The 63,839-nt window shown below is 40.0% G+C and overlaps 3 protein-coding genes across 3 annotated transcripts in view; 1 reads left to right on the plus strand and 2 right to left on the minus strand.

Annotated features, from left to right (window-relative positions):
- The window catches only part of sms (spermine synthase), a 13,145-nt gene extending 10,894 nt beyond the window's left edge, over nucleotides 1-2,251 (plus strand). Inside the window, exon 11 of the mRNA XM_072913799.1 lies at nucleotides 1,200-2,251. Within this exon, the coding sequence (XP_072769900.1) occupies nucleotides 1,200-1,230 (31 nt within the window). The 3' untranslated portion in view covers nucleotides 1,231-2,251. The remainder of the gene's footprint in view (nucleotides 1-1,199) is intronic.
- Nucleotides 2,252-2,311: 60 nt separating this feature from the next.
- Nucleotides 2,312-23,318, minus strand: LOC133607250 (uncharacterized). The gene is made up of 28 exons (XM_061961733.2): nucleotides 23,143-23,318; nucleotides 22,721-22,776; nucleotides 18,785-18,909; nucleotides 14,709-15,679; nucleotides 14,587-14,608; nucleotides 14,481-14,518; nucleotides 12,311-12,441; nucleotides 12,144-12,219; nucleotides 12,027-12,064; nucleotides 11,757-11,798; nucleotides 11,488-11,555; nucleotides 11,378-11,415; nucleotides 11,229-11,268; nucleotides 11,126-11,160; nucleotides 10,924-11,051; nucleotides 10,232-10,364; nucleotides 9,801-10,157; nucleotides 8,758-8,914; nucleotides 7,997-8,182; nucleotides 7,750-7,872; nucleotides 7,575-7,620; nucleotides 7,401-7,504; nucleotides 7,048-7,172; nucleotides 4,411-4,782; nucleotides 4,055-4,338; nucleotides 3,886-3,987; nucleotides 2,638-2,772; nucleotides 2,312-2,547 (listed from the first exon to the last, which is right to left on the minus strand). The coding sequence occupies exons 1-28, from the start codon at nucleotides 23,202-23,204 to the stop codon at nucleotides 2,465-2,467; spliced, it is 4,077 nt and encodes a 1,358-aa protein (XP_061817717.1). The 5' UTR covers nucleotides 23,205-23,318; the 3' UTR covers nucleotides 2,312-2,464.
- A 5,448-nt stretch (nucleotides 23,319-28,766) lies between these two features.
- Nucleotides 28,767-60,178, minus strand: gabrr3a (gamma-aminobutyric acid type A receptor subunit rho3a). The gene is made up of 9 exons (XM_061962422.2): nucleotides 59,815-60,178; nucleotides 55,035-55,147; nucleotides 43,298-43,365; nucleotides 43,002-43,225; nucleotides 41,414-41,496; nucleotides 38,274-38,411; nucleotides 38,037-38,189; nucleotides 29,348-29,541; nucleotides 28,767-29,194 (listed from the first exon to the last, which is right to left on the minus strand). The coding sequence occupies exons 1-9, from the start codon at nucleotides 59,955-59,957 to the stop codon at nucleotides 28,892-28,894; spliced, it is 1,419 nt and encodes a 472-aa protein (XP_061818406.1). The 5' UTR covers nucleotides 59,958-60,178; the 3' UTR covers nucleotides 28,767-28,891.
- Nucleotides 60,179-63,839: the final 3,661 nt, after the last annotated feature.

Consider the following 63,839-nt stretch of genomic DNA (forward strand, 5'->3'; position numbering starts at 1 on the left):
GACAAATCTTTTTTTGATAAAGTATAAGGATCTATTCCATTGCATAGTTAGATTTTTTTATTAGTATCGTATATAGATTTAAGCCTCTTTTCTACTCAGATAGTTTGCACGCTGCTTGCTGTACAACAGCCATCTTAGCTTGGTTGACCACCACTGGTTTTCACTTCCTGGAAGAAGTCACATGTCTGAATACCAGCTATTGCTGCGGTGGAAATTACATCCACATATATAAATATAAATGCGGTCAGTGTTTTATAAATGTATATTAGTTGAAGATTAATTGATGCAACAGAAAACCAGTTGCTTTTTTTAACTGATTTAATCGATGAATTGTTGCAGCTCTGAGTGTACACCATCCGGGGTAATGTTTTGCTATAGTACATGGGGTGTTATCGTCATACTATTTTAGTATTAACAATATATATATTTGTAATTATAGTATTAGTATCTAGTGTTGGATTCAACATTAGTTTTTTTTCCTGTGTTTGGATTTCCTAATATAAGAAGTAAAAATACAGTGGAATCTCGATTTATGAACTTGGCTCTTGAAGATGGTTCACAAATTGCAAAGTTTGTATAGTGAAGCAGAGTTCCCCATTAGAAGCCATGTAAACATTAATTACTGGTTCTAGCCTCAACCAAAGTCCCTATTTTAGTAAAACGAACGGCAGAGAGGGGAGAGAAAGTGTGTGTGTGTGTGTGCGTGCGTGCGTGCGTGCGTGTCTCAAGTTTTAAGGCCACATAATATCAAACCTTTCCAGGCTGGTTTGTTGGCTTTTTTGAACCCATATTGAGTTAGAAAAATAGACAAAACTTGATGAATGGTGAGAAAAGAAACACGCTGAAGCACTGAGAAGTGGCAACTGAGTAATGGACTTTGTAAACAGGATGTGACGTAGGGGGCTCCGCCCCTCCAAAATGTCTGCGCCCTGTGTGTACTGTACTGCACAGGAAGTGATGTCATCAAAATGGCAACACCCCAAAGCTTCTAGCGTCACACAAAATGAAGGACTTAATGAAGTTTTCGTACACCGAGACATGATTCGCACACAGAGGCATATTTGCCACGATCTAGTTTCGTAAATCGAAAAGTTGGCAAATAGAGGGGTTTGTAAATGGAGGATCCACTTTAGCTATCATGTGTTGACAATGTCCTTGAAATCAAGTCTTTGTGCATCATCCTTAACTGTACGTGTCAGCTGGGTTTTCTACACCGTGTGGAAGAAGTAAATTCTCACTGATTTCTTTTTTCTTTTTTCTCCAGCTGCTGGAATGTGAATAGGCCTTTTTTTCTGTTACAGCCCTCAAGGTGTGTTCAGACTGAACATGACCTCAGAATAACAACTACCTTAAAGATAAAACATGACACAACACATTTGTATGATGAGTATCAGTCACCTTCACAAACAAAGTGTTGCTAGAACACTCTGGCGGTCTGTCAGCTCTGACCACATCTGGAGGAATACTTTTATTTCTGCCTCTCTTTGTCTGCCTTTTTTTCATTTGTGTTTGTAAAAGCCTGGTTATTATGATCGTGGTTGCACTCTTCAATTGTGAGCCCATACACTGTTTGTGTGACATTACTGATTCGAAGTTAGCGCTAAAACTGTGTCATTTATGTTCTCACAACAGAATTCTTTGTTGGCTGTTTTTGCTGCAGATTTTCTGATTGTTGTTTTCCAGCTGTGCATTCAAATGTCCAAAATATGTTTTAAAAGGGAAACTATTCCACCAGTTTAATTCCACCCTTGTGCTATTTTTACATCATGTTTTATTATTAGTAACATTGGCTTTTCTCCTGATCATGCGTACCACTCACGCATGTGAAGGACACTGAATGTAGCTTACGCAGCACGTTTACAAGCAACCCTGTGGGACTCGGTTACATTTATTCCCTTTAAGTTCCACAAAAATTATGTTGTCCCACTTTTTTTTATTTTGTGACAATTAGTAATTCAAGTGGTTTTGTGTGATGGATTTTTTTTGTGGGAGGGGGAAAGAAATGTTGGAAGAAATATAGAAAAACCCTTTGTATGTTTTAAAGAAGCATCATAAAGACCAATTATGACATGAATGCCTCAAGGATTAAAAAGTAGCAACAATGGGAAATGTCATAGATCAGGCTTCAAAATGAAATGCTTGCATTGGCCTTCTTGTTGTAAGTAAAGAACAGGAAGTCCATTTACTGCATGTGTTCATTTACATGGAATTGTATCCAAAGCGAGTACAAAATAAAACTATTTGTATCATGCACCAGTCCAAAAAAAGTCATTGTGTGTGTGTGTGTGTGTGTGTGTGTGCAATAAAAAATACTGCAGTGTAAACACTCGCCACTTTGTTCTCAATTGAGCAAAAACAGATTTTATAAGTCTCCTCTTTTAGCCTTGCTGAAAGTTCAAAGTGATTGTGTGGTTACACAACATCAGTCATGAGACAGTGAAGGAACAAACAGAACACTTCAATGTTAAGTCCTGGACTCTGTGTTGTCAAGGATGACAGTGCTGGGTTGTTCGTCAGCAGTAATGACTGCGTCGTCGAACGGGCTTCCTGTAACACAATACCACAGTTGTTACAGTAAGTAACATTTACATTGCCACGAGGACCGTGGTGATACCTTGGCCACATGTTTCTGCTCACCTATGCCTGAAGTCTGCTCCAGGTTGTGACTGAGGAAAGCGGACGAGCTGTTGGACGGCGTGGAGGACGGCAGGGACGTGACTCTGGTCACAGACCTCTTCTTGCCCGTCTTCTGTGTTGCCGTGCGACTCCATTCTTCAACATGTAAGTCAAGTGAGCCAGAATTAACCCATGTTGGTGGTGCAACTTCCAACTGGAATTTTATTTTTATTCCACCCTCAGGGGACAAAAGGCTGACTTTTTTTCTTTGAGTATTTTTGGCCATCATTATTGTTGTTATTCCTCAATTGTACATGGTTTATTTTTATGTTTAATTTTTAAACAGCAATTTTTAATTAATTAGCAGGTGTACGATACACCGGCAGACAATTGTCATGACCTGTCATATCTTGTTTTGGTCCGTATTTTTGTATGTTTGGTGTTCTAGTTCCTGTCTAGCGTTCTTATTCTAGTTTTGGAACTGTTATGTGTGTATGCTGGCTTGCAGTGACTTTATTCCCTGCCTCTGAGCACTGATTCCCTTACTTGCTCTTGATTAGCGGCCGATCAGTGGACTCACCTGTCCCTGATTGCTAATTAAGAGGGTTTGTGTGCCATCTTCACCTGCCTCTTGCTGCTGGAACATTGTTTCGTGTTGGTTTGCTTTGTGTTTGTAATTGCTTTGCCATGCTTCCCATTCATGGTTGCTGCTTTGTAGCTTAAGTTCTGCATCGCTGTCCCTATGCTTTCTGTGCACTTTCCTGCTGCACTCTCTTTGTTTATGAATATTTTTACCTGCATGCCAGGCGCTGTCCCCCACATCTAGGGGTCACAACTACCCCTACAATGAACAAACGTAACAATACCCCAAAGCCAAACAACAATTAAGTCCTACATTTTTCTAGGACTTGTACTTTTTTGGCTCAAATCTCTCAATCAACTTCAGCCCTAAATAAAAATACCAAACGTGTAAGGTTTAGTTGTTTTTTAACCCTTTGTAGGCCTTTTGATGAAATTATGTCAGAGTTGTCAATTAGTATTAATTTGCACAGTATGAGTTACTTCATTCATTTAAACATGTCTGATCATAAGGCTTTTAAAACGGTCCAAAACCCTCCCAAAATTAAAATGTTTCGGACTGAAGTTCGAGGAATGCGTTGCAATAAAAATGTATCCAGTTTTTTTCAGCCAAACTGAAGGACTTTCATGTCCTGTTTGGCTTTGAAGATTATGAATATCAAATGTCCCAAGACAACGCCAGACACGCACCCGAGTTCTCTGCCAGTCTCAATTTGCCACAACAGAGGTAAGTCCGCCATTGTCTCCTCACTGTGTCCTTCGCCGCACAGTGGAACACGAATATAAAGAACCCTGCAGCAAAGAAAGATGACTTGGTTGTTGAGAAGAAAGCGTAGATTGCATCGAGTGTGGGGCTCACCTTGGAAGGAGTTACATATGGCAAAGAGGTACATGAAAGGCAGGTTGACGGGCCCCCACGCAAAGAATGCGAAGCCCCAAGTGAGGCCGAGCAGGAAGGTGATGCCCACCACGCTGCGTACGTCCTGCCCTGTGGTGCGGTGCTGAGAGTTGTGCGGGTTGTCCCGCTTCATGCGGCACAGCTGCACCAGCACCACGACCAGCATGGTGAAATTGAAGAGGAAGATGACGCAATAGTAGGCCACCACCGCCACGTAGAAGGCGACGTCGTTTCTCAGCCAGCAGCTGCGGGAGACAAACGCGTTTCCTTGGCAGATGTCCGTACGAGTCGTCGCAAATATTAGGCGCCAAACTCACAAGTCGTCAGTTGTGCCGTCAGAAAACCTCCCGTAGGACACCTGGCCGTAATTGTCCTTGTCCACGGCGATGACCACGATGACCACGATCATGGGGACGCCCCAGCCCGCCACAGAGAACTTGAGCATGTAGCGAGAGATGTGCGTGTTGAAGACCTTGACGATGGCCAGGTACATGTGCACCGCCTCCAGGCCCATCCAGGTGAAGGCCACCAGCAGGAAGTAGTGAAGGAACCAAGCAGTGGAGATGCAAAGACCCAAGGTGTCCTCGTACAGAGCCAGCCAGGCGTCCACCAGGAAGACCAGGTTGAGCAGCAGGAGAGCCAGACACAGCTGGATCAGGATTTTGGAAGGGACGTCCTTGCGCAGTTTTCTGCAAAGTTGTTGGACAGTAAATGTCAGTGAACCTACTATAATGCATATAGTAGTACAGTAGAACCTCCATTTACGAACCCCCTTTCGATTGATGAACTTTTAATCTAAAATAGTAAATGGTCTGTATTTATATAGCGTTTTACTCTACCTGGAACATTATGGGTTATACATGTTAAATGGGTTATACTTGTATAGCGCTTTTCTACCTTCAAGGTACTCAAAGCGCTTTGACACTATTTCCACATTCACCCATTCACACACACATTCACACACTGATGGCGGGAGCTGCCATGCAAGGCCCTAACCACGACCCATCAGGAGCAAGGGTGAAGTGTCTTGCTCAAGGACACAACGGACATGACTAGGTTGGTACACTGCAAAAACTGAAATCTAAGTAAGATTAAATATCTCAAATAAGGGTGATATTTGCTTATTTTCTGTCTGATAAGATCATTCTTCTCACTAAGCAGATTTTATGTTAGTGTTTTACTTGTTTTAAGGGTTTTGGTCCTAAATGATCTCAGTAAGATATTACATACAACTTGTTGCTGAAATTTGATTACCTATATTGAGTAAAACATGCTTGAAAGTAGAATATCAAGTGTTGCAAAGCTGTGTTATCAACACTCACAAGTATAAAACTACTTTTCTAAAGTAATCATTTCTTTTTAAGCATGAAAAAAAAAACATGACTTTGGCACAATTGGGTCTCATAATTAAAACAGATGACAGCCAAATAGACTTTGCTGTTTTATTTTCTATGAAACAATAGAAAATACGTACTTAAATAGTAGTACAGTTGGCACAGTACAGTAAACTGACAGTTAATATTTAAACATTTAACATGTGACATTTCTAACAATTTTGAACAGAAATAGTTCATGCACGTTCAGATAAAATCTTCAAAATTACAATTAAACATTTTTTGGCCGGGGGCCGGGCTGTATATATGCGCACTAATTGACTGAAAGAGCACGCACTTGGCGCGATGATGTCATGTTGTCGATGGAAAAATGCATTTTTAGACCATATGATTTGCCTGAGCGGCTAGGAGACCCCAAGAGTAACAAGCGGTTGCCTTGTTGCCTTCGATTAAGAACAATAAATTAGTTTTTAGTGTTAAGTTTGCTGGTTTCAAGAAATGTAATGCCAAGTGCATATCATTAAGTCAAGATAATGACACTAGCATTTACTTCATTTAAGAATATTTTTCAACATATTGAGCAAAAAAGTCTCTTTTTTTTTTTTCTACCTAGAAAAGTGCACTTGTTATTAGTTAGAATATACTTATTTTAAGGTATTTTGGGGTTCATTGAAGTTACCTCATTTTACTTGTTTTGGAAAGTCTTGACAAGCCAAATTTTTAATTTTGCTTGGTTCAAATAAAATACCCCTAATTTTTGAATTTTTTTTTCTTGTTTTTGAACACTGACTTTTTGCAGTGTAGAAGCTGGGGATCGAACCAAGAACCCTCAGGTTGCTGGCACGGGCACTCTCCCAACTGCGCCACGCTGTCCCTTATTATACATCACATTCACACACTGATGGCGGAAGCCAAATACACCTTCGTGTGACCACAGGGAACATGCTTTTTTTTTGTATGACGAAGCGTTTGTAGCGCCTGGCTTCACTGAGACTGCAGTGTGAGACGAAGAAGGACCAGTGTGTTGTTTTCTTTAATGTTAAGGATACAATGTTGTGCTGAAGTGTACTTATAACTATGTTATAGACAAAGGATGCCATTTATAGTCACAATGGAAAGTGGGCGGGGGGAAGCGACATAAGTTCTTCTACCGGGGAGGGAAGAAAATAATTGAGAAGCACTGATGTATGTGGATTTTACTTTTTTATTATTGTAGCAATATCGTTGTTAAAATTAAGGATTTTTGTGATTTCTGATCGCTTGTGAGGGCACCAAAGGGACTTCTGTGCGTGTGACGTGTTGACAAAAAACAGCAACTGCTTCTTCTTGTTTTGGCTTGTTAAAAAATAGAAAGTTGATTCATCACACCCTTACTATGTTTGATATGCAGTACTGTATACAACTGGATATTGTGTTGAAAGTGTACAAAATTGTACTAAAATATGGACTTGTGTCATATTGACACTGTTTCTTATGGAGATATTGGTTTCAGTAAACAAACGTTTTGATTTACGAACCATGATCAAGAACCAATTAAGTTCATAATCAAGGTTCCACTGTAGTAGTAGTAGTAGTAGTAGTAGTAGTAGTAGTAGTAGTAGTAGTAGTAGTGTGTCGTACCCAAAGGCCAAGTATGTGAGGAGCGTGAAGGACAGGAAAATGGCGGAGATCCCACAGCCAATGTATGTAATGAAGGTCAGGATGGTGGCCTGGACTCGACTGGTTAGAGGCTGCCTGGCCAGGTCCTGTACACATGTATTGTATTTATACTATATTTATACACATTTTTGTATATACTCAACAGCCACAACAATAGGTACAGGAGATTTAGTACAGCAACTGCATCAAAAAAATATTAAAATGAACCACTAGAGGGCAGTAATTTAAATGCAATTTCAAAATCAAAAGATACAAAAACGGAAAATGACAATAGTGGAGGATGTGAGCGTTCTAATTTTTGTTGTAAATCTTACCAGCAGGATTGCAAAGCTGGTGAGATGATTGCAGCCACAAACTGTCAAATTGTCTGTGCTGCTTTGGACACGACAGCCGTTTGTGTTCCAACCACCGGATGCTTCTGCCAATGGAGAACAATTTGTTGTTTCATGCTTCTCATGTCATGGTGATATTTTAAAATGTACACCCACCATTTAATGCAAAGTCCCAGAAGACGCACGAAGCCACATAATTAGCCTGTAGTTTGGGGAGGGACAACATCTGGTGTTAAAAGGTTGTTTTATTGGGGTGATAATAATCCCAGTTTGCCAGAGGCCACAATCTATTTTTCAGCAGATGTTTATGGTTTTCAGCAAAAACACTCACAGGAATGGGCTCAGTGTTCCTCAGGCGAATCACAACATCGTCCTGGAGGCCCGTTAGCGTAATGTTTGCCACACTGGCGCCCAGGATGCCGCTGATGAGTCGACGTGTTCCTAAAGATCTGTCCTGCGCGACCGTAGACATAAAACAATGACTTCAATGTGGAAGTAAATCAGCATGAATAAAGTTGATTTAAAATGGGAAGAAGTCGGTATGAAAATGACACTGAATAGAAAAGATGGCACTACACCTGAAATACGGTGCTTTTCTGGTAGAAGTTGAAGTGGACTCTGGAGACCAGCTGCTGCTCCTCGAAGGTGAGATTTTGTGTCAGAGATGGGGGAAGTATGACGGAACCCTGAGGGATGGACGAGTCGTTCCTCACATTCCTTCCTAAGCCAAAATCTCCTCGTACCTGAAACAGACAAATGCAACACACATAATAAAAAACACATTATATCACCAGAGGTTGAGTTTTTTCTTGCTTTACGACAGTGGTCACCAACCTTTTCCAGCCCAAGACCCCTGGTCTCAGCAAAAAACCAAAGCAATCATTTTTTGTGTGTATATATATATATATATATATACATATATACACACAAAAAAATATAAGTATACTGTATATATATATATATATATATATATATATATATATATATATATAGTACAGGACAAAACTTTGGACACATCTCTTTCAATGTGTTTCCTTTATTTTAATGACTATTTACATTGTAGATTGTCACTGAAAGCATCAAAACTATGAATGAACACATGTGGAGTGATGTACTTAACAAAAAAGGTGAAATAACTGACAACATGTTTTATATTCTAGTTGCTTCAAAATAGACACCCTTTGCTCTGATTAATGCTTTGCACACTCTTAAAGTTATGAGCTTCAAAAACACCTGTGAAATGAAAACCATTTCAGGTGACTACCTCATGAAGCTTTTTCTGTCATTGAGCATGAAGGAGTCCCCAGTCCAGTTAGGACTCGGCTACAATGTGTCATACCTGTACATCGCTAGGGTCTGAGATGGAGAAGAAGACTTCCTGAAAGTTACTCCCAACCACTGGTTGGGCAGACAGAGCCAAATCAGATGCCAGGAGAGTCTGGCTTTCACCTTCCAGGACCACCTTGAAGCCCACCGTTTCAACAATTCCAATAATTCTGGTGAAAATTTGACAGAAATAAAAACTCAGTCAACGTGTTTAGAAACTGACAGACTTAAACATCAAACTAAATGCCAACATTTTGCCCCAGGTTTTTACAGGATACTGTGTTGGTTATCATACAGCAAACTACAAACTAAGTTGCAAGTGCCAGCACTTGGATAAAGAAGGTGAGAAACACTAATGAATTCAAGAAAAAACTTGAAGTACAAAGGTGGCATTAATGTGGCTCTCATTTTCCTTTCGTACGTCACTAACAAGTGATGGTAAAACCCTCATTTATTCATCCATCCATCCATTTCCTACCGCTTGTCCCGTTATTTATATAAATTTGGCATGGTTTTCTGTAGCTGTAATTATTCTCTATAAAATGTGTATTGTGTTCATATTTTTGGGTATATGGAACAAGCTTATTGGATTTACATTATTATTGTAAAATTATTAAATAAAAAGTGTACGTTTTGTTCTTTGTCAAACCTTTTGTAATGGATTACTGTTTGTGTTCACTCGATTAGCGGGGGGTTATGCTTCAGACCCCTCTGTGGTAAGTATATTTCCGTAAAGTAGTGGCACTATTTTATGATTTTCATGATTACATGCATTTCAGGTCTTTATAAGCCCTCCACACTGCTTTCACACACACTTATAAACACTTCCTATGCTTTTAACATTAAAAATTAGTAATAAAGTTTGGTAACCTTTGATTATGCCAATACAGCGGTGCGACAGGTGCAAACATTAAGTTACAAAACTTGAACGCTAGAATTCCTGTCAGCATTATTATCTTTGTTAATGCAGAATTGTGGATTCAACTGGGATTTTATTAAAGTAGTGTTGTAATGTGGTGTTTAAAGTGAATTCCAAGTAGAAGACGCGAAGGTAACCTGTCGGAGGATTGTGCCAGCGTCTCAGGAGTGGCGCCCAGCAGGTTGCTGACGATGTGGATGGATGTGTTGGCCAAAGCCAGGCTGACGTTGGGCCCAGACAGCAGAGCCTCAAGCTGAGACACGAGCTGGTCTACCTGACTGGCGTTGAGTCTGGACACGTCATTGGTCAGCTCAAGGAGAGCACTGGCTTGACTCTCGGCGTCATTAGCAGCTGTGCCATTAGACGGGGTGGTCGTGTTCACTGGGAATGAAGTTGTGTTTGGTTGGTCGATTGTCACATTCGGACCGGCGGTGGTTGACACCATGGGAACGCATTGTTCCTTCAGCTGCACCACTACGTTTTTCCCCGCTTGGCTGCAGGGCAAATGAGTTCAGATGTTGCAAGAACATTTGACATCTCAGAGAAACTACGATGAAAAGTTTCTTACCATTTTTGAGTGAAGAAGAACGGAGAAGATCCTTCCTCTGCCGTGCAAAAGTCTGCATGTTGGAGGTTAGTGTTGATCCATGTCAGCTGGGAGTCCAGAAGATTCTCACTGGAATTTGAAGGTCCACAAAAAGCTGCAAGACATAAAATACCAACAATATAATAATAATACTAATACCAAGGAAACTACATTACTGAGGTCTTGAAACAACATTAGAACCTCTCAAGTCAAACCACTAAAGTCAGATTTTGGTGAAAATAATGGCCTTCAATCACCAGCATGCTTGATGTAATTCAGTGCTTCTCAATTAATTTATGTGATTGGTCTCTATAAAAGTCTCAATAAAATGTGTTTGTGTTAATATTTTTGATGGTCTGGATCAGATTTTCATTATTTCTCATTGCAAGACTTGATTCGGTTTTCGTACGATTCAAAAACAAAAACACGATTCAAAACAAAATTTGAGGTTTGATATTGCTATATTTTAATTTTCCCGAGGGAACTCTCCTGAAGGAATCAATAAAGTACTATGATGTACTATCTATTGCTTTATTTTTGCTGTGTCTTCTCAAAGGAAAAGAGGAACAGCAATGACTTGGTGTTTAACTTTTTGTACACTTTTCTACTAAATTGTCCTCATGTATTTAGAGTAAAGTAGAGCATGTGAAAATGCATTCACTTTTACTACATACCTGCCCTGGTTGTTCGTCCATCAAACGTAATGTTCTCCTGGGACTGAAACACAGCTGTTATGGCTGCAGACACGTTACAGACAGCAACTTCTTCAGCCAAGTGTAAAATCCCTCTGCATATCTGAGGGCTGAAAGTATCAAATATGTCAATGTTGGATTATTTCGTTTTTGGTGATATTATTGATGATTTAATTCAACTCACTTTGCTGCAGCTTGTCCACAGTCCAGGGTGGCATTCTAAGTGGAAATGACAAAGTAGTCACTGCAGGATTACCGGTAATGTAATATGGCATCTGGCTGCTTACCTTGTATTCATTAGCAATGGTGGACGAAGAGCAGGTCACACTATAAACAAAAAGGTCCTAGTATTAGACTCAAAATAACAGAAAAAAAAGGGACAAGCGGTAGAAAATGGATGGATGGATAGATAAGGGAAATGTACAATGATTAGTACTTTACTGTTGGAGAGCAGCTCTGGTTCAACTGGGAAATCTGTAAACAAAAGTTTATAGCCTGAGGAACAGATGACAATTATGTGGCTACAAAATATGCATGTGAGCTTACCAGCGACAAAAGATGGGAGACATTCATCTCTGGGTTTTTTATTGATATTTCGAAAGTGTAATATGCATCTTAAAAGTAAAAGAAAAGTCTGGTAATCACATACTGTATTCTGTGTGTATATACACAAATTACAAACTATATATATATATATATATATATATATATATATATATATATATATATATATGTATATATATATATATATATATATATATATATATATACATATATATATATACTGTATATTTATAAATATACGTTGTACTTACCAGTCCCATTGCAGTAAGACAAGCAGCTGCAGTTATTAATATCTGTCGAAGTGATAGCATGGTTATAAATTGTATGTGGAGGTAATAACACTTATTTGTCTTCACTAGTCACAGTTCGGGTACTATTGTTTAAGAGAGCTGTATTTTAAATGTATTTCATCTGCAACAGTATTAGTTTTCTTTGTGTCAAGTTCACATTTTCTCTACTTCTGTCAGAAGCATGTCAATTAAAATATGAAGTATTTATAAAATTGCATTATTAATGCTCACTTGAACCACACGGGGGCGCCCCAAACGCTGAATCTTCACTGAAATTACATTCACAATTTGTTTTGAATTTCAATAATCTTAGTTTGGAATGGTAACATTTAATACAAATCAGCTTACCAGGTTGAATTAGTTGAATTATAGATACAGATGTTTTCCTCTAATTGATCACTGCTGCAGTTATGATTCAGTAGAGCTATTTTAAAGTGGGACAAAACTGGTTATGTGTGAACTGGAGATAAGAACATTATTTGGGTCATTTTATTGGATCAATATTCAGCACTCACTTAAACGATTTGCTCTCCTTGCCACCACGTGGATGCCAGATGAATTTGTACCAGCTGTGCAGAGTGTTTGCAGGATGCAACATGGCAGCACGCTCTGCTTCAACGCCAGCGTCACCAAGCAGTTGGTCGTTCTAAACAGTTAGAAAAGAGGTGTCAGACTCCCTTTCATTGAGAGCCACATCGCAGTTATGGCTGCACTTTGTGAGACGCTTGTAACTGTGAAAATATACACAAATATTAATGTACAATCGTCTCATTATACTACTACATATTTGGATAACTTACATTAGAATATATGACATATATTTATTTTTTATTTTAACAAAAAGTGTATGGAATATATGCCAATAAAGTGGTGTCCAAAGTGCGGCCCCCAGCTCATTTTTTTTATTGGCTCGCGACAGGTTCTACAGACAAACTTAACATCTCCTGGATTAAAACATTACAAAAATGAACAAAAACAAAGGATCCTCCATAAATGGGACCTGACAAACAAAACGACCGATGGTGTGTGTCCTGTGATTATTAACATGCGTACAATGTTTTTGCAAGATCTGGATAGTTTAAGTGTGCTAAAGCCCTCAAATGTTTTAGTTCGCGGAATAATAATAATAATAATAATAGGTATTAAAGAATAATAATAAGAAGTATTAAACATCTTAATGGAGTTATGGTTCGATATTAGACTATTTTAGTGCATGTGCACTCACAATACGAAGGTCCTGAGTATTGTCCTGAGTTAAATTCCGGGCTTGGGATCTTTCTGTGTGGAGTTTGCATGTTCTCCCCGTGACTGCGTGGGTTCCCTCCGGGTACTCCGGCTTCCTCCCACCTCCAAAAACATGCACCTGGGGATAGCTTGATTGGCAACACTAAATTGGCCCTAGTGTGTGAATGTTGTCTGTCTATCTGTGTTGGCCCTGCGATGAGGTGGCGACTTGTCCAGGGTGTACACCGCCTTCCGCCCGAATGCAGCTGAGATAGGCTCCAGCACCCCCCACCACCCCAAAAGGGACAAGCGGTAGAAAATGGATGGATGGGTAACAAAGCTAAAATGTGGATGTTTTGTTTAGATATTTTAGCATATATAAATGTACCAACATTGTATTGTTTTAGTATCTTTGATGACAAAATGTATCAAAGTGGCCCCCGCATCCTTCAGTTTTTAGGTATGCGGCCAAAACTGGAAAAAGTTTGGACACCCCTGTGTTTTTTACATTTTCTTTTGTCAAAATTGAAAGAACGGTAACACTTAGTTAGAAAGACAAAGTGCTTTATTTACCCACATTATTTCTAAGCATTCACGGGCCACATGAAACTATGTGGTGGACTTGTCCTTGAGTTTGACAAATGTGAGTTAGCTAGCTTTAAATCTTGCTAATAATAATAATAATAATAATTATAATTTAAAAAACATCAGCCTTGTCTTCACTGAAGGCAAAATGTTTGGTCTCGCTTCCGATTACACACGTTCTGGGTAAAAAAAAGAGTGTGACATGGTGTGACAGTGTGGAAAAACTGTAAAATGGAAATCAAGTACTTTGGGAACACTTCAAATAGCAGCGCCCACGTGTTACGCCATCACAAGCAGCTAAAAGAAGCGTAACAACATAGGACAGATGTTACGCCATCATCCAAAGTTAAAAGAAGTGGAACAACTGCCTCTACCAACGTCTTGAATGACACAAGCGCCATCACTTTCAGAATCAGGTTGAATCAAGAATCTGTTTGAATTGAATCGTCACACCAAGGAGTAGAATCAAATTGAATTGTGAGTTGTTGAAAGATCCACATGATAAATACCGTATCAATAATGTTAGCTATGTATCTTAGTCTCAGCACTGCATAGTTCTACTTGGTCTAGTTTTTTAATAAAACATCAGTAATTGCTGAGTCAAAAGTAAGGGATAGAATTAAATCAGCTCTGCTTCTTTCTACTTCTTTTTAGACATGCTGAATTTGAAAGAGTTAGTGTGATGTTCCTCTATGCCTGGAACTAACTAAAGCATTCCTGTTATTAGTTGGTGTACTTAATGTTGTGGCCAGTTATTAAAGAAGAATATTGAACTTACTTTTTTTTGTTTACAAAAGACCTTAAAACAGGATTGTCCTTAAAATATGTATTAAAAAAACACCAGATAAACCTTAATTCCAGCTCAATCTCACCAACCTTATTTGAGTCTTTATGGCACAGGAGACTTCAACTCCCTTGTTAGAAAAAAATGAAGAATGTTAGAAAATATGCACATTCACACGATCATTATATTGACACATACCTGCAATAAGTCACTTGACTGCCTAAAAATAGAGGAATGTAATTGTTTTGATTGCTCGGAAAGATCACAAAAGCAGTACGGTGACATGAGAGCAGTAATGACAAAAACAAAGTAAATGTTACCTGCTTTGAATCACGTCTCGAACAAAACGTGCACTGAGATTTAATCTTTCTGCCGTTTCACCCCTAGGGATGGATGTGTTCGGCGTGGCCTCATCAGCCACGCTGCGGCTGGCGCCATCTGTTGCAGCTTCAGCTGTGTCAATGATTAGTGATGAGGGTATAGCTATGATAACTTGGTTGTTTTGTAATACAAGTGAAGGAGTAATAGTGTTGTTTTGTGCGATGGTTGGATTAGTAGGAGTGTTGTCCTGTGTTGGGTTGAAAGCTATAGTCCTATTTTGTATTGTGGTTGCAGCTATATTTGTAGTACTTTGAATTGTAGTTGCAGTAGTGCTGTTCCGTATTGTGGTTAGACCTGTTGTCATGTTTTGTATTGCAGTGGTTTGGTTGACTGGCAATGTGGTTGTTGCTGCAATGGTGGTGTTGTCTGGAAAGGCGGTTGTTGCTGCAATGGTGGTGTTGCCAGGTAAGGCGGTTGTTACTGCAGTAGTGGTGTTGCCTGGCAATGCGGTTGTTACTGCAGTAGTGGTGTTGCTTGGCAATGCGGTTGTTGCCACAGTAGTGGTGTTGCTTGGCAATGCGGTTGTTGCCACAGTAGTGGTGTTGCTTGGCAATGCGGTTGTTGCCACAGTAGTGGTGTTGCTTGGCAATGTGGTTGTTGCCGCAGTGGTGGTGTTGCCTGGCAATGTGGTTGTTACTGCAGTGGTGGTGTTGCCTGGCAATGCTGTTGTTGCTGCAGTAGTGGTGTTGCTTGGCAATGCGGTTGTTGCTGCAGTGGTGTTGATCTGTAATATGGTTGAGAAGTTGCTTTGCGTCGCGTTTGTTGTTGCTGCATTTGTGCTTTGGTTTTGCGACAACGTCGTTGTCCCGTCTGCAGATGTACTCGGCATTGTAGTGGGTGTAGCTGTTTGGTTGTTTCCAATGTTCGGAAAAAGGCAACTCTCCAGCTGGTTTTGGAACACCTGTTGGAGCTGAGTAATGCAAGTAAAAAATATTAAGGACGTTCTAATCAGGGTTTTATGCTGCCGATTCAAATACCGATCATCCATGAATGAGACCGGCCGATACCAATACCCATACCGACCACATGTACATGTACATCAAACTGTACATGTTTCAATTGTATTTATGGTGACTGCTACTGACCGTGTAACAATATCAACACAATATTTAAACTAGTTACTTATTCTCTTTTATTACATACAATTGTTTGAGCAAATCAAAGTCAATAGTACACAATAACTACCGGTAAACAAAAGCTAAAACTACTATCTACCACTCATTTAAATCCTTTTTACTCTTAAAGTACTCCGGGAATTATTCTCTGAGTTTGTAAACATTAACAAAAACAACAGAAAGATTTTGAGAAAATAAAAATATCGACCTAATCACTCTAGTATCTATCATATACTGATACTACCCTTGGTATCGACACCACCAATATTTGGATCAATTTGCCCTGCTCTTACAGTGCATCTTGAAATTATACATAGCGCTGCACTTTTCCCACATTTTATTATGTTACAGCCTTATTCCAAAATGGAATAAATACATTTTTGTCCACAAAATTCTTCACAAAATACCCCATAATGACAATGTGAAAAGTGTTTATTTTTTAATTTTGCAAATGTATTAAAAATTAAAAAAAATAAAAGATCACATGTGCATATAAGTATTCACAGCATTTGCTCAATAATTTGTTGATGCACCTTTGACAGCAATTACAGCCTCAAGTCTTTTTAAATACGAACACACCAATGGCCTATCTTTGGGCAGTTTTACCCATTCCTCTTTGCAGCACCTCTCAAGCTCTATTGGGTTGAATGGGAAGCTTTGAAGTTTTCATCCAGGATGTTTCATTCATCTTAGTCTAGTCAGGGAGGTGACCAAGAACCCGGTGGTCACTCTGTCAGAGCAACAGCATTCCTCTGCGGAGAGAGGAGAACCTTCCAAAAGGACCACCAACTGCAGCAAACCACCTATCAGGCCTGTATGGTAGAGTGGCCAAATGGAAGCCATTTCTTAGTAAAAGTTTGCCAAAATGCACCTGGAAGACTCTCAGACCATGAGAAACAAAATTATCTGGTCTGATGAGACAGAGATTGAACTCTTTGGCTTGAATGCCAGGCATTATGTTTGGAGGAAACCAGGCACCGCTAATCAGCAGGCCAAAATCATCTTTACTGTGAAGTATGGTGGTGGCAGCATCATGCTGTGGGGATTATTTTCAGCGGCAGGAAACTGGGAAACTAGTCAGGATAAAGGGAAAAATGAATGCAGTAATGTACAGAGACATCCTGGATGAAAACCAACACTTCCCATCCAACCTGATGTCGCTTGAGAGGTGCTGCAAAGAGAAATGGGTAAAGAGGAATGGGTAAAACTGCCCAAAGATAGGTGTGCCAAGCTTGTGGCATCACATTCAAAAAGACTTGAGGCTGTAATTGCTGCCAAAGGTGCATCAACAAAGTATTGAGCAAAAGCTGTGAATAATTATTTACATGTAATGTTTTAGTTTTTTTATACGTTTTCAAAAAAAATCTAAAAACGTTTTACATTGTGATTATGTCTGTAGGATTTTGAGGACAGCAATGAATGTATTCTACTTTGGAATAAGGCAGTAAAATAACAAAATGTTGAAAAAAGGAAGCGTTGTGAATACTTTCCGGTTGCATTGTATGTGTTGTGTACTGACTCTGACAATGCTGGCACACCAACAGTTTTATCAGTATTATCCTCTCTCTAGACCAGGGCTGTCAAACTCATTTTAGCTCTAGGGCCGTATGGTGGAAAATCATTTTGCACGTGGGCCAGACGGGTAAAATCATGGCATAATAATTTAAAAATACAACTAAGACAACTTCAGATTGTTTTCTTTGTTTTACTTCGGCCTAAAATGGAACAACCACATTCTGAAAATGTATATATAACAAATAATCCTCTTGACAAAACACTTCAAGTTAGTTGAAAATTCTGAGGAAAAGATTGATGCAGTTTCAAAATCACCATGAAGAACACAATGAACTTGGACTTAATCTCAGTGTATCTACAAAGAAATTCAACTTGAAGTCGCAGCCCATCTAGGAATGAACAAAAAAGACGGTTGAGTTACTTCCCGCCTTGGAGGCATCACTGTGTATCGATAGAAAAAGAAAAGCTGTGCAATGTGTGAACAATTTCAACAAACCAAAAATAAAAACTCAAAAGACTGACAGTATTGCAGTATATCACACACTGTTCACTTTCTCTAAACACATTGCACAGAAGACAATCATTTTCACAGAGCAATATCAATGTGCAGTGTCTAATGCAGCATTTTAAGTTGAGTTACTAATTGTTTATTTTACTCCTGTTTGTTTTACGTTGGGTCGAGGGGGAGGAATCGCAGCCCCACTTTACCGTGTACCTCTTGCTTGGTATACTTGCTCGCCAGGTATAGACTATTTGCTTGTCTAACAGAATTGCTATTGCCACATCCAGTGGACACATTCAGAACAACAATTTCTTTCATTTAAAAATGCAGCTCAATTTTACACTTAGCAAACTCATCTTGTGGGCCAGATTGAGCCTGTTCGCGGGCCTGTTCTGCTGTAATGCTCTTCGATCTACACTTATCAAACTTTAATATGCACTTTTTTCTCCTGTTGTTTAAAGCTAGCTTATCGGTTAGCTTAGCTATTGATCTCAGTGTGTAACATGTTTAACCTCATCCTACAGTGATAAAAATACTTAATAATTATACTTAAGATACTAAGAAATGCAGTTTATTTGCCGTAAAGAAGTTCTTTATTATTAACTTAGGGGAACGGCTCCACACTGCGTATTGAGACACATAATTAGCTGCCAGCTGCTTGTTAGCTAAGGGACTAAAAATAAATACAGTGTCTGCGTTTGTGATCGGCATTAAAAGGCAGGAATCGCGGTCTCATACTGTCTCATGAAACTAGGCTGATACTGATCGGTGGCCAATCGATCGGCACATCCCTTAAAAAACATTATTTAAAAAATAATAACACTGAATTAATACATTTGATTTCTTAGCAGATAACACATGATCGATCATATGACAAACATACCCAGGAAGTGATTTCTGATTCATTCTTACTGGGCCCAGTCACATCAACAGCAATGTCAACAATGTAGTACACAGCGCTTGTCACAATTGGTGAGGTCACGGAGGTCTGATTGCAGGAAGCAAGACCTGACGAGGAAACAGAAACAATTACTACATGGTATAGTTATTTTGAGTACAGACGTCCTAGAAAAGTATTACATACAACAGAATCCAGGTGACAGTGTTCTGACGCCTAAATGACAGAGAGCATGTTAAAAAAATGTTACCTAAAACACTGCATGTACAGTTCATAAAGAGTTTGACTATGAAACTAATATTTTTAAAAATAATTATATATTTAGTATAGAAAATGAATAGTTTCAAAAAGTTAGTCAACATGAGTATACAGTGTTTCCCACAGATTGCTATTGTACTTGTGTCGGTGGGGGCGGTCTCAATATGATGTCACCATATAATTTGCATGATGCATATATTTTCTTTAAAAAGGCGAAAAAACTGTATATATTTAAGAACAAATTGGTGTTATTAGTAATTAGTATTAACATAAGTGTTTTTCTTCTTTCGTTTTGCTCTATTTTTCAATTGTTGCAGCTCAACACAGGCTGCACTTTGTACACTCCTAGTTTATTGATACATATTCTGTCCTCCCTGAATGTTGGAATTTAGTTTGCCAAATATGTTAACAGTCTTATAAATTAGAATTCAAAAAGAACCAACTTGAGCTTGTTTATTAATGGTCTCCACAGTGAAGTTGCTGTAAAACTAAGCACGCAAAGAAAAGTACATTAATAAACACATGAAGTGCACATTCATGTAGGATTCATGTTAAATCAACAATATAGTTTGTTTTAAACTGTAAAAAAAAAAAGCAAAAAAAAAAAAAAAGCAAATGATAAAGGATGAAGGTTGGCTTTATTACCGCTATCTTAAAGGGGAACTGCACTTTTGGGGGAATTTTGCCAATTGTTCACAATCATTATGAGAGACAAGACATGTCTTTTTTTTTAGGATTCTAAAGATGATAAAGAAACGCTTGCAAGATGCTGCTAATGGGAGTCACCGTTGTAGCCTAAGTTCAAAGTCCTCTGAAACAACTTCAAAACCCTCCATCGTTTTATATACACGCTGCAAGTGTATGTAAATATACAGTACAGGCCATGCATTGAATGAGAAGGTTGTGTCCAAACTTTTGGCCTGCACTGTGTATATATATATATATATATATATATATATATATATATATATACACACACACACATATATATATATATATATATATATATACATACACACACACACACACATATATATATATATATATATACACACACACACACACACACACACACATATATATATATATATATATATACAAACCCCGTTTCCATATGAGTTGGGAAATTGGGTTGGATGTAAATATAAAAGGAATACAATGATTTGCAAATCATTTTCAACCCATATTCAATTGAATGCACTACAAAGACAAGATATTTGATGTTCAAACTCATAAACTTTATTTTTTTTTTGCAAATAATAATTAACTTAGAATTTCATGGCTGCAACACGTGCCAAAGTAGTTGGGAAAGGGTATGTTCATCACTGTGTTACATCACCTTTTCTTTTAACAACACTCAATAAACGATTGGGAACTGAGGAAACTAATTGTTGAAGCTTTGAAAGTGGAATTCTTTCCCATTCTTGTTTTATGTAGAGCTTCAGTCTTTCAACAGTTCGGGGTCTCCGCTGTCGTATTTTACGCTTCATAATGCGCCACACATTTTCGATGGGAGACAGGTCTGGACTGCAAGTGAGCCAGGAAAGTACCCGCACTCTTTTTTTACGGAGCCACGCTGTTGTAACACATGCTGAATGTGGCTTGGCATTGTCTTGCTGAAATAAGCAGGGGCTTCCATGAAAAAGACGGCGCTTAGATGGCAGCATATGTTGTTCCAAAACCTGTATGTACCTTTCAGCATTAATGGTGCCTTCACAGATGTGTAAGTTACCCATACCTTGGGCACGAATGCACCCCCATACCATCACAGATGCTGGCTTTTCAACTTTGTGTCGATAACAGACAGTCTGAATGGTTCGCTTCCCCTTTGGTCCGGATGACACGATGTTGAATATTTACAAAAACAATTTGAAATGTGGACTCGTCAGACCACAGAACACTTTTCCACTTTGCATGAGTCCATCTTAGATGATCTCGGGCCCAGAGAAGCCGGCGGCGTTTCTGGATGTTGTTGATAAATGGCTTTCGCTTTGCATAGTAGAGCTTTAACTTGCACTTACAGATGTAGCGATGAACTGTATTTAGTGACAGTGGTTTCTGAAGGGCCCTGCGATGAGGTGGCGACTTGTCCAGGGTGTACCCCGCCTTCCGCCCGATTGTAGCTGAGATAGGCTCCAGCGCCCCCCGCGACCCCAAAGGGAATAAGCGGTAGAAAATGGATGGATGGATGGATGGTTTTCTGAAGTGTTCCTGAGCCCATGTGGTGATATCCTTTAGAGATTGATGTCGGTTTTTGGTACAGTGCCGTCTGAGGGATCGAAGGTCACGGTCATTCAATGTTGGTTTCCGGCCATGCCGCTTACGTGGAGTGATTTCTCCAGATTCTCTGAACCTTTTGATGATATTATGGACCGTAGATGTTGAAATCCCTAAATTCCTTGCAATTGCACTTTGAGAAACGTTGTTCTTAAACTGTTTGACTATTTGCTCACGCAGTTGTGGACAAAGGGGTGTACCTCGCCCCATCCTTTCTTGTGAAAGACTGAGCATTTTTTGGGAAGCTGTTTTTATACCCAATCATGGCACCCACCTGTTCCCAATTAGCCTGCACACCTGTGGGATGTTCCAAATAAGTGTTTGATGAGCATTCCTCAACTTTATCAGTATTTATTGCCACCTTTCCCAACTTCTTTGTCACGTGTTGCTGGCATCAAATTCTAAAGTTAATGATTATTTGCCAAAAAAAAAATGTTTATCAGTTTGAACATCAAATATGTTGTCTTTGTAGCATATTCAACTGAATATGGGTTGAAAATGATTTGCAAATCATTGTATTCCGTTTATATTTACATCTAACACAATTTCCCAACTCATATGGAAACGGGGTTTGGCACACACACACACACACACACACACACACACACACACACACACACACACACACACACACACACACACACACACACACACACACACACACAAGATGAGTTAACAGACACATTCACAACAATATGTAATGTGTACAATATTTACAAAAGTTTTGTCATTTTAAGCATTACCAGAATTTAGTTACTCAGCTCATGTATTTCCGTTCCCAATGCAACACATTTTGGACTTTTGGAAGCCTGTTGCCCAGACCTCAAACTCCTAATTTTAAAACAAATAACAGTCAATGTTTTTGTGGAAAATGATTGCTGGAGATGTAAGCACAAATATCACCTGGAAGATGAAGCATTACTTACTGTATTGCAAAAGCTTGAAAAAAAATATTATTTTTGTGCTTGCCATGACTATATAGGACATTCTCTTACACATTCATAACATGTTTGAGGTGTGAGGTTATTAGTATTCCCCTCTTTGTTCTTTCTTTGGAGGCAGTGGATTCCTTGTGTGGTAATATTTCGCACAACTGGAAAAACAGGTTTCCTATAAATTCAAGAGGAACGTGTGTATAACATGAGTGATGTATGACATGTCACTTTAAGTATGTCACCTGTCGCTTAAAAATAGAACTGAGTTAGCTAAATAATATAGGAGGGATTAGGGGAAGCACAGAATAGAAACAAAATGTACAATGAAGAAAAAAGTTTTTTTTCTAAAGGGAAATATTAGGGTTTTTATTTGTAATATTGTAGAATCATTACTCTTTTTCAGTATGGCTCCATATCAATCAGCTTTTTGTGGTACTATGTATAGTTTTACCTGCGAGTAGAAGCAGAGGAAAGGTCTTTGCCCAATGTGAACCTGTCTTTTTCACCCTAGAACACACAAGTGTTTTAAAACACTTAAGGACATTTGACAACAAATATTGTTTACAGTATTTGCATCATCGCAATAGGTAATTAAAATGTCAGTGTGATACATCAAATTAGAAAAGGGTACATCCAGTTCTTTTTGATCACACCCACTCTTGCGTACTAATGATGCTATACTTTCTTGTAGGACAAACAGAAGAGATGCCTTATGACAAATGTACCATGTAAAAATGCAGTTACTGCTTTATCGTCAATAAATGTTCACGTCTTAAGAAGAGTTGGTGCATGTTTGATAACATAAATCACTTAAGTACAGTATATTCACAAACTATTCAATCATGTGTCAGTGCTATTTGGAAAAGACGTTACCTGACAAAGGAGGTAAAAAGGTCTGTGCAAGAAGATCCGCTGAAAAATGAATTCATCAACATTTCAATAAAATCATAACTCCTTCTGCGCCACTTCCAAAGTTAGGAAACAAATAATCGAAGTGGAGGCAAGCAGCACTTTTGTTGTTAGCCGGTTCACATGAAGTCTGTCGCTGGCTGACGTCTGACACGCCCCCTCCATAACTCACCATAAGGTAGGACAGTTTTTCTTGCTTTTTAAAAAACTTTTTTTCTGATCAAGAAAGGTAAAGTTGATATGACTTTAAATAGAAAAGGGGGTTTCTTTTCCCTGTTAGTGTTTTATTCTATTGCATTTGGCTGCCACACAGTTTCAGGGTGTGTCGTTGATAAGTAGAACTGCCAGTGTCTTGAATGGAAGACATGACACATGCTTGTCTCCACAGTAACAATACAGACGTGAGCTGCCATTGAGATATGCGTCAGAAGTGTCCAAACAACCAGTTGCAATGCTATGCACCTGTTCATCAAGACTTTTGACTCTCTGCGACCTTTGGTTTAACCCAGGATACATCACATCCTTAACATGGAACATTTGCACGGGATTTGATTACTTTTTAGTTGATCAAATCACTAAATGTGTCATTCTGCATTAGGGATGAGCGATGGGGCCTAAAATCTATGTCACGATATATATTGCAACCTTTTGCAATAGCATCTATCACAATATATTATTTGGCATATAAATGACAAAATAACCATTTCAAAATTACATGTAAATGCTTCTAATTAGGCTGCTGACGTATACATCAGTGGTGTGCCGTCAGGGCCAGCAATGCCTTCTCTGCTGGCCTAATGTAACCAGAAATCATGGTCATAATTAAAGATACAATTATTTGTTTATTTACTTTCCCTAAATATCTAAAAGTATTCATATTCTCTTCATGACATATTATGCTCGTTCCAGTGCTGTTGTTTTTAGTTTTAGTTTGTATCCAATCAGAATTCAGCTAGCTTATGTTGCCATGCTGTATGAAATCTGAATAAACAATGTGTGCTCTGTAAGCGAACGGGGACATATAGTGATAGACAGTTGCGATAGCCAATCAGATCACAAGTTGTTGACAGTAAGGCCTTCTCGCTGGCCTCACATTGAACGTGACATTTACGCGTCCTGTGATTGTATACTCATCGGGACTGTTAGTGGATGAATTTGAGAACACAGAGTTGAGAGACCTGCGATGAGGTGGCGACTTGTCCAGGGTGTACCCCGCCTTCCGCCCGATTGTAGCTGAGATAGGCTCCAGCGCCCCCCGCGACCCCAAAAGGGAATAAGCGGTAGAAAATGGATGGATGGATGGAGTTGAGAGACAGTTGTGATAGCCAATCAGATCACAAGTTGTTGACAGTAGCTGTTCTGTTACTAAAAGTTGGTAAAGAGTGTCATGCTTGTCATTAAATTAACATTGTTACATGTGTATTTGTCGCCATCATGTGGTCAGGGCAGTTAACATATTTTTGAAAAGTGTGTACTTTGAATCAAACTTTATTGACCGGAAGTTGCATAGGCCAAGCAGAGAAATTTACGGCGCCGGCACGTACCTAATAGTGGTTCTTTTTGAAGAAATACTGCATATATCTTTTGTTTAAGGTTGCATCACCTGTATGTACAAAAAGTTGAACTTTGTAATTTAATTTTTGTCCAAAATATTGTGAGCTAAATTCACGATTTGTGAGCATAAAATGAGACCTTTGTCATGCTCATTGGAGATGATTTTTGATGTCATTTAAGATGGCGTTGGTAGAACAAATTCCCATTTGTTTACCTTCTTCATGCCTTGTAAGGTAGCATAACAGCATATACAGTATATGTATACATTTGCATAACATATGTATATATTGACTGTATTGTTTGTCTTTTTAGTTTCACCCTTTTCAATGTTATTAAACCTGCTGACAACACTCATTGGTCTCCAGAATCGTGACGTAAGAAAGGTGTTAAACATCCCTTGCATTAGACATGCACCCCATAACGCCACAGTAGCCTATCTAAGTAGCCTGATGTTAAGGAGACTGTGATTGGATACTCACTTTTCATTCCAAAGTGAGTATCCATTCACAAGTTTCACTTTAGCAGGAAGCGGGAAGCGTTGTGCCGTAGCCAGACATGGATAGCAGAGAAGGAGAACAAAACGTTGATTAGGTGGCAGATATATATTTGCAAGGCCATTTTCAAGAAGGATATTTAAAGAGAAACTACATCCTGTGAGACGATGTCGGCCAACCCTGGAAGCTATCTCAGCTGTTCTGGCGACGAAATGGGGAAATGCTCACCATTTCCACTAGAATAGCCGACGACGAGGGGTACCACTGGCTTATACGGCGTCGAATATGTGCTATAAATTGTGAGTTCAAATGTTTTATTTTTTCACTTTTAATGTTTTTTGCAATTTTAATTTTGACAGTACCACATAAGATATGTTTTAATTGCTGATGCGTTTTAATTGATTGTTGAATACGCCAGAAAATAACCCGTTTTGCACACTGTTTATTTGATCCAATGCACAGCAGGGTGTATATGTGTTCCTGTATAGTATTTCTCCAGCAATGGTCATGTGGTGACATCAATTATAGTATTTTGAGAGGTAATCATTGAAGTCGGAGATCACTGAAGGCCTAGGTGGGAAAGGCACGGCCCGCCACTGGTATACAGTGACATATTGCATCATTTCCTGTTGTATTATTTCTCTACCCCCTCTTGTCTCTACGTCGAGCTGGCCCTGCTCGACGGACGTTACAATAATTGAACAGTGTTGACGAACATTGTTTTATCTGTTGTGGCTGCTTGTCGTCACTGTCACTCACAGCTGCATTGCAAAATCCTACAGAACAAATTGTTATTTTGTTTAAAGTTCAGATGGAATTAGATTTTGTGGGCGGCATAGATTTGCTGTACACAGAGGACTCCATCTAGTTGTATGCAGGCTCCATCTAGTTCAGTGGTTCTTAACCTTGTTGGAAGTACCAAACCCCACCAGTTTCATATGCGCATTCATCGAACCCTTCTTTAGTGAAAAATAACATTCAAGACGAAGTTATATGTTTTTGGTAACACTTTAGTATGGGGAACATAGTCTAAGTAACAAAGACTTAATTGAGAGTTTTTTGGACACTAGGGGAACATATTCTAAGTAACAAAGACTTAATTTAGAGTTTTTTGGACACTAGGGGAACATATTCTAAGTAACAAAGACTCAATTTAGAGTTATTTGGTTAGGGTTAGAGGGTTAGGCTTATAATAAGGCAATGCCGGATAAGGCATTAATAAGTACTTAATAATGACTAGTTAAGAGCCAATATGTTACTAATTTGCATGTTAATAAGCAACTAATTAATGGTGAATATGTACCCCATACTAAAGTGTTACCATGTTTTTTTTACTGGTGCACAAAATGAACCGTGCATGAACATCACCTTGTTCAAAGGACAAAACCAACACACTGCATAAACTCACAACAAATTATACACTTGCAAATCAGTGTGACTTCTGCTGTTGCCGTATCCTTAATACGCCGATAGGGAGAAGTTTTTATTTACACGATGACCTCCGCCGAACCCCTAAGCCCGACTCACCGAACCCCTAGGGTTCGATCGAACCCAGATTAAGAACCACTGATCTAGTTGTATGCCAAATTATCACTTGATTAAATATGGGAATGACGTGATTTGAGCAGCTGTTACAGTGTTACTGTTCAAACTGTGTGTAATACTACAGTGGCCAAAAATATTAAATGTACTTGTTAAATACAACCTTTGCCTTGTTTTTTAATGAATGCTTAGGCCTACTACGCTACTGTATTTTAATGTCAGTTATTATGGTGGTACTTGGAGAACCAAGTGTTTTCTGAGGTGGTACTTGGTGAAAAAGTTTGAGAACTACTGTACTAATTCATTTTTGACCAGAATGTGGTAAAATACATGCTAGCATACATGTAATATCCTCACAGTTTTCTAATGATTAGACAAATGGTCAATGATTTATGGACAATTAGTTGCTAAGTTCTATCAGTGTCACTGAAATTTTGCTTGATGGCAGCAATGATTTTCAAATAAATCTACTCTATTTTTTACATACATATCCATGTCAGTCCCTTAAAGGTGGGTACCAAAATTACAGTGAAGGTACTTAATAATCAGATTTAGTGACAGCGCCACCAAGTGGTTTATTTGTCAGAAAAACTAGCAGCACAGTATGAGTGCATGTTACTATTTTGACATTTGTTTTGCTAGTTTGAGCCACTTTATATCCAAATGTCTGCTTTAGCTAGTCTAAGATACTTGATATGGTTAGCTTTTGAATTAGCATTTAGTGTAACTTATATCCAGCAAGTTAGCTTCTTATTGTTTATTTGCAGGACATTATTTATATTTTGAGTGAATCAAAGGCTACTTTTATCAAAAATGCTTAAAAATAGACGTTTGAAATAATGCATGTCATCGTTTTTTTTTTAGCTTCAGGCTAATTAGTTTCACGTACCTGCAAATATGATGTCTGACAATGGCTATCAAGGCTCTTCTTAACGTGGTGGGTGGGAAAAAACTAAAACATGAAATTAGATCATAAATGTTCGCCACTTAATGTAAAAAGTGTAGTTTATAAATTGTATGTACGACCACCCGTTATAAAAGATTAGCATCACACATGCAGGTAAAGTTGCCTAAGGCTAAGTAATAGTCGAGGTTGTAGTTGTACTGCCCCCTAGAGTACTGACATGGTTACAACAACAGTATGCTGTGTAAAACAGTGTTTTTCAAACTTTTTTGAGCCAAGGCACATTTTTTCATTGAAAAAATCCCGAGGCACACCACAAGCAGAAAACATAAACAAATGAAACTCAGCAGCCGATATTGACAGTAAAAAGTCGTTCTCGCAATTGTTGGATATAAATTCAAACCATAACCAAGCATGCATCACTATAGCTCGTCTCAAAGTAGGTGTACTGTCACGACCTGTCAAATCACGCCGTGACTTATTTTGAATTTTTTGGTGTTTTCCTGTGTGTAGTGTTTTAGTTCTTGTCTTGTGCTTCTATTTTGTTGTTGATTGTCATGTCATGTATGGACGTACTTTGTGGACGCCATCTGCTGCTCCACATGCTTTAAGTCTTTGCTGTCGTCCAGCATTCTGTTTTTGTTTACTTTGCAGCCAGTTCAGATTTAGTTTCGTTTTGCATAGCTATCCCTAAGCTTCAATGCCTTTTCTTAGCGGCACGCGCCTTTTGTTTATTTTTGGTTTAAGCATTAGATACCTTTTTACCTGCACGCTGCCTCCCGCTGTCGTCTGCATATTGTGATCACGACAAACCATGTTCCCGACATCCACAAAGCAATTAGCTACCTGCTGCCACCTACTGATATGGAAGAGTATTACACGATTACTCTGCCACGCTCTAGACAGCACAGACACTCAACAACGGCACATTATTTGCGGAGCATAATTACTGGTTTGCAAAAAATATTTTTAACCCAATTAGGTGAAATGACATCATCTCCCACAGTATACCAGACAATATCTCACGGTACACTAGTGTGCCACGGCACAGTGGTTGAAAAACACTGGTGTAAAAGACACATGATAACGCTGTACTGGATACATTTATTTTCCAGTGTTGTACAATAACTATGCAGTTCACAATGTAGCTTGAAATACAATCATTTGTGAAAAACATCTTACTATGATGTATAATAATAGGTTTAAAAAAATAGTGTTGCTATGCATACAAACTCCAGTAAATGATGTTGAAGAGCAGGTAAGCCAGGGGGAATAAAACTCTTGAGTAGGAGTCAATCATATAGCTGTTGCTCATTATGAAGCTGAGGTTGTGTTTTAAAGGATTCTTGCGGCGTAGCCTGGTGCCCTCCGTGGGGCCCGACACGGTGGAGTTTCGTGACTGCGTGTTCCTGTCTGTGTTTGCCGTGCTGGAGACCTCTGGGAAAGAGGTCAGGTCGATGTCGTTGTCATGGAAACAGCCGTCGAAAGCCATGGCCTGGGTGGCGTCGAAGGACGCTGGGATCTGAAATAGACACAGCAAGGAGAGGAGGGTTGTGTTTTTAGGTTATGCAAGCTGATCCAGATGGTGCGAAAAAAAAAAGATTTTCTGTGGGTCAAATGAGTCGCATGAGATTTATGGAAATAACAGTAAAAAAAAAATGGGCGCATCAGTGACCTTTGCCCTCTTGAGCTTCTTCATCTCTTCCACTGTGGTGAAATAATTGACGGCGGCATACTCGATGACAGAGAGAAAGACAAAGAGGAAGCTGGCCCACAAGTAGATATCCACAGCTTTGACGTAAGACACCTGAGGCATTGAGGCGGACACACCGGTGATGATGGTGGACATTGTCAACACCGTGGTGATGCCTGGATGCAAGGAGCACAGCAGGGCACTCGTTACAACAGTTAGTTTATTTCGAACAAGCATACAATTACAATATGACACATCACATGTTTTTAGAGTCTTATTACAGCAGGTCTGAAAAGGAGTAGGAAGAAGCAGAGCTTATTTAATCCTACCCCTTTTCATATCGTACAAACACAATTGTTTGTACTCAGTTTGTAACACAACAGTGAATAAATGAATAGATGAGTAGGTAAATAAATAAATAGACAATCGAGTAAGTTAGTAAATATTAAATACATAAACAATAAATAAAGTTCTTATAAGGAAATAGTAAATAAGTGGTAATTCACATTATGAGATGAGCTGCCACCTTAACGTGGTAGAGGAGTTTGCGTGTCCCAATGATCCTAGGAGCTATGTTGTCCGGGGGCTTCCATGCCCCCTGGTAGGGTCTCCCAAGACAAACAGGTCCTAGGTGAGGGATCAGACAAAGAGCAGCTCGAAGACTTCTATGGAAATGCAAGAACCGAGACTCAGATTTCCCTCGCCCGGACGCGGGTCACCGGGGCCCCCCTCCGGAGCCAGGCCCGGAGTTGGGGCACGATGGCGAGCGCCTGGTGGCCGGGCCTGTCCCCATGGGGCCCGGCCGGGCACAGCCCGAAGAGGCAACGTGGGTCCCCCCTCCAATGGGCTCACCACCCATAGCAGGGGCCATAGAGGTTGGGTGCAATGTGAGCTGGGCGGTAGCCGAAGGCAGGGCACTTGGCGGTCCGATCCTCGGCTACAGAAGCTAGCTCTTGGGACGTGGAACGTCACCTCGCTGGGGGGGAAGGAGCCTGAGCTAGTGCGCGAGGTAGAGAAGTTCCGGTTGGATATAGTCGGACTCACCTCGACGCACAGCAAGGGTTCTGGAACCAGTTCTCTCGAGAGGGGCTGGACTCTCTTCAACATGCAGGCTCAGAGCCTGCATGTTGGAGTTCAACCCGGTGGACGAGAGGGTAGCTTCCCTCCGCCTTCGGGTGGGGGGACGGGTCCTGACTGTTGTTTGCGCTTACGCGCCAAACAGCAGCTCAGAGTACCCACCCTTTTTGGATTCACTCGAGGGAGTACTTGAGAGTGCTCCCCCGGGTGATTCCCTCGTTCTACTGGGGGACTTCAACGCTCATATTGGCAACGACAGTGAAACCTGGAGAGGCGTGATTGGGAAGAATGGCCGCCCGGATCTGAACCCAAGTGGTGTTTTGTTATTGGACTTTTGTGCCCGTCACGGATTGTCCATAACGAACACCATGTTCAAGCATAAGGGTGTCCATATGTGCACTTGGCACCAGGACACCCTAGGCCGCAGTTCTATGATCGACTTTGTAGTTGTGTCATCGGATTTGCGGCCTCATGTTTTGGACACTCGGGTGAAGAGAGTGGCGGAGCTTTCTACCGATCACCACCTGGTGGTGAGTTGGCTGCGGTGGTGGGGGAGGATGCCGGACAGACCTGGCAGGCCCAAACGCATTGTGAGGGTTTGCTGGGAACGTCTGGCAGAGTCTCCTGTCAGAGAGAGTTTCAATTCCCACCTCCGGAAGAACTTTGAACATGTCACGAGGGAGGTGCTGGACGTTGAGTCCGAGTGGACCATGTTCCGCACCTCTATTGTCGAGGCGGCTGATTGGAGCTGTGGCCGCAAGGTAGTTGGTGCCTGTCGTGGCGGTAATCCTAGAACCCATTGGTGGACACCGGCGGTGAGGGATGCCGTCAAGCTGAAGAAGGAGTCCTATCGGGTTCTTTTGGCCCAAGGGACTCGTGAGGCAGCGGACAGGTACCGACAGGCCAAGCGGTGTGCGGCTTCAGCGGTCGCGGAGGCAAAAACTCGGACATGGGAGGAGTTCGGGGAAGCCATGGAAAACGACTTCCGGACGGCTTCGAAGCGATTCTGGACCACTATCCGCCGCCTCAGGAAGGGGAAGCAGTGCACTACCAACACCGTGTATGGTGCGGATGGTGTTCTGCTGACCTCGACTGCGGAAGTTGTGGATCGGTGGAGGGAATACTTCGAAGACCTCCTCAATCCCACCAACACGTCTTCCTATGAGGAAGCAGTGCCTGGGGAATCTGTGGTGGGCTGTCCTATTTCTGGGGCTGAGGTTGCTGAGGTAGTTAAAAAGCTCCTCGGTGGCAAGGCCCCGGGGGTGGATGAGATCCGCCCGGAGTTCCTTAAGGCTCTGGATGCTGTAGGGCTGTCTTGGTTGACAAGACTCTGCAGCATCGCGTGGACATCAGGGGCAGTACCTCTGGATTGGCAGACCGGGGTGGTGGTTCCTCTCTTTAAAAAGGGGAACCGGAGGGTGTGTTCTAACTATCGTGGGATCACACTCCTCAGCCTTCCCGGTAAGGTCTATTCAGGTGTACTGGAGAGGAGGCTACGCCGGATAGTCGAACCTCGGATTCAGGAGGAACAGTGTGGTTTTCGTCCTGGTCGTGGAACTGTGGACCAGCTCTATACTCTCGGCAGGGTCCTTGAGGGTGCATGGGAGTTTGCCCAACCAGTCTACATGTGCTTTGTGGACTTGGAGAAGGCATTCGACCGTGTCCCTCGGGAAGTCCTGTGGGGAGTGCTCAGAGAGTATGGGGTTTCGGACTGTCTGATTGTGGCGGTCCGCTCCCTGTATGATCAGTGTCAGAGCTTGGTTCGCATTGCCGGCAGTAAGTCGGACACGTTTCCGGTGAGGGTTGGACTCCGCCAAGGCTGCCCTTTGTCACCGATTCTGTTCATAACTTTTATGGACAGAATTTCTAGGCGCAGTCAAGGCGTTGAGGGGATCCGGTTTGGTGGCTGCAGGATTAGGTCTCTGCTTTTTGCAGATGATTTGGTCCTGATGGCTTCATCTGGCCAGGATCTTCAGCTCTCACTGGATCGGTTGGCAGCTGAGTGTGAAGCGACTGGGATGAGAATCAGCACCTCCAAGTCCGAGTCCATGGTTCTCGCCCGGAAAAGGGTGGAGTGCCATCTCCGGGTTGGGGAGGAGATCTTGCCCCAAGTGGAGGAGTTCAAGTACCTCGGAGTCTTGTTCACGAGTGAGGGAAGAGTGGATCGTGAGATCGACAGGCGGATCGGTGCGGCGTCTTCAGTAATGCGGACGCTGTATCGATCCGTTGTGGTGAAGAAGGAGCTGAGCCGGAAGGCAAAGCTCTCAATTTACCGGTCGATCTACGTTCCCATCCTCACCTATGGTCATGAGCTTTGGGTTATGACCGAAAGGACAAGATCACGGGTACAAGCGGCCGAAATGAGTTTCCTCCGCCGGGTGGCGGGGCTCTCCCTTAGAGATAGGGTGAGAAGCTCTGTCATCCGGGGGGAGCTCAAAGTAAAGCCGCTGCTCCTCCACATCGAGAGGAGCCAGATGAGGTGGTTCGGGCATCTTGTCAGGATGCCACCCGAGCGCCTCCCTAAGGAGGTGTTTAGGGCATGTCCGACCGGTAGGAGGCCACGAGGAAGACCCAGGACACGTTGGGAAGACTATGTCTCCCGGCTGGCCTGGGAACGCTTCGGGATCCCCCGGGAGGAGCTGGACGAAGTGGCTGGGGAGAGGGAAGTCTGGGCTTCCCTGCTTAGGCTGCTTCCCCCGCGACCCGACCTCGGATAAGCGGAAGAAGATGGATGGATGGATGGATGGAGATGAATAAGATGATCTCATTTTTCAATGAGGCTCAAGATGTTCGTCAGGATTCTTCTTCTTTGTGAACATTTTGAGTTTGAACAGTTTTGTAAAACTGGGTCATATTATTACATTGTTTCACTTTGCTTAATCCATTCCATAATTCAATTACACATACTGATATACTAAAGGTCTTAAAAGTGTTGTACGTGCATACCAGTGACGTACAGTCACTGGTATGGAAAGAAAAAAAATGTAAAAAGAAAATAAAAAAAATTAATTGTTATATGTATTCAGTGATTATACTATAAAGTTATTTTCCATTTAACTTCACCAGTTTTAGATAATTTTTATTCAAAATCGCTGAATTTTCACATTTGCCGTTCAAATACTGAGAAGAGACGGTGCGGTGAACAGCAGCCGGTTGAGGCACGTCACTCAGTGCCGCAACATGGATTGCGCAATGACTCGGCTAACTGCTGGCCTGCTGTGCAGTGAGACTGTATTGCTATATGAACTATATTATACATTTCCATAGTTTAGTTAGCTGAGGTATATAATGTACAGTGTATTTTGTCAACAACTGTATGTGTGTAAAGTATTTCTTGTGCTGAGCGATCATAAAACGGCTGCAAAAGACGCACTGGCTGAGGCTCGCCTCCTGCACCCCCGCCGTAGAATTGTTATATCAACTAAAGCCCACACTTAAACTTTCCACGTGCAAGATTGAATCTATTTAAAAAAAATATTTCATAAGAAGCCAAAAAGTGCAAAAACAATAATGTTGGTGTTGGAGGAATTTTGAATGACTGCAGGGACACAACATTAGATACACTTGCAGACTGCAGGTGTACCTAATTCACAACTCCTCCAACAAGAACATTATTGTTTTTGCACTTTTTGGCTTCTTATTAAATAACTTTTGTAACCTATTTTCATGGGCTTTCCTCTTTGTGATGTTAAGTTCCTGTTATGCGCTGTCATACAGTATATGCCTTGAGCTCTTATTTTGAAGGCGCTAAGAGCGGAAGTGATGTCACGTTGCGGAGGTTTTTGAAAGAAGGTAAATAAAGTGGTCCTCGTGTAAACTGGAGCCTCCGTGTTTGTTATTTTGTAGTTTCATACAGTATAGGCGACATTTATAAACCCTCGGTTACACTTTTTTAAATAGATTCAATCTTGCACGTGGAAAGTTTAAGTGAGGGCTTTAGTTGCGGCGCATGGACTTAATTTCTAAGTAAAGGTAAGACCATAATTACGTTTGTTTTATTAAATGTGCTTTTTTGTGTGCTACAGTTTGTATGTGTAAAGTTAAAGTTAAGTTAAAGTACCAATGATTGTCACACACACACTAGGTGTAATGAAATTTGTCCTCTGCATTTGACCCATCCCCTTGATCACCCCCTGGGAGGTGAGGGGAGCAGTGGGCAGCAGCGGCGCCGCGCCTGGGAATCATTTTTGGTGATTGAACCCCCAATTCCAACCCTTGATGCTGAGTGCCAAGCAGGGAAGAATGCTGGTATGAGCTTTTAAACATAACCCGTTAACTGCTGCCAATCAAATGGTGAATAAGATACTCTTTAGGGTTCATATGTTTGTAAATCTGACTGTGATGAAGTCAGTGCCTCACCAGCCATGAACCTCACCGCACGTCACTGGTGCATACAAATGTTTTAAATGCCATTTTTCTCTCAGAAGAATTGTTGTACATTCTTGGGTAGCAGGTTATAGATTGCTTTGTGCATAAGTATAGTTGTTTGCAAATGCACCAACTCATTGAATTTGAATAATTTGGTTCAATAAACTGCGATGAGATGGCGACTTGTCCAGGGTGTACACCGCCTTCCGCCCAAATGCAGCTGAGAGGGTCAAGCAGTAAAAAATGGATGGATGGATGATTCAATAAATAAAAAAAATTTGAATGTCCTCAATAGCTAACATTATGTATTATTCTAAACTACTGCTTTTGTAACATTATTAAATTAATTGAAGTAATTCTCAATACTTTATTATATGAGATTTTATATGAAATGTTTCAGTTTAATTTATCATTTATTATTAAACCCCAAAATTGTATTTATTTTACCCTTTTTAATGTCTACTCCTTCTGTTTATATTTGTGTTTGACTTTCCTCTTCTGCTGTTACTGAAAAACATTATTTTAGTTTTGCTAAGATTCAAAAATAGTCTTTTTTTGTCAAACCATCTTTTTAATTGGTTCATGTCTTCTGTTATTATTTATATTAGCTTCTGTGTGTTCTCTTCTGAACAAAACATAGTTGTGTCGTCTGCAAATAATACTAACTTTAGGTCCTTTGTAACTTTACAGATGTATGCATATAGAGATTGAACAATTTTGCTCCCAGTATTGATCCCTGGGGTACGCTACAAGATATATTTAGCGTGGGTTTGCCTAGCTTCACGTATAGTTTCCTGTTGATTAAGTAGATTCTTACCCATTTCAAAATGAGCCCTGTGATGCCATACTCTTTTAACTTGTTTATTAAGATATTAAGATTAAGTTTGTCAAATGCTTTTGTTAGATCCATTAACGCTGCAACTGCACATTGTTTCCCATCTATTACATTGGTAAAATATTCTGTTATTTTGATTAATGTCATCAATGTTGGCTCTGTATCTGTATTTGTTCTCTGTGAGTATTTCCATTTTATTTATGAATTTGTTCAATCTGTTGTTGAACAATTTTTTAAATATTTTAGACAATTGTGGAAGTAAGGAAACAGGTATACAGTTTGTAAACTAGTGTTTGTCTTCAATCTCATAAATCGGTACAACTTTTACTATTTTTTACTTGTTAGGGAATTTTCCTGTTTGAAATGATAGGTTACTGAACATTAAAGGTTCTGAAATCTCTTCAATAACATCCTTTCCATATCAATTGTGTTACAATCAGCTGAGGTCTTGGATTTACATTTATTCACAATTATGTACTGGTCTGAAACACAGCATACTGTACATGGTTATGATAAACTGCAAGATTATTTTTCAAACAAGGCTTTTAATTTTTTTCCTCATGTGAAACAATACAGTACACGTCAACAGTGCGGACACATCTTCTCATTCAATTGCATGAGCAAGTGTCTTCATACTTTTGCATACATCTTATATGTTTACCTTTTTGGACTTGTTTTTATCATGTGTGATGCGTTGGATTTGATGGATGAATGTACTGCTCAGAGCCTCTAGGGGGCGTACTTGCATGATGCTTGTATATGTAAACAAGGAAGTATGGCTAGAAAGTGGATTTCTGATGGACATAATAATGTATACTGATACTTCAAAATCAGGGATCCCTGTGAGGTAAAAAATAGAGGAATTGAAAAATATCAGCCGGGGTTTGAGGGGGCCTTGATGGGGGAAGTTGAAGAGATTTACAATTTTTTAAAGATGATTTGGAAGGCATTTCCTAGATAACAATTATGTAAAAGAGCAAGAAAATTTACCAATGGTTTCAATCTTTTAGTTGCTATAAACTGAAAACCACACCTCTTTTTCATGGCTGTTACACATCATCAATAGTTCATTGTTTTTGTTGAGAAAATATCTTTACCATATCAATATTAGCCATTCTACGAATGATTGACTTTGAATAGTTTGCATCATTAGTTCAATGTGTTGTCTGGTTTGAGAGAAGCTGTATTTGCAGGCTGTACTCTCAGCTACTGGGCCTGCTAGCGTGGCTCTAAGAAGCCGGAGAGCAGCCGAGTTAGAGGTTTTATATCGAAATCTAAAAAAAGAATGCCACTTTGGCTAGAAAAATTGCAGAATTCCGTTGAATAGCAGGCATCTGGGATGCTATTGCCAATAATAACAGACATTCGTATTATTGATCTGTGAGGTAAGACAATTAAGATATGTTTTCCACATATTTTTAACATACATAAAACAATAATAATATAAATAAAAAAAATACAATGTTATTTTATTTTTATATTTTAAAGCAAATTAATTATTAAAAAATAAAGGTTTCTGTTCACTTAATAGCATATCTTAATGTTTAATTTTACTTACAAAAAAATGTTGTATGTTTCATTAAAAGTCTTTAAAACCTCAAAAGGATTTTTTTTTCGGTAAAGTACAATTAATAAAAAATATTTTTTTTTTATTGACTGCCAAAACCTTTGAACCACAATGGTTTATTTGGCCCTTTTCCCTCTCGTCATACATATTTATTAGGGCTGTCAAATGACTATTAAAAAAAAAATCAGATTAATAATATTTTGGAATTTGGAATAATCATGATTAATCACAGTTGATTACTTTCTGGCATAATTAAAATGAGAAAATACCTAAATATTTGTACACAAATGCAATTTTATTGTCAGAATGTAATCCAGAAACATTTTTAAATGTTTCACTTTAGTGCATGTCATTTGTATCTAAAGTTCTTTTAGGCTATATTTTGGAGTGAAATTTGCCAATGAGCACACTAGTTGGGGTCTCCTCACTTATTTTTATACTGACGTATGCATTGCTCTGATCACTGACCGTATAGCGGTCAAGGTAAAAGAGCTTGTACGGTCAAAATTAATTGCATGATTAACCTATGTGTGTACATGATTAATGCAATTTTGATACTCCTAATATTTATACAAATTTTATTGACACTATTTGTTGGCTGACAGCATTTCATTACACATTCTAGTATGTAGCTATGGATGTCATAAAAAATGTTACATTTTTTTGGTTAAACTTGATTCTACATGCAAAATTTGTTTTACCATGAAAAAGCAAGTGTTTAATGTCTGTCCCCCCAAAAAATCCCCTGACTCTACCTGTCTTCAATGACATTAGAACAATGAGAAACATCCTATACTGTAGAGTGGTTGCGTTATGTTGAGTACCCAAAGAGACACGGGCTGGTACGGCCCTCCTGTCTATCCAGAAGGACACCCAAGACAGCATCACCATCAGCATGGTGGGAAAATACGTCTGGAGCATGAAGAAGAAGATGTGCCTCCTGAGAATGAAATTAATGTAGAGCCGATTGTACCAGCCTGGAACACAGGAGAAAGAGTTCATTGTTTACAAATACTACAGTTTCCAGTTATGGGTATTGTAACGTGTCCAATCACACATACCGGTACTGCTGTAAAAGGCGAGCCCAAAAGAAGGCTGGAAGTCTTCAACAAAAAACTGTGAGAGCACGATCTCATCAGTCCTTAATGAATCGTTTCCGTTCTTCCAGTAGAGCATGAGGTCGTTCTCATTGTAAGCATCTTTGAGAGAAGGAACAAGGAGGAAAATATGAGCTTTATTTATGCCTGCATTTAAAGAAGAGAGAAAGTAAGGGCAATTCTGCATCTCCAGTGAAACGAGGAGACATGTTCTATTCAAATACACAAAAGGTAAAAGTGCTCAGCCCAAGTTTGATGAATTCAAAGATAAGAATGAAACATAAATATTATCCCCAATGACAATGGTTCTCAAACTTTTTTCACCAAGTACCACCTCAGACAAAACTTGGCTCTGCAAGTACCATCATAATGACCAACATTAAATTACGGTAGCAGAGTAGGCCTAAATATTCAAATAAAACAAGGCAGAGTTTTTTTTAGCAAGTATATTTAATAGTTTGGCCATTGTTACATTACACACAGTTTAAACAATAACACTGTGTCTCATCCATCCATCCATCCATCCATTTTCTAACGCTTGTCCCGTTCGGGGTCGTGGGGGGTGCTGGAGCCTATTTCAGCTCCACATAGAAACATCCCGAGCCCAGGATTGTGAGGCACACGCACTAACCCCTGTTCCATCATGCTGCCCCACTGTGTGTGTCAATAAAAGAAAAGAAAACACTGTACTTTATCCAAGTGATCATTTAGCGTACCACTAGATGGAGCCCGTGTGTCACTAGTGGTACATGTACCACAGTTTAAGAACCACTGCCCTATGAAATAAATCATGCATTAAACAAAAAGTATACAATTGCCAGAGGGTGACTGCATTTAACGCTATGATGTAAATCTTTGCACAAAAATATTCAAATAAATTATATTCAACAATTGGAGCTTTCTCCCAACAGAATAAAAATAATATTTTATTAAAAGGTTGTTTTTTTTGGTGCTCAAATATGCGATACTTCAATTGAATGTCACCTATTACACAAACTTTACTTTTTGGTGATGTTCTAAAAGTGTCCCTGAAGCGGGTTTTGACAAAATAAGCACTCAGACTCTCTCTTTTAAAGTTCTGTGTTTGTATTATGACATGATGGACAAAACACCTTCCTCATGGACATATCACCTTTGACCTGCCCCTATCTAGATGTACACACCCACCACTTCATGATAAACAAAAAAAAGCAGGCTTTGCTACATGTCTCAAAATTCAGACCGGACCTTGTCCAAACTATCTGTCAGTCATCCATCCATCCATCCATTTTCAACCGTGTGCCCCTCTCGGAGTCGCAGGGTTGGCTGGAGCCTATCCCAGCTGCATTCGGGCGGAAGGCGGTGTACACCCTGGACAGGTCTCCGCCTCATTGCAGGACCAACACAGATAGACAAACAACATTTACACTCACATTCACACACTAGTGTCAATTTAGTGTAGCCAATCAACCTAACCCCAGGTGCATGTCTTTGGAGGTTGGAGGAAGCCGGAGTACCCGGAGAGAACCCACGCAGTCACGGGGAGAACATGCAAACTCCACACAGAAAGACCCCGATTGAACCCAGCACCTTCCTTTTGTGAAACACATTCACTGACCCTGTGCTACCCTTTGCTATATCACTCAGTCAGCTACACGTATTTTACAATTTAGTATTTTTTCAGCGTATATGCTAATCTAGCTATGTGTTGCCGTTAAATATGAGTGTAACGTTAGCGCTGTAGATCACATACCGTATGCTAGTGTTGCTAAAGTTTGTGTTGCTAAGTCTTTAAAGTTACGTTGTGATGTTGCATTAATGTTTGGGGTTAGATTTTGTGCTCTTGAGACTCCTTAGGATGGATTGCAGCAGGTGGTCACCTTTAAGATTTCTATGCGCTGATTTTATATATCTTTATATTGATGAACAAAGGTGTTATGTGCCAGTCATCTTTGGTTGTTTTTTATGGCTCGAACAAATTGAATGTGTTTTTATGTGAACAGACACAATTCTTTTTAAACTCCACTTGCGTAGATTGACATTATTTTGTGTGTAGGAAATGCGCATTTAAAAAAATACCTGTTGTCGTACATTCCTGCTTTAGAGTTTTTTTCCCCCGACAGTTTGAGAGTCATTAAATGTGTCCTGACTGGTCATTGGATGAGCGCGAGTAAAACTAGGAAAAAGGTTTGTTTTTTTAAGAGATTGTTGTTTGACCACCTCCTCGTCATCCTTTCGCACGTTATTTTATATACACTTATATGCAAAAACATCACAATCCGGGAGATTCTTAACTTTCGTCGGGGTGTCAATAGACAAGGGCAATTGTTTAAAAATAGGATATGGGACATTTAAAGGGGCTGTCTGTAACTTTAACGCCAATGCCGAGATGGCACTAACTTTCCAGTGTGTTGTAAGCAATATATACCGCTCTCTTCCAACGTTTAGCAATGACGTAACTATGCCCGTATGTACGTAACAAACATGCACCTGCATTAGCTTTGTGTATGGTCAGCTAATGACAGCGATTTAGCAAAGTTCAGCTATTAAAAGTTAGCTATCATTCAATGTCTATTCTATCATGGTGGGCGGTATAGCTCGGTTGGTAGAGTGGCCGTGTCAGGCTCGATCCCCGCTTCTGCCATCCTAGTCACTGCTGTTGTGTCCTTGGGCAAGACACTTTACCCACCTGCTCCCAGTGCCACCCACACTGTTTTAAAAATGTAACTTAGATATTGGGTTTCACTATGTAAAGCGCTTTGAGTCACTAGAGAAAAGCGCTATATAAATATAATTCACTTCACTTCACATCATAACAGCAACATGACTGCAAATCCTTAGTTGTTTCTCCGTGATGGCTTTTGTGTATGCGCACATGCTCCCACCGTGTACGTGTGGACAAGACCATCTTTATTCATTGTGAAAAATATAGACACTCTAAAAAAATACATGTTCTGTTAAACCACTAATGGTAACATAAGCCAGTCTTGTTATATTTTTTGGTAACATTTTTTGTTATACTTTAAGCAAATTGCAAACAGCCCCTTTAACGCACGCTTATATTTGCTGCAGTAAGCTTTTTATGTTAAGTGGCATTTCACAAAGGCAATGTTTTCTATACTCACAGCTCTCAAGCTCCAGCGAGCAGTTCTGTGTGTCCAGAGGGAAACTGCTGAAGTCCATTGAGCAAAGTGCTGTCACAGTAATCCTAAAACACAGCTTAACATTAAACAAACACACACACAAGCTACAGTATGCACATAACTGCACATTAATGGGATGTTGATGGCAGCCTGGATGGACCTCAGAAGTTTTTCACACATACAATTTACTTGGAATTTGTACAAAAAAGTACACAAATTTAACATTTTTGAACCCGACAATTATTGAAGCACAAACCAAGACTTTTCCATTTAAATCATAATCATTATATTCTTTTTCATTGTCATCATGATCTTTCCTAGGTGATTGGCAGGGAGATGTCACATGGTTCCATGTTTTTTGTCCCCTTTCACTCAACTGTAAGTTAACAAATATGGAAAATGTGAATTTGAAGAAAACAAGACTAAGTTCCATAAATGTAGTGTTGTCGGTGCAAGTTTGAGTAGTGCATCAAATAGCAAAACAAATGTCAGCTGCATTACCCATCTGCAGTATAATTCATTTACTAATTACTGCCAGTCACTGCTTACAATCTGCTGGTGCAGCTTGTTGCGGTGCGAGGCTGTCAATCTTGCCGCCATATTGTCAACATGAGGCTGTGACATGGATATGATGAAACATATTAACTGCATCACATATCAGAACAACCCTGTTGATTGTTTTTTTCATATCTATTAAAACAATTGTAAGTATTTTTAACACTAATATAATTAGACACACTTGAACACGCTGTTCAATATCATGGCCACTGATTGGCTAAAAAGTCAAAGTTAAACCACTGATAGTCACACACACACTAGGTGTGGTGAAATTACCCTCTGCATTTGACCCATCCCCTTATTCCACCCCCTGGGAGGTGAGGAGGGCAGTGAGCAGCAGCGGTAGCCGCGCTCGGGAATCATTTTGGTGATTCAACCCCCAATTCCAACCCTTGATGCTGAGTGCCAAGCAGGAAGGCAATGAGTCCCATTTTTTTAGTCTTTGGTATGACTCGGCCGGGGTTTGAACTCACGACCTAAAGCCTCAGGCAGCAGTACTACGTTGGATTAAAAGAGTGTAAAGGTGACTAATGGGTGTTATTCCATGTATAGAGGGCTCTCATGATGTTGAAAAAAATACTTAGAAGGTAGTAAACTTGTTTTTATCCTCTAGTTATGAAAATGTTTTTAATTCATAATTAATGATTCCTACTTTGTAGAAATGTGTTTATCGGGTGATGTTCGGAACCTATGACTATACTATTATTATTTAATAGATTTTTGAATCTTTTAGACTTCTTCCTTATGTTTTTATTCTATTTATATTTTGCTTGAATATTCCATATAAATATACATTTATTGATTAAAAAGATTAAACAACACCATGTCTTAGTCTTTGTCTTATTTCAACACATTAATCAAGTATGCATTATTTTGCATGCTATCATTTAATAAACATACAGTAACTGTAGTTAACGGTGGCAGCAACATTTTGGAAAAAATGGCGAATATTACCCGAGAGACCAATAGCAAAATATAAATATGTGTGTGATAAATGTTTTTGTTTTTTTACCGGACACTGTAGAGAATGTTGCCATCAGGGAATACCCTCAGCATGATGTTCTCCATGGTTGTGTCATGGATAAAAGAGCGCTTGGAGTGCACAAAGAACACATCAGGCACCCAGATCTTCTTCACCAGACGGGAGTCGAAGGTTCGACTCTTATTGTTGCTGGAGGGGAAGGCCAGACGATCATCTTGCCAGTAATGTCTCAGGTACAAAGTCATTGTGAAGTCCTGAAAATACAAAAAAAACTCCATGAGAAGGATGAATTGTACTGTATAGCTGTAAATCTAAATGAAACCTACCATGTTTACTTCACTTATGCTGTCGATGCTCTCTACCTGGACATCGATGCCGACAGGAATAGCAGAACCTGGAACAAATGTCATATGTCACGATAAATCAGCTTTCAACAACAGCTGGTTAACATGACATCATGATCTACTTTAACGTCCCTCATCTGTACATCTAGCACAGATTATGCGCTTAAATGTCCTTTCGATCCGTACAAGGAGATGTAATCCATACTATAGAGACGCTGGAGACAAAACATTAGATAATAATCATGACTCAACAGATCAGAGAGGATATAGTAGCACTTTTCACAAAGATGCTATGATGCTATGACCATATAGAAAATAGTTAATGAAGTGTCTAACTAATTTGCTGAACAGAAACTGAACATGTATTTGGAGTTTAGGTTTTTTAACTAATGCAAGTTGTCCAAAGAGCAGTCCAGTGGCCCTTCTCGGCCGACAGCACATTTTTGTATTGGACATATTCCTAAAATAAAATGTTTTTTTTTATTAATAAAATATGTATTTATATATTACAGTAATTGGCTTTGTCACTATAACAGGGATTCTCAATTTTTTTGACCTCGGGGCCCAACCTTTGCAATACAGAGGGCCCTGGGGCCCATATACTCAAATATTAACACTGAATTAGTAATCTTACTCTTTATTTTAATCATATTCAATAACTATTGCTAACCCACTTCCAGTTTGCAACCTTGTCAAATGATATGAAACCTTGTGTTAATCACAAAGCTTTTAACACAAAACTTAGGCTTAGGTCAGGCTGGTTAGAAAAATAAGTTCTACCCAAATATACTGCATAAGAAGGGACTCATAAATAACTGACAAAAAATACATTCTCACACAATTATCCATCCATATATATGTCGTGCTAAAGTGAATAAACTGAAATAATAATGAATATGTTTCTTTAAAAAATTGTCAATAAAATTAAATTGCAGATAAAAATACAGCTTCACAACTTAAGTCATAATTTTTGCGCTTAGGAAACTTCTCTATGACTTTAGCTGCGGACTTCTTCTGATTGTTTAAGATTGTCATTACTGCCACAAGTGGTGGAAAAGTGCATTACAACGGAATACTGTTGCGACCCATACGAACCACAACTGACCCCTGACAGGATCCGAAACAGCTACGAAACATCATCCGGACTCTTTCCATTTTTATATAACTCAATATGAGTTACAAACCCCATTTCCCTATGAGTTGGGAAATTGTGTTAGATGTAAATATAAACAGAATACAATGATTTGCAAATCCAAGACAAGATATTTGATGTTCAAACTCATAAACTTTATTTTTTTTTGCAAATAATAATTAACTTAGAATTTCATGGCTGCAACACGTGCCAAAGTAGTTGAGAAAGGGCATGTTCACCACTGTGTTACATGGCCTTTCCTTTTAACAACACTTAATAAACGTTTGGGAACTGAGGAGACACATTTTTTAAGCTTCTCAGGTGGAATTATTTCCCATTCTTGCTTGATGTACAGCTTAAGTTGTTCAACAGTCCGGGGGTCTCCGTTGTGGTATTTTAGGCTTCATAATGCGCCACACATTTTCAATGGGAGACAGGTCTGGACTACAGGCAGGCCAGTCTAGTACCCGCACTCTTTTACAATGAAGCCACGTTGATGTAACACGTGGCTTGGCATTGTCTTGCTGAAATAAGCAGGGGCGTCCATGGTAACGTTGCTTGGATGGCAACATATATAAGCTAGTATTTTTGTTTGCTACTTTGTCTACCTGTTTTTTATGTGGCATTGGTTTTTCCCACCAGTTTCATTGTTTTGTGTTCTACCTTATTGTGCTCATATTAAAGACTTTGCACACACAACTCCGTCTCTTCCGCTTCTGGGGTCCATTCTGCCATCAAAGCGTGACAATGTGTCAGTTTCCATCGCCTGCGTCACTGACATGGCAGTGAAGTTCCACATCCTTGCACTAAATATACGCAGAACTTCTATTTTTGCCGGTCGCCACAGCATGGCACTCCAATTTAGCTAAAATCTGCTTGTGTTGGACAGAAGGTCATGCACAAACAAAATAATGCATCCAGTTGACTTTCAAAATAGTCCGTCCTCCAGGTGAATCGTATTTTACATTTTTAAACGCCCTAATGGGTGTGGACGGACATGAAGTCAACTTGTCAAAGGTTTTCAGACGTAATGTCACCTTCTTTGGAGGTCCAAAATTAAATAATCATATACAGGCATATCCCAGGCAGCGAATATGGGGTCCTGTGTCAAATGCCAGCGGATACGGGGCTGGTGAAGCAGGGGCGTGGTTAGCGGGAGTTTGTGTCTACAATGCTCGCCAAGGATGAAGTTGCTGTTTGCTTCAAAGAAAAAGTATATTCCTCAAGTCAATGTCGTCAGACGCGTCCGCCTGTGGGTATTAATAGCCGGCAAAGCCCGAGACGTTCCACAGTGTTTACTTCAGTGTTTACTGTATCACGTGATTATGCAGGGATTCGGGAGTTATCGTAAAAGTCTGCGCTATACCGCTGCACGGCGATGGGGTTTGCCGGACGACAGATGCCGGTTACGTTTCGCTGCCGTTCTGCATCCTGAGGCAATCGGGGTCGAGAAACAGTTGTAATGGCCCTCTAGGGGGCTCTCACAGCTCAACAATGGGCCCTGGCCCTATATGGTTAAGAAACACAGACCTACAACACAAAACTGAGATGTGGATGTTTTGTTCAGATACATATGTCTGGCATACTGTACATTGACCTACACAAGATTGGTTGTCGCATCTCTCATTCTGATAATAAAATATAATAATTTAAATTACACTTTTAACATGTGTGCATTAATAAAAAAACTCAGCTGTTGCCAAACAGAGCAACGGTGCAGAAATGATGTCCACGTATATAAAGTTCCAAGTACTCCATGCGGTCTGGATTTTATACATTTTTATTAGTTTCGCTCATTAAATGATTAACCTACAAATCAAAGCTTTTTTCTGATCAAATCGTTGCAGCCACAAGCACTATTGGTGGTACGTGGGCTCCAGTTTGTGCATTGTGTGTGTGTGTGTATATGTATATATATATGTGTATATATATATATATATATATATATATATATATATATATATATATATATATATATATATATATGTATATATATATATATATATATGCATATATATATATGCATATATATATAACAATATATATGTGTGTATATATATATATATATATATATATATATATATATATATATATATATATATATATATATATATATATAACAATAAATAAAAAATGTCAGGTTAATTATTTGCCTAATTTAAATTAACCTAAAGACCCCAATATTTTTAAAACAAACACAAATTTATTGTCAAAATGTTGTACCCAAATTTAAATAATTAAATACATTACTGACCAAAGATGTACTGAAATTTAAATCAAATTGAGTTTTCATTTTACTGAAATATTGTTTAACTTCATACACAATTAGCACATGGTAAATGGCGATAGTAAGTGGAAATACCAAAAACGATGGCACTTACAAAGCAATGTGTCGAAGTGGTACTTTGATACTCCATAAGAGTATTACATAAATATTGTGTAATAAAAATACATCCATTGCGTCATGGTTTAGTGGCACCATAATGAAAACGTATGAGGTGAGCTGTAAACATCCTATCCAATCAGTACCATTACCTAATGAGGACTACCACTCAGAAGTATCAGTCTTCCATGACAAGAGAGTAGTGAAGTAGGAGGGATTATATCACCTGGACTGATAAATATTTTTGGTTCCAAACAATAAACATTATGCTGTCTAAGAAGTCTGGTGTATAACATTACAAGTGTGATCATGAGGGGCTAATGTTAACGTACTTGGGGAGAAAACAAAAGGAGGGGGAAAAAAGCGTGGACTGCAAGTAAAAAGGTTGAAAAGATATTAAAGTCATACTATTATTTTGAAACACAGCATTATTTGCCAGACAAAAATGTTTTTAACTAGAGCAAAGTTGTTTGAAACTTTTGATATGTAAATGTTATATTCAGAGGTTATCTATTTTATCTTTGGTATTTTGCATGTTTTTATGTGGCATCATTGCACTAAAGAAAATTCCTAGTTTGTAAAGCCGATAACAGCAAAAATCAATCTGATTCAGAAAAAAATTAGAAATGCGGGAGTCGTTTTGCCACTTATGAAAAAACAAAAAGTGTTAACTAATATTTTTGATTTGAAGTTAATACTTTTTTTTTTTTTTTCCCTGCCCAGCTACTCAGGCAAATCATATTGTTGATGTAAATGCCCATATCGGCTCTACAGATTTACTGTACAAAACAAGTGTGGGGTAATTATCTTGTCTTATTTGTATTTGACTTTATTAATATTATTTGGCGCAGGACGGTATAGAAAGAGAAAATGAAGACGGAAGGGGATAAGAGAGAGACAACAAACATAACAGTAACAGAACAACATCAGCAAATACGATATGTACAAATATGATAGTGAAAGCAGAGAAGCAGTTCGTGAAGTAAATAACAAACATTATTATACTACAAATGGAGCAATACAAATACCAATAGCACTATTGATAATGAATAACAATAATTACCTCCTATTATCAACAATACACATGTTTCAAATGCAACAATACATATATGTTATAACTTGAAATACAAAAGAAAGCAGATAAATGGAGGGGAAGAAAGAGAGGCAAATTGTAACCTTGTAGATTGTTATAGTAACAATAGGTTAAGCTTTGTCAGTGTGCTGTGTGTTACCCAGTTTGCCCTATGAGAACGTTAATATGTTTGACGAAACGTGATTTTATGCGTGACTGGTGTACCCCGCCTACCGCCCGAATGCAGCTGAGATCGGCTCCAGCACCCCCCGCGACCCCAAAAGGGAGAATCGGTAGAAAATGGATGGATGGATGCATATGTACAGTACGTGTATATGTATGTTTCTACAGTGACGTGCATGTGGCTGTACGTACTTTGAGCGTGTAGGACTGTAGGTATGTACTGTATTTGTGTTTGTATATATGTGAGTATATAAGTGTCTTTACGTGTACAATATATTTGTCTCCCAGTATGTGCGGGAGCCAGAGTACAGCCCCAGCCACCCAGAGAGCCCAACCCAAAACAGTAAGTGTGGCGCCCAGGGAACAAGGGACCACCGGCCCCACGCAGCCAGGCCGCAACATTAAAACGAGAAAATGGACAACTGTGGACCAGAGGTCCATAATTAGGCTTTGTAAAAATCATAATCAACTAAATACTTGACAGTGCCAATAAAATTTGAGCATAATTCAATTTAAAAAATTGGTCAAATTTGGGATTTATTAAGCCAACACTTGATGAAAAGCTTATTAATATAAGTGAAATAAACTGCATTTCTGCTGCGATAAATTCCAATTTACGTTAACTTTTTATCAAAACAGACTTGATGCTATCAGTTTCCTCAAAAAAGGTTGACATTTCAACAAAAGGCCACAAAACTTAACAGTCAATGAGACCAGCAGCTGTTTATTTGATAATACAGTAATATGAAATATTTGTTTAAAAATACAACAGACGTGATTAGTGATTTGTAGTTTTCATTAAACCCATTTTAATGTCCATAGTGATGATGACGAAAACGACTATTTTAAACTTGACAATATCCTTAAGAGTCCTCTTTTAAAGTATGGCCTTTTACTTGTTAAATTAAAACATGTTTGCTTATAAAATTATTAAAGTACAAAAAGCCCTTGGTCTTCATTACCATATTTCCCTGTTGGTGTCCTATTTGAAATAAACATCTTCCACAAATGTACTATATTTTTGCAACACATTTCAATCCCCTACAAAACATCTGGATTCTGTCCCCTTCTTCCTCCTCTTGATGAGGTGCACAGTTCAGATGATTTTGATCTGCACTACTGTCTGCAGTCATTGTCTCACACGAAGATAATCTAGGTCACCAAAGGCTTTTTAGGGAGGCGTAATACCAAGCACAGCACAGTAACCTACATCAGTCTTGTTGCTGAGGAAACACAAAGTGATGGATGTATAAATTTTATTTTTTTTACTGTAGATCAGTGCTATTCAACTGGCAGCCTGTGGGCAATGACACAATATCAGCTCGCAAGTTCAGTTAAAACAACTTGGAAAAGTCTAACATTTTTATAGCAGATTCCTAACCGCATTAGAGCACTGTCATACACAGTAGATTATCTTTGACTACTGTAGCATTTTTGTAGTAGGTCCTTTAAAAACAAAAGAGCAATCCTGTTGTATAGACAGGGATTTTTTTTTCTCAAACTCCGTAAATCTGACAAAATAAAAAGACAAAAAAGAAATGTCCACCAAAATTGCTTTCCATCCTTTGTAACTGAGCGACTGTGTGGAACAATTTCCCTTTTGGATCAATAAAGTTAGTCTAAGTCTTAGGAATATACAAACTAAGAATAGTAGTAAAGAGAGATGTCCGGCACCCTGGTGCTTAGTTTTCTGGAAATGTGGCCCCAAAACAATATAGTTGAATAGTCCTGCTAGATATATATATAAACAGTAGAGGTGTAAAAATTAATTTCAACAAGAATTTGATTCATTTCAGAATTTGTGGCTGCCGATACGATTTAGGGGCGATATACATTTTTTTTTTAGAACGATGGGATCCAAAACGATTCAGTAACTTCTGAACAAAAAAACCAGGCAGTGTGACTGTGAAATAAATGGCCGATACTGGACACTGCAGGTAAAGTTTCATATATTTAATATATTCCTAATTCATTTATACATAATTCCCGCAGGAAATAGGTATAAATGAACTATGAATACAAACAAGCAAGTAAACTACAATTAATGGCCAATGTATTGACATTTTATTTGAATAAAGTGCAATAAACATTTTAAGTTGAATTAAGAGGAAACAGTTTCTGCTCCTCCTCTCTGAGCTGCCACCTTACCGTGGTAGAGGAGTTTGCGTGTCCCAATGATACTAGGAGCTATGTTGTCCGGGGGCTATATGCCCCCTGGTAGGGTCTCCCAAGACAAACTGGTCCTAGGTGAGGGATCAGACAAAGAGCAGCTCGAAGACCTCCATGAAGAATAAAAATAAAGGACCCAGATTTCCCTTGCCCGGACGCGGGTCACCGGGGCCCCCCTCCGGAGCCAGGCCCGGAGGCGGGGCACGATGGCGAGCGCCTGGTGGCCGGGCCTGTCCCCATGGGGCCCGGCCGGGCACAGCCCGAAGAGGCAACGTGGGTCCCCCCTCCAATGGGCTCACCACCCATAGCAGGGGCCATAGAGGTCGGGTGCAGTGTGAGCTTGGCGGCAGCCGAAGGCAGGGCACTTGGCGGTCCGATCCTCGGCTACAGAAGCTAGCTCTTGGGACGTGGAACGTCACCTCGCTGGGGGGGAAGGAGCCTGAGCTAGTGCGCGAGGTCGAAAAGTTCCGGCTAGATATAGTCAGACTCACTTCGACGCACAGCAAGGGCTCTGGAACCAGTTCTCTCGAGAGGGGCTGGACTCTCTTCCACTCTGGCGTTGCCGGCAATGAGAGGCGACGGGCTGGGGTGGCAATTCCTGTTGCCCCCCGGCTCAGAGCCTGCACGTTGGAGTTCAACCCGGTGGACGAGAGGGTAGCTTCCCTCCGCCTTCGGGTGGGGGGACAGGTCCTGACTGTGGTTTGCGCTCACGCGCCATACGGCAGCTCAGAGTACCCACCCTTTTTGGATTCGCTCGAGGGAGTACTTGAGAGTGCTCCCCCGGGTGATTCCCTCGTTCTACTGGGGGACTTCAATGCTCATGTTGGCAGCGACAGTGAAACCTGGAGAGGCGTGATTGGGAAGAATGGCCGCCCGGATCTGAACCCGAGTGGTGTTTTGTTATTGGACTTTTGTGCCCGTCACAGATTGTCCATAACAAACACCATGTTCAAACATAAGGGTGTCCATATGTGCACTTGGCACCAGGACACCCTAGGCCGCAGTTCTATGATCGACTTTGTAGTTGTGTCATCGGATTTGCGGCCTCATGTTTTGGACACTCGGGTGAAGAGAGGGGCAGAGCTTTCAACCGATCACCACCTGGTGGTGAGTTGGCTGCGATGGTGGGGGAGGATGCCGGACAGACCTGGCAGGCCCAAACGCATTGTGAGGGTTTGCTGGGAACGTCTGGCAGAGTCTCCTGTCAGAGAGAGTTTCAAATCCCACCTCCAGAAGAACTTTGAACATGTCACGAGGGAGGTGCTGGACATTGAGTCCGAGTGGACCATGTTCCGCGCCTCTATTGTCGAGGCAGCTGATTGGAGCTGTGGCCGCAAGGTAGTTGGTGCCTGTCGTGGCGGTAATCCTAGAACCCGTTGGTGGACACCGGCGGTGAGGGATGCCGTCAAGCTGAAGAAGGAGTCCTATCGGGTTCTTTTGGCTCATAGGACTCCTGAGGCAGCGGACAGGTACCGACAGGCCAAGCGGTGTGCAGCTTCAGCGGTTGCGGAGGCAAAAACTCGGACATGGGAGGAGTTCGGGGAAGCCATGGAAAACGACTTCCGGACGGCTTCGAAGCGATTCTGGACCACCATCCGCCGCCTCAGGAAGGGGAAGCAGTGCACTATCAACACCGTGTATGGTGAGGATGGTGTTCTGCTGACCTCGACTGCGGATGTTGTGGATCGGTGGAGAGAATACTTCGAAGACCTCCTCAATCCCACCAACACGTCTTCCTATGAGGAAGCAGTGTCTGGGGAATCTGTGGTGGGCTCTTCTATTTCTGGGGCTGAGGTTGCTGAGGTAGTTAAAAAGCTCCTCGGTGGCAAGGCCCCGGGGGTGGATGAGATCCGCCCGGAGTTCCTTAAGGCTCTGGATGCTGTGGGGCTGTCTTGGTTGACAAGACTCTGCAGCATCGCGTGGCCATCGGGGGCGGTACCTCTGGATTGGCAGACCGGGGTGGTGGTTCCTCTATTTAAGAAGGGGAACCGGAGGGTGTGTTCTAACTATCGTGGGATCACACTCCTCAGCCTTCCCGGTAAGGTCTATTCAGGTGTACTGGAGAGGAGGCTACGCCGGATAGTCGAACCTCGGATTCAGGAGGAACAGTGTGGTTTTCGTCCTGGTCGTGGAACTGTGGACCAGCTCTATACTCTCGGCAGGGTCCTTGAGGGTGCATGGGAGTTTGCCCAACCAGTCTACATGTGCTTTGTGGACTTGGAGAAGGCATTCGACCGTGTCCCTCGGGAAGTCCTGTGGGGAGTGCTCAGAGAGTATGGGGTATCGGACTGTCTGATTTTGGCGGTCCGCTCCCTGTATGATCAGTGTCAGAGCTTGGTCCGCATTGCCGGCAGTAAGTCGGACACGTTTCCAGTGAGGGTTGGACTCCGCCAAGGCTGCCCTTTGTCACCGATTCTGTTCATAACTTTTATGGACAGAATTTCTAGGCGCAGTCAAGGTGTTGAGGGGATCCGGTTTGGTGGCTGCAGGATTAGGTCTCTGCTTTTTGCAGATTATGTGGTCCTGATGGCTTCATCTGGCCAGGATCTTCAGCTCTCGCTGGATCGGTTCGAAGCCGAGTGTGAAGCGACTGGGATGAGAATCAGCACCTCCAAGTCCGAGTCCATGGTTCTCGCCCGGAAAAGGGTGGAGTGCCATCTCCGGGTTGGGGAGGAGACCCTGCCCCAAGTGGAGGATTTCAAGTACCTCGGAGTCTTGTTCACGAGCGAGGGAAGAGTGGATCGTGAGATCGACAGGCGGATCGGTGCGGCGTCTTCAGTAATGCAGACACTGTATCGATCCATTGTGGTGAAGAAGGAGCTGAGCCGAAAGGCAAAGCTCTCAATTTACCGGTCGATCTACGTTCCCATCCTCACCTATGGTCATGAGCTTTGGGTTATGACCGAAAGGACAAGATCACGGGTACAAGCGGCCGAAATGAGTTTCCTCCGCCGGGTGGAAGGGCTCTCCCTTAGAGATAGGGTGAAAAGCACTGTCATCCACGGGGAGCTCAAAGTAAAGCCGCTGCTCCTCCACATCGAGAGGAGCCAGATGAGGTGGTTCGGGCATCTGGTCAGGATGCCACCCGATCGCCTCCCTCGGGAGGTGTTTAGGGCACGTCCGACCGGTAGGAGGCCACGGGGAAGACCCAGGACACGTTGGGAAGACTATGTCTCCCGGCTGGCCTGGGAACGCCTCGGGATCCCCCGGGAAGAGCTAGACGAAGTGGCTGGGGAGAGGGAAGTCTGGGCTTCCCTGCTTAGGCTGCTTCCCCCGCGACCCGACCTCGGATAAGCGGAAGAAGATGGATGGATGCACAGTTTCTGCTCACATTTTCAGTATTCAAAAAATGTTCAATAAAAGTACAGAAGCAAACATTTTCACAGGAGATTTACCTGCTAATTTGCTTTTGTTTTTAACATAAAATAAATAAACAATACAAATATTAAAAAGAGTGCAACCAACACAAATATTTTCAGGGTGAATTAACCGTAGGTTTACCGGCTACTTTTTCTGTTTTTTGACTTGGAAATAATACACACATAAAAAAATTAAGAGCAACCAAATCTTTTCATGTTAAAAGAGCAATGGTTTGACCTGCTACTACCCTCATTTTGATAAACAGCTACAATAGCAGAGGTAAGTTACGACAAATGAAACACCACAACACAACTTTCAGCTTTAGCAAGATTGCAAAAGCCGCAACAAATACAAACCACAACCAGACAACATAAAGCCATAACACAACAATTATAAGCCAAAACACGACAATATAAAGACGGAACGAAAGTGACAGCGGACTAGTTTCAGCGACTCACCTTAGACGAAAAGTTAAAAGGGTGTAATGAACCAAGTTGGAAAAAAACATTGAAGTGTGACAACTTTTTCAGTCATAAATTAAATTTTTCAATATTACTTGTATACTATATTCTGGAAGTTGGTCCGTCGCCGTAATTTGCTACGCTGTCACTTCCATCCTTTGTGGCTTAAAGTTGCCTTGTCGCTTAATATGATTGTGTTGCTTGTATTTGTTGTGGCTTTTGCAATCGTGCTGTAGCTGAAAGTTGTTGTCATAATTTATTATTTTGTCTTGTCGCGTTTGCATTTGTCGTGACCTTTCTCAGCCACTATCCGCCATTCTTGTTTTGACAACCGATGGCGATGATGCCAGACTGGCAGACAGACTTGAATAACGTTTAACGTCCTTATGATTAAAAGTGTTAAACTTTATAATAAGTCTGCCATTTTTAAATCCAATGTTTTCCTTTTTTCTAATATTGATCAAATCTATCAATTTCCATTTAAAACGATGTTGGATTAATACCTATCTTTCGGAAGGCAAACTTGCCGAGCACAGATTGATATAGTTGAATCTAAGAATTTAGAAATTGATACATAAATCCTAATAGACAAATATATAAATGACTAAAGACTAGACCAGAGATGCCTACATTGGGGCCCGAGGGCCAAATTTCAATTCCAAAAAGGTGGCGCAAAATGTAACCTATTCCTACTGATCTCTTTTAAACTCACACAATCATTGATGAGATGGATGCAAGGCTAACTAGTCGACCATGACAATCTTCACTACATTTAAATATGGGATATGTCGCTAAATTCTTCACTCATGGTTCTGCTGTAAGCTTAAAATTTCTATGTTTGGCCTATTTGCACATTTTTACTTTTGTCTCTTGAAGATAAAAAATGTGGGTTCCCACTAGACTAGACAGATAGATGGACGGACAAACAGACTGACAGACAGTTACACAGTGGTACTTACCTCCAAAGCCCGGCCTCATTGCAAAGTCATGGTCCTCTATTCGAAGCAGCTGCTCTGATTTAATTAGCAAAGACTTTGTGCTATCCAGCTTTTTCATCTTGAGGTCCACTCGTCTAAGAAGCAAAAAGGGACAAACAACAGCTGATTGGTCAAGAAAATCTTGATCTATTGCTGAAGTGACATCTGGTGATGAGCGTGTGGTGTGATTAAAAGCTGGCACAATGATCTAAATAATGACAGTTCCTCTTTTACTGGAAGTTTTTCAACGTTCTTTTTAATCTAACTGGTTGTTGGCTTTATGCATATCTTGCTTCTTTTATTACTTTTGATCAAGGATAATGATAGATTCTACACTTTTCCCTTAAGCAACACGTAATAAATATTGTGTAGATTTAGATGTTTTATTAGACCTCACATGATCCAGGATCCCCAGCAACAAGGCCATAATAAACTACAAATGCATGCTAGTAGTGACAACCACCATGTATGCCACCAGAGAACTTCTGAACTTCCTCAATCATTTTTACCCTTCATTATTTTGTCATTTAATAAATCTTGCTCAGAGACTATCATAAAGTTGGAATCTCCCCTCCATCCCCCGAAAAACTGATACTTTGGAGTACATTTCCGTAATTTTTAGCTCATTGTAGGAAGTTAGATCTGAAGTTAGCTGAGCAGGTGTGAAAACTATTTTTTCTTTATTTTTCACAAACTGCTGCACCTGACTTCAAGTCTGGTTAAAGTCAGACTTTGACATCAAATGAACATGATTACCGTATTTTTCGGAGTATAAGTCGCACCGGAGTATAAGTCGCACCTGCCGAAAATGCATAATAAAGAAGGAAAAAAACATACATAAATCGCACTGGAGCCCGGCCAAACTATGAAAAAAACTGCGACTTATAGTCCGAAAAATACGGTATTTACCTAAACTGTGGGCTAACTACTACAACCATTATAATCACAATTAGGGCTGCAAAAGGGCAGAGAAGCATTCAGATAAGGTAAATTACAAAAACCTTCCAGGAACTGTTCTTAGGATGCTTGAAGTTCTGGAAAAATATTCAGTTGCACACTTTTATATAAAAAGTGAATGAGAAGTAACTATGAATTTAGAATAATGTTTCCAATTTTTAACCAATACAAAAAAATAGTAAACATTAATTGAGGTTGTAAGCAGACATGCTGTCGGCTGATGGTCTGACCCCAGGATGCAGAGACAGAGGGTGGTGTGCAGGTCCATCTATCCATCATTTTCAAATACTTTAATTCTTTACTTAAAGGGGAACTGCACTTTTTGGGGAATTTTACTTATCATTCACGATCCCTATGTAAGACAAGAATACATATGATTTTCTTTTTTATGCATTATCATTTGTAATATACGGCAAGTACGAGGTTGTTAAAAAATAAGCGAATAGGAGTCATTGAGCCCATAAAGCCCTCCAAATAATAATCCAATAATACTCCATTTACATGTCGAGACCTAAATATTAACGTTATTATCATAAGCAGCAACGCAGAGGAACTACTGTTAGCGGCACCATCATGACAAAAATGTAACAAGCTTATGTAGCTATTGACATACTGAGCCGGTGAGCTACTGCATCGCCTCTGAGTTGTTAATTTAATTCCAAACCATAAATCATGCCTCTCACTTGTATAGTAGAAGGTTTTTGCCATAAACCGAGAAGTTAGACAACTTTGACATTCAACTTAGACCCAGACGTTGTGAGAAAAACACGAAATTACACTAATTTGCGCCTGCTTTTTTTTCTACCTGTGTGTGGATTATGATTAATTATTTATCTAAATGGGAAGATACACATACCCCATCAGTTGCCATCCCAGTGAGAGCAGACATTAAACAGTAAGTGATTATGTTATGTTCGTACTTTGTATTTGTTGTTCAGCACTTAGCATTAGGGCTACTCTGTGTATCACTCTGCTTCTAAAACTTGTAGCTCAACCTGCGTATACTCAGTCTCAAAAAGATAAGGTTCTGGATCATCAATTGTCCCAAAGTAGTCAGCTTTCATGAAGTCTGACATTAATAGTAGTTGTTGCTTTTTTTACCTTGTACAAAATTAAAAAAGTAAAAGTGATAAAGCCTTTGAGTCAGTTGCCCCTAAGGGAATGCACTCCCTTATGAGCTGAGAGCTGCCCCTTCTGTGGACATTTTTAAAAGTAGTTCAAAACACATTTAAATGTGCACTCTTGTAATATACATTTTATTGTCATATTTATTATTTCATTTGCAATGTCTCTGTTGTTGCATCATGCTGTATGCTTGTTTTAATTGTGCCATTTGTATTTTAACCATGTGAAGCACTTTGTGACCTCTCTCTGTGAGAAGTGCAATATAAAAAAACAAAAAAACAACACAATTAATCATAATATCTTAATATATTAGAACGGTATGGCATCAGAGGATTGGTATTTAACTTGGTAAGAAGCTACTTTACCAACAGGTAGCAATACGCGAAGATAGGTGAAAAAGCGTCAACAAACTAAACATATCTTTTGGCGTTCCCCAGAAATCAATATTAGGACCACAATTATTCCCACTCTGTATAAATCTTTATAAAAAGTTACAAAGGACTAACAGTTTTGTTCAGGAGAGAACACACAGAAGTTAATACAAATAATAACAGAAGAAATGAACAAATTAAAGAGATGGTTTGACAAAAACAGACTAAGGTATCTTTGAATCTCAGTAAAACTAAAATAATGCTATTTGGTAACCGAAGAGAAAGTCAAATACGAATAGGAGTAGACATTTAAAGGGTAATATAAAACACTTTTGTTGGAGTAATAATAGATGGTAAAATTAACTGGAAATCACATGGAAAAACATACAATATATGGCAAGAAATATTTCAATAATGAATAAAGAAAAATATGTTCTGGATCAAAAATCACTCAACTCTCTACTCAGTGTTACCATATCTGAGGTATTGTGCAGAAATATGGGTAAATAACTACAAAAATACACTTCATTCACTAACTCTGTTACAAAAAAGATCAGTTCAAGTAATACATAATGTTGGATATAGAGAACATATAAACACTCATGTACATAGCAAAATATAACCTGCTACCCAAGAATGTACACAAATTTGTCTCAAAAAAAGAGGAAAAATATAACATCAGGGGAAAATCTACTTTAAAACAAGTAGACATTTAGTATATCAGTATGTGGAATTTCATTATGGAATGGACCATGCAAAGAAGTCCAAAAATGTACTAATATGATCCAATTTAAGAGGCTGTTAAAGCTATAAGTGTTTACAAAGTACAATGAAGAAGAATATTGATAAACATCTTGAAGTTTGGTGAAAATTAGGTATTTTTCATCTCATTATGTGAATCGTGGCTAGCTTTACTATTAAAAGAATTCTTGTATTTCATAGATGTAAAAAGTGTCACAAAATGAGACCAGGAACTGAAGAAATGTGTTTTGTAATTGCTATGAATTGAAAAAGGGTTAGCATTAAATAAGCTTTGCTTCTTCCTACTCCTTTTCAAACATGTAGTAAAGAGAAATGAGAATAAGATTATATGACGTATCACATTGTATCTGTATACGTGTTCAAAATAAACTCAATCAATAACTTGTTGAAGGAAATAACGATCTATATACTTACAGCTATGATAAAAAACGGAGGTTTTTTGAATGTTTTTTTAGAGGGCTTTATAAGTGTAATAGAGTGAATCATTGTTAGCTGCCTTTTGCTAGCATTTATTTAGGGGTTAGAATAGATAAATAGAACATAAGTGTGATTGTCTCACATAAGGATTGTGAATGATAGGCAAAATATAAAAAAAAGTGCAGTTCCTCTTTTTAAAGAGTAAAAAACAGAAAAAAACAAAACGCTTGTGCAAGGCATGCTGATAAAAGACAATCAAGCATTGGCAAGGAGAAACAGGTGAACCTAAATAGACATGATTAGAAAAGGAAAACAGTTTCACTGGCAGGAAACCAAACAAAGTGACGGTGCAGCAAAACAAGGAGTTCAACCAGAAGTAAAACCAAAATAAGAGCATCAGGACAGAAAACGAGACAGAACACAGAAAAATAACTATCTCAATTACTCTGTTAATTGCTATTCTGAATGTTGCTGGGCCGGGTTTGGTTTTGGAATTGGAATTGTATTATTATTGTATTGTGTATTATTTTGTTGGACTGATTAATTAAAAAAATAAAAAAAATAAAAAAATAACTACCAAAGTCCAAACTGTCATGTGGGATCAAGACACATGCATGCAAACTAATATTTGAGATATAAAAGATATTAAATATATATCTAATTTTTTTTTTTTCATTTATTTTTAATTCACTGATTCCTTGTTATGTGCTTAATGTATGTAGCCTATGCATTTAATAACACCTTTAAGAGCTGATCAATCAGTTGGCAACCTGTGGCCTTGAGCTCGTTGGCTAGCACTACTTAAATAAGTCTCACTCAGTGTTGATTTGTAGACCTGGGTTCGAGCCTGGTGTATTACATATACCACAATTGCAAATATGTTTTTTTTCCCCAATATTTTTTTTTCATAAACAAACCTGAATTTCTCATCCATTCCAATGGAAAGTGTCCGATCCAAATACAATTACGCAACCCTACAGCCTGCTCTGATTACAGAGTAAAGCGCCACAAGGATCACAGAGCTTCCACAAAGCCACATCGGGATAACAACAAAGGATTCAAATCTCTAAAAAGGTACCTAAAGAGCATGAACAGCCCAGCAATAAAGTTAAAACTCCCACCCGGCTCACCCGCCATGCTTCTGTTTGTTGCTGTCCCCGAGGCGGAGCTCCTTGTGTCTCCTCTTGCTGGGGAAGTGGCTGCTGTTGAGCTGCGTGACAGGCCACAACCAGGCAAAGCACATCAGTCTTAAGGCCAGGAGGTCCACTCTCATGGTGAAACCGGTGCTGCGAACACGAGAGGATCCCCTGAGCGTCCTCCCCCGCCCGCCCACTAAAGTCCTCAGTCCCCTACTGGCACGTTGTCCATGTCCCAGCAGTACTCATTCCGCTGTGGCGTGCACATGCCCAGTACGCGGCACGCTGTCCTGCACTCTCATCTCTGACAAAATTGGTGCGCACGAGCCCAGATAGTCCTTTGGTTGAATTTGGTGGTCAAATGTGCCATCCCTCCTCGTGCATCTCCTGACACCTCATGCTCCTCCCTGACCCCACACAGTCTCCACCCTCTGATCTAAAACCAAACATCAATTTATTCTAATAATGACAAAGGAATACCATTAATTCCTCCCTAATCTTCTTATCTGTGGTTGGTGAAATCTTTCAGTAACCTACAAACTGGAGGCAGCCGAGGGCGGGCGGGGGTGGGATAATACAACCAGTGGTTTCATCATCATTCTACAGAGATAAAAATAAAACGCCTGTAGCCTACTTTTACACACAGCAGGATTTTCCCTCTAGTTGCACTCTCTCAGGGTGGTTGGACGTGAATGATCTCATGGAGAGGGGACAGATGTAAGCATATGTTTGTCTCACATCTGTAAATGTCATATTTGCAGGGCTACCCTCTGGTTTGAAAAAAAATCTCTTGACATCAGCATTTGAAGGGTATTAAATCCACCTGTTGTTGAGTAACTGAGATGTTCAACAAGTGAAAAGCAGAGGCAACCACTATTGAGGAATGGCGACAATGGAGAAAGGTCAGTATACTATGGAAGGAGCGTCCACAGGATGCCAACGACCCAGCAGCAGGCCCACTGCACAGGAAAAGCACTGCACAGAGATTAGAAATTTACCTCCAGCAGGTGTGAGGAGATACCCAGGAGGACGAACGACATTTCTCTATAGAATCTCCTCTCTGGTCAACAAAAGCACCATGAGGATTCTAGCGGGAACTCTCGTTCAACCCTTTTTCCATTACACATGCACCTCCTGGTACCCTATCACCTCCAAAACCCTCAAATCTAAACTCCAAACATCCCAGAACAAGCTAGTCAGATTACTTCTAGACCTCCACCCCAGATCCCAACTCACTCCTACCCACTTCTCCAAAGTGGGCTGGCTCAGGGTGGAGAACAGAGGAAAACAACTTGCACTGAGCCTAGTCTATAAAATCCGCTACACCTCCCTGATACCGAAGTACATGTCAAACTACTTCCTTAACGTAAATGACCGCCATAACCACAACACCAGGGGGAGCTCCACTAACCACGTTAAACCCAGATTCCGATCTAACAAAGGTCTTAACTCATTCTCTTTCTATGCCACACCAATGTGGAATGCGCTCCCAACAGGTATAAAAGAAAGGGCATCTCTATCCTCCTTCAAAACCGCAATAAAAGTACACCTCCAGGCAACTTCAACCCTAAACTAACACTCTCCCCGGATTGTTAATAATCAAATGTAACATTCAAATGTAGATACTTTTCTTATGCCTTCTGATCTCTCTCTCTCTCTCTCTCTCTCTCTCTCTCTCTCTCTCTCTCTCTCTCTCTCTCTCTCTCTCTCTCTCTCTCTCTGTCCACTACTTGCTGTACATATCCTACCAAGTCAGACCTACACTGTTTCAATATCCATTTCTCTGTTCTCAATTGTTGATGACTGATGATAACAACAAAACCTAACCCCCCCCCCCCTCCACACCCCAAATTGTAAATAATGTAAATAATTCTATGTATACACCCTGATGATTATCTTGTGTGATGACTGTATTATGATGATAGTATATATGATAGTATATATCTGTATCATGAATCAATTTAAGTGGACCCCAACTTAAACAATTTGAAAAACTTATTCGGGTGTTATCATTTAGTGGTCAATTGTACGGAATATGTATATAAATATATATATATATACATATATATATACATACAAATATTTTTTCAACAGAAATTTCCTTCAAGATGATCTGTAGAGTTGTAAAATGTGTTTATTTGTTCCTTAAACTGTGCAATTAATGTAATGCCTGTAATTATTGTTGTTTTAACTTATAGAGAATGCATTTTATGTCATAAATATCATGCAGATGCATTTATGCAGATATGACTTATATATTTACTCCCAGAGAGCCCAAAACCAAACATTATTGTCTGTGTAAATGTAAAAATGTTGTTGCAGCATTTGACTCGCAACAGACTGTGCAGTTGAACTAAGAAGTCAGGTGAATGGAGCAAGATATTATTTGATAAAGAACAGAAATGAGATGAATACAAAATCCACTGTTAAAGGATGGTGGAAAGAGCAAACAATTAGGATGCGAGAGGTATTGCGTGAAGGCGCATTCACGTGGAGGCATGTTAAATATTTACCTGCCTGGTTAATTAGTCAGTGTTTCATTAGTATTGGTAAGGGTGTAAAGCGGGCTCGCACAGATGTGGCTCACTGCACACCAGCATTTGTTCCCAAACACACACATATATATGCATGACAACTTAGATAACAACTGTTGAGACATGATGGAGACACACAGACCCACGATGGTGCTGCTTATTTGCCTGGGGAAATTCTTAACAACACTCTCAAAAGGTACTGTAAATCCTCTTATACTTACATCCATATTCTGTAATAATTGGTAACTACACTGAGAAACTCAAGGGATGGATGATGGCCATGTTTGTTTAATTGGGCACCTCATATTTAATAAGATTGAAAATAGAAAAGGCATTATAAAAGAGTACAATAATTAATTTTGACAGTTTAGGCAGCCCGCAGCTATAACCTCTATTTCGACAAATAATTCAACCCAAGAAAAATGTCAAGAAAGCAAATTACATCCACAGTAAGTGTTGCATCTGACTTTTCTGCTATGACTTTTTGTGTATAAAATAACAGAGGTGGCTGATTTTGTAGATAACACGGGTATTTCACTTTAACAAAAAAATACAGATGCATTGTGTCCTAAACTTTTCATGTTACATCTGCGCAATACTATGAGCCCGTAAAAAGGTGGGAGGAAAGTGGGGGAGTCTTTAAAAAATACATTAACCCCTATAAAAACACGCTGAGAGGTTTATTAGGGGAACACAAAACCCCTCCCAGGTGTTTCAAAACCTATATGGGAACCACATTTGCTTTTGGTTAATAATTTTTCAAAACAAAATAAATAGTTCAACAGTACTTTTTTTCTTTGTTTTTGTTTATTTCAGTAGGCTTTAATATAATATATTTTTCCTCACATAGTATTTAAATACACCGTGTTTAGACACTATATGGACAAATGTATTGGAACAAAGGGCTATTACATCCAGAAGAAGCAAACAAAGAAGAAACATATCTTTTTACAACATTTTAAACTATTGTAGGAAAACCTTTATTTCATAGGTCAGACAGTGTTTAAAAATATTAATATTCAAGGGTAATTAATTAATCTCTAATGATTAGTTAATGCAGAGGTGTCCAACTTGCTTTTATTGAGGGCCACATTGCGATTATGGCTGCCTTCAGAGGGTCACATTAAATAACGTGGCGGATCACAATGAATGACGTGGAAGACCACATTGAGTGATGTGGCAGGCCACTTCAAATAACGTGGCGGATTACATTGAATGGCGTGGAAAACCCCATTGAATGGTGTGGAAGACCACAGTGAATGATGTGGCAGGCCATCATGAACAATTTGGCGGACCACATGTTGCGGACCACTTAAATGATGTAGAATACCACATTAAATGACATTGCAGACCACGTATATAATGATGATGCAGGCCATATAAAATAATGTTGCGGGCCGCGTAAAATAACATGACGAGCCAGATCTGGCCCCTGGGCCTTGAGTTTGACACCTGTGAGTCAATGAGACTCAATACTTTTTCAAA

Source organism: Nerophis lumbriciformis, linkage group LG09, assembly GCF_033978685.3.
Source record: "Nerophis lumbriciformis linkage group LG09, RoL_Nlum_v2.1, whole genome shotgun sequence".
Classification (NCBI taxonomy): Eukaryota; Metazoa; Chordata; class Actinopteri; order Syngnathiformes; family Syngnathidae; genus Nerophis; species Nerophis lumbriciformis.

Bases quoted from the DNA above. Each gene is read 5' to 3' on its own strand.
- LOC133607250 (XM_061961733.2), bottom strand. From the start codon at position 23,204: ATGTTGATGAATTCATTTTTCAGCGGATCTTCTTGCACAGACCTTTTT. The intron at 14,609-14,708 runs GTAACATTTACT...CTCTATTTTTAG, and splicing joins CGAGACGTGATTCAAAGCAG to GCAGTCAAGTGACTTATTGC. The intron at 4,783-7,047 runs GTACGACACACT...ACAACTTTGCAG, and splicing joins CTCACATACTTGGCCTTTGG to AAAACTGCGCAAGGACGTCC.
- gabrr3a (XM_061962422.2), bottom strand. From the start codon at position 59,957: ATGAGAGTGGACCTCCTGGCCTTAAGACTGATGTGCTTTGCCTGGTTG. The intron at 43,366-55,034 runs GTAAGTACCACT...CATTTGTTCCAG, and splicing joins AATGAGGCCGGGCTTTGGAG to GTTCTGCTATTCCTGTCGGC. The intron at 38,412-41,413 runs GTGAGTATAGAA...CTTCTCTCAAAG, and splicing joins CTCGCTGGAGCTTGAGAGCT to ATGCTTACAATGAGAACGAC.